At 43.6% G+C, this 72089-nt stretch overlaps 2 protein-coding genes across 2 annotated transcripts in view; one reads left to right on the forward strand and one right to left on the reverse strand.

Moving 5' to 3' along the window:
* Positions 1-14670: 14670 nt before the first annotated feature.
* On the reverse strand, positions 14671-41758 carry emc2 (ER membrane protein complex subunit 2). Its single transcript, XM_080767415.1, has 11 exons — positions 41700-41758; positions 40902-41015; positions 35584-35648; positions 34375-34460; positions 32479-32536; positions 27626-27711; positions 27287-27346; positions 23564-23645; positions 23190-23300; positions 21217-21321; positions 14671-15667 (listed from the first exon to the last, which is right to left on the reverse strand). The coding sequence occupies exons 1-11, from the start codon at positions 41737-41739 to the stop codon at positions 15581-15583; spliced, it is 894 nt and encodes a 297-aa protein (XP_080623541.1). The 5' UTR covers positions 41740-41758; the 3' UTR covers positions 14671-15580.
* An 8134-nt stretch (positions 41759-49892) lies between these two features.
* Positions 49893-72089, forward strand: part of eif3ea (eukaryotic translation initiation factor 3, subunit E, a) — a 46700-nt gene continuing 24503 nt past the window's right edge. Inside the window, exons 1-8 of the mRNA XM_080767737.1 lie at positions 49893-50032; positions 50971-51088; positions 51439-51556; positions 55646-55688; positions 57029-57133; positions 65747-65872; positions 67905-68029; positions 71775-71901. Of these exons, the coding sequence (XP_080623863.1) occupies positions 49943-50032; positions 50971-51088; positions 51439-51556; positions 55646-55688; positions 57029-57133; positions 65747-65872; positions 67905-68029; positions 71775-71901 (852 nt within the window). The 5' untranslated portion in view covers positions 49893-49942. The remainder of the gene's footprint in view (positions 50033-50970; positions 51089-51438; positions 51557-55645; positions 55689-57028; positions 57134-65746; positions 65873-67904; positions 68030-71774; positions 71902-72089) is intronic.

A 72089-nucleotide genomic window follows, 5' to 3' on the forward strand; every position in this document is an offset into this window, starting at 1 on the left:
CTAGTATAGAGCCCTGGGGAACTCCTGTCAACTTAGTATAGGATTTAAGTGGTTATGGTTGAGGGAACATAGGGCTGAAGGGAAGATAGGTACGTTCCCCATGCAAGAGAACAGAGGAAGCGTTGTTCTCAAGATCATGGAAAAAACACCATACCACTGCTCAGTGCTTCGACACCCAGAAAGATGAAGCACTTCTCTGAGAATATATAGGGATCCAAAACAGTGCAGCAGTGTTGTCAGTTTGGCTTGGTGTTTCCCACATGAATGAGTGGAAGGAAAAGTGTTAACGACAAAATATTGGCTAATGGAACTAATGGAAGTCACGTTGCACTGGGTTTGGATCTTGAGACATTGCCACCGCAATTATTGATCCATCATATTTATTGGAGAACCATGACAGAAGTCATAATTGGATACAGCGTTGTCACGTTGAATCATGCAGATTCTTCGACGCAGTCGGCAACCTTGTGTGTTTTACACCTGCAGCTTGCTCAGACATGCCTGCTTATCCTCACGTATAAAAGACAACAAATCATTGCAGGGGTCAGAAGATGCAGTAAAAATATGTGTTAGATTAACAAGGGATTAATTGAGCATTTATTCAGCATAGTCCCTTCACTTAAGCTGTCCACTTCATTGGCTCATATCTAGGGATGGAACTCGTTAATGTTTATTGATAACGATCACCTTATCGATCAGGCTTATCGAGCCGGGTTCTTATCGAGCCCATGCACTATTGAGCATTTCCTATTATTTTGTGGAGAGACAGGAGCAAATAAATTCAGAACAGAACCAGTATCTTTTACTAGGGCCTTCAAGTACAGTACATTTCTAACAGGCAATTGACCTTTTTACCAATAAAATAATATTATAGAAACTGTTAAAACTTCAAAGTGTTATTTTGTTTACCCTGGCAGCGCTGTTTGGCAGGTATCAATACACTTTTAGACAGACATGTTTGTGCCAGCATGGATGATTACATTTATTTCTTGATCGCCTCTTGCCATGATTGTTTGAACATGACGTCATGGGCCACTATGCTCGATAACAGGCTTGATAAGCCCAAAGCTTATTGATAACAGGTACTCAATAAGCTTGTTATCGGATTTTATCGGTTATCGAGCTCCATCCCTACTCATATGATATCTGAGTGACAGTATTGCTGACTGCCAGTCCAGACTTCAGACAGCAGGGCAAAGATGACAGCGGCATGCTGGATCAGGCTGTGTTGTTGTACAGTGTGTTTATGATTTGAGGCAGACGAGATCGACCCGGCCCAAACAAGTAGTTTGCAAGTCTACCCTGCTCAGCTTGTATTGCTTGTGTTCCCACAAAATACACAGAATATGCCCCAGAGAAGTGCAGGTCGGTTTGACCCTGCAATTCCATACTGTGAGAATACACGTGTAGCTCATGACATTGCTGGATCAGGTGTTATTATGACGCTATAGTGGAGGACAATCTAATTTTATAGGCTGGGTGTGTCACCAGAGTGAGTGAGTTCACACTGGGCATTCTTTTTTTTTTTTTTTTTTTTTTAGAAAAGTTAACATTTTTTCAAAATACTGTAAATGTTATTCAAAACATTGCTATTGCGGCATGACGATGTAGGGCTCATAGTGTTAATATAATATATTGTCACTGTCCAGCAGAAACCAGCTAACTAAAATGTTCAGTTTTTATTTTTTTCATAAATCAATGCTATTGAACACCCTTTCTAAAAGTGCTTCTGACGAAACAGCTAACTCCATTGGACCCTCAAGCTGTCTGCTAAGGCACCGTTCACACCTTAAAAATTCTCCCACGATTGTGTAACCCCCTCCGCCAACCTGCGCCGTTCACACCAGAGAGACAGCTGTCTCCTCTGTGTCTCCTGCTCTTCTGTGTGATGCACGGCTTGCGATGCATTTCCAATGGGAGTCACGTGGTTTGACGAGACAACCGTGTTCCATGTGGGGGAGGAGGGCAGAAGACAGCCAGGGAGCAAGCTTGTCTCGTCAAACCACGTGACGAGAGACGGCGAGATTGAAAATGCATTGCGAGCCGTGCGCCGTGCCGTGCGAGAAGAGACAGGAGACAGCTGTCTCTCTCGTAGCCATGTTTTCTTTCAGATTTTCTTCCCGATTCAACTGATGTACTTGTAGTTTCATCACATTGACCCTCCTGAGGTTCTGTTATGCCATCAAATCCAACTAACGATTCCGTTAGTTAATGATTGTTTTCTATAATGCATCCAGGTAGACTCACAGACTCTACTTTTTAAGGACTTGATAACAGTCCCAACCATGAATCAAAGGAGAAGCACCACAGGGGCAGAGTGATAATGCGCCCAGTGAGAGTTTAATAGTTTGGGTTTAAATCTCCTTCTCCTCTGAGGAAATTAGCCCAATTTGGGTTTGCAGAACGGACCATCGTGATGTTGGACGAAGTCAAAACTAACAAAACGAATTTGCACCAATGATTACTTTTCAGTGGTCTTGCATAACTCTTCAAAAGTACACATAAGACCCATTGACTGCCAGACAGATGGCACAGAATTAAACTTATTCCACTGAGAAACAAGTAACATTCTGCAGCATGTGATAGGTATTATACCTATCTAAAATCATTAAAGGATTGCATTATTGTGAAATGTATTGAAGCCTAAAGGGAACCTGATGGTCCAGTAGCTGTCAAAAGTATTTATTATTGGACCATGCAGAACTTGATAGCTTTAAGGAGAACCCGAGCTCCTCTTTATATTCAGTGTGGTGTCATCAATGCGCTTCTGGATGTGCTGAATGCACAGCTTCCATATCCAGAGAGGTTTCAGTCCAGTAACCCAACCTAAAGGCTGTGTGATGATATATTACTGGGATCCCGCGCACCGTTTATTTTGTAGCAATAATTACATTTCAGGGCACTGTGACCTGAAAGATACAGACCTACAGGTGCAGTATAAGGTTGATGTTGATTGATGTTTTATTCAAGTCAAGCATTATTGTCATTATGTAGTTTTTATAACAGATGTATGTACTGTATATGACATATGATAGGATTTTATTGCATGTCGAATGAAATCGTCAATCAATCAATCAATGGGTGGTGTTTCCGCCTTGGAGTGGAGTATGCATATACTCTTCACTGTAATGATTTGGTGCCTATGATGACTGTCTTTTTAATATGTATTATTCATTTCCTGAGTCTATCAATAGCCTCTTATTGCCATTATGGTTCATTGTTCTTGCCATGTCTTTGTATACTTCATCTTTTTCATTTACAATAGTGTTTGTTGTGCCTGAGCTGTTTTTCTTTTCTTTTCTTTTCTTTTCTTTTCTTTTCTTTTCTTTTCTTTTCTTTTCTTTTCTTTTCTTTTCTTCATATTGATTGATTGATTTCTTTTGTTTGCTGATTTAATTTGATTTTATTTCTTCAGTTTTATGTATTTTGACAAGTGTTATATGATAGGAAATGCAACTGAAGCAACATACAAAACAAGCCATATGACATAATGACACATATTGTATACTGTATCAACATCCCCAAATAAGGTCAATGTAATGTAAGACTAATGTACTACTATACCACCAAATGTGCAGGACATAATATAGCTCATTATCAACCTCAAAAGGTGCAGCATACAGATGATACTATTGCAATATAACCTAGTGTGGATATGTACTAGTTTTCAGGATACAGATGATACTAATAGACAGGTATTGCAATTTAAATGATATAGGCCTATATCTATTTCACTCTACTCATACATATTGAGGTTCAAAACAGTGGCATATGCAGATGTATACATATAAGGTGAGCAATAGTACAGTAACAGATATCAGTAGCCCGTTGTGCAAATAGTCTCACATTCAGCTCTACTGGGCACACCAACCTTTCTATAGTCTCCGGAAAGGGAGTGTATTCAGTACATCGCATTGCGAAGCTGCATTTAACACAAAGATCACATGGCCCGGCTGTTTCCCTCTGACATTGTACAAAAAGAAATGTTTCTCGGTCTGAGTGCAGGGAGGTCTGACCATACCATGTCTCAGTTTAATGGTGGGAGGGCATCAAAATGTGTCGAAAGGTCCTTCGTTGTTGGTCAAAATGTGTCGAAAGGTCCTTCGTTGTTGGGTCCAATTCAGTTATGTGCCAATGCGGGTTGTTGTTTTTTTCATATGTTTTTCTTTTCTTTTCACATTCATATGATGAGTGAGTACTGAGTGAAACATGTTGGGCTTCTATCATATGTTCTGTCGTTTTCACTCTGGTGTAGACGCTCTCTCCTCATGGTGTGGTGCTGACACACTGGCATTCCATGGCGCTCTGCTACTTTTGATGGCTTTGCTGCCGGTTTTTATTCGGTTTTCCTGTAGCAGTTTATTTCATCCTCCCACAGGGGAAGTTTAATGGAATGTCGTTATGCACCAGACCAGAGTATCACCTAATCGTTGTCATGTGGATGATGTATTAGGCAAGTGGAAGTTGGAACCATTTGTAAGTGGAGGTGTAAAGCAAGCAGGAAGAATTGGCAGGTGCACAAGTGCAACAAGGATGGAGTTATCTAGAACTTCTACTTTATTATTTTATGCACAAAATAAACATTTATAACAATAATCACTGCACATTATGAAGCATTTTATAATTACTTATAAGGTCAAGCATCATTGTACTTCATAATTGCTGGACACTGACGTTTTGGCAAGCATACATAGTGTATTGTAATTGTCATAGCTGTAATAATTTATAATAATTGTATGATGCAATATAATCAATCACTTTTAAACATGTCATTATAAGTCACTATGGGGCGGCAGTGGCTCAGGGGAAGAGTGATCGGATGGACTTTGAACCCGGGCTCCCCCAGAGTTAGTGCCGAAGTGTCCTTGAGCAAAACTCTGAACCCCTAATTGCTCCCGATGTGCAGGTTGGTGCCTTGCATGGTTTCCTCCGGCATCAGTGTGAATGGGTGAATGTAATGCACAATCTCTGTAAAGCACCTTGGATAAAGGGGTGCCGTGTCATTAGTCAGAAGGTTCATTGTTCCGAAATTACTATCCCTATCTCTAACCCTAACCTAAACCTAACCGCAAGCACGGGAGCAAACCTAAACCTAACCGCAAGCACGGGAGCAGTGCATGTTCGGACTAACGGGACTTCGGATCTATGGGTAGTTCCCGATAAAGGTGCTATATAAATGCACCATTTACCACTATAAACCGTCTTTGAATGTAGAAAGTAAAAAGTAGAAGTGAAGTAGGCCTATAGTAATCATATTCCTGGAGGTGTAAGCAGAAATATTTTGTGTTGATATACATAGATTTAATACTATTATTCACATTAATGCTATTAATCACACTAATGCATTATAACAGTGATTATAATTATTAAGTGGCATTGTATGATTATTATAGGCTACTGTATTAAAACTGAGAATTATGATGATGTTGGCCAAAGGAAAAGGTCAGAGTGACTGTTTAATTAGCCTATAAAATGGTTATAATGTGTTATGTCATAAATCATTATGTGAGTGACTATCATATAGCCTAACGATGAAGGTGTCATGCGGCAAAAATAGCTGATCTACAAGCTCGCATCGCATTGTGTGAGATGTCATGTGAGCTTGTAGATCTGCTACTTTTGAAAAGATCTTTCATATTTTCCAGGAAAATGGTTAACGGTAGATGTAGTGATGAAATGTCCTATTTACTATTTTTATTTTATTTTTTCATTTGGAAGCACAAGTCTTTTGATTTAATGGCCCTCATATCAAACTACACAGTTACACCAGATGTGTGAGTCACATCGGCAACTGCTATGTTATTTATTCATTATAATGTAATGGTAATAGTAATAGTAGTTAGGTTGGACTGAATTTGGATGAATACCTTTTGCATTGTATAATGTCAGGTACATATTTATGTACATAATTTTCTCCTCATTTAAAACGACATTTAGCAAGTATAATATAGTGGCTATATAAATATCTGGATATTTTTGCAGCATTCCTGAAATAGAGATATCATATTAGACTTTTTTGCTGCCCAGAATTCAGTTGAAATAAAGGGTGTATTAAATGCTGTGATAGGTAATGGGTTTGTAAGTATGTTTTTTATAGTCACTTTCTGCCCAGAGCTTTATTCATTTGGTTTGAAAACCCAACTCATAAACCAAATGTTTTTATTTCGTTTCTCTAATGTCTTTCTATTAGCTCGCTGGCTCAGTCTGGTGGCTAACCTTCCTGTTTGGATCAGCAATGCGTTTTCTCTTTTTAAATATACACTGGGCTTTTCTGTCCCCAAAAAAATATCCTTTGTAGACAGAAGTTTCTCAATCAACATTCATAAAATAAAAATAAAATAAAAATATATAGGCCTACAGTATATGGAATATGCAGAAAATTGAGTTTTACACAGAGAAAAACACATAAATAAAATATTCTATTTTGACATTGTATTACACAGAAGACAGTAAATGTCTGAGCAAAGCTCATAAACCTGCAGGGAAACAGTCTGTCACTGCATTGGGGGCTCACTGTATACGAAGCCCAACGCAGTGGGATGAACATTGCTAAGTCCTAAACATTTTAAATGTTATTCTGAGTGTAGAAAAGGACCGTTACTGGTCTATTCCTACTGACTGAATACTCTGTGTTTTGCAGTGTGTGCAGTCTGCCGCTGTCTGGGAGATAGAGACTCAGTGGAACCCATCACTATTACCTTGGCTGCTTGTGGTCGCCCTGCTACCATATCCCTCTCCCCACAAGCAGATGGTAGCATCGCTAGCCTGCCAAGTTTACTCTGAAGAGAATGTTGTGTGCACGTGTGTGTGAGACGTGTGTGTGTGTGTGTGTGTGTGTGTGTGTGTGTGTGTGTGTGTGTGTGTGTGTGTGTGTGTGTGTGTGTGTGTGTGTGTGTGTGTGTGTGTGTGTGTGTGTATGCGTGCGGCAATAACACGGTACACTTAATTTCCATCCCATCTCAGTAGACTAATAGAAGATTCTCCTTATCTTCTGCAAGATATCTTGTTTGTATACTGTATATCATGTCACAGCAGGCCACGTCACAGGGAAAACGTATAGGTTGCAATACAGTAACCTATTACGTTACTGTATTGCACTGCAAAATGAGAGAGTAGAGGGAATGTGTGCCATTGAGAGAGTGGGAGGTGATCTGCAATCAAAGCCAGTCTGTCATCCTCCGCCGCAGTGTGTCCTGCACATGGATGGAAGTCTGCATGTCTGCCATGGCTGCACGCACGCCGCCACACTTTACACATATCAAACAGCCCCACAGTCTGAGTCACGCTGTGCCGCGGAGATCTGTTCTTTGCCGTTCAATAAACTCTTCCACGTTTGCCAATTATCTTTCGTTGGGGTGAAATTAGCAGCAACCGATTACCCCAGAGACAGTGGAGCGGTTGAATGGCTTCCATGAGAGAGAGGAGAGAGAGAGAGACAGAGAGAGAGAGACAGAGAGAGAGAGAGAGAGAGAGAGAGAGAATGAGAATGGGGGGTAGAGGGAAGGAAGGAGGTAACCATCCAACTGATACAGTAAACCATGCATGGCCACAACTCTCATGAGCACATATGGATGCCATCAATAATCGTGTTGTTGGTTTTAGAGATTAGAAAAAAAGAAAAACATGTCATTGGAACGGGGGAATAACAATGCAATGCTCCGTATTGAACTCTGGGAATTAAAGCTTAGTGGCTCAGACTGGAATGGGTGGATGGGGTTCACGAAATATGTTAAGGCCGAGCTTGAACATCATACAATATGAAATGTAACATAATACTGTACGTGTCACAGTGTCGCTCACTGAAAATCGCCGATCTACGAGCTCCCAATGCATCACGACGCAACACGTTGTGAGTTTGTAGATCTGCTATTTTTGGCACACGGCACGATTATACAACATAGTATAATGAAACCGTATATGTGGACTGGGACTCCGGTGTAATCAAAGTGCAGAGAAGGAAGTATGCTCGCATCAAAGCGGGAATGTGGAGGAATGCCTGCCATGTCCCGTTGTTACCATTCAGGAATGAGGTTTGGCACGACGCCGGCAGAGTTCCTTTGAATCCGGCATTGTTGCAGCAATTAAAGCTCGTGTTTACCATGCCTGGCTGGTGTTATCTGAGCGAGGACACAGACATGATGTCTGACGCACTAAACTAAACACCTATGGATGTACTAACATGCAACAGCTTGTCTCATTATTCGGGACACATAAAGCTTTTGTCTTAATGCCCCCCCACCTGTTTCCCATATATATACCTTCTCTGGCCTTCGTACACGCTGCAGTGCAGACACCCCGCCAGACTATTTCCTTGCATCCCTTTCAGGAGTATAAAATAACCGACTATACGATTGCCAGGCAGCAACATTCACCCAGGAAGCCCAATCAGTAGCAATCCTGCCTTTTCCCTCCTTTTTGTAATTACGCCCCAGGCCTTGTGGGGTAAGCCGCATACCTTCTGGCTGAGAAGACGCTCCGAGTGGGGGATTTGTGGTCTGTGAAGTCGGGGCTGGAGAGAACAACTGTCTATTGGAGGCGGCAGCTTGCCCCCTCTCTCCCTCTGTGATTTGACACATGCCATGCACCGTAGCAGCGTGTGCAGGCAGGATACGGCTCTGGCTAGACAGCCACCATTTCTGCCAAAGACCCTGGAAGTTGATATACTTACATTTCGCGACAGTGACACTCGCTGACAATGATTGACCGAATCGAAAAAGTCGAAAATAGCGCACAGAAATGACGGGAATCTTGTGATGAAGCACCTCTCAGCACTGCACAGCGGCCAGAGAGGCCTCTGGAGGCTCAAGAATCCCCTCTGGAAGGAGAAGGAGAGATGGCAGCAGACTGGAGCCTCTTGGTCAAGAGGCCTGAAGGGCCTAAAGTCAGTGGTTTCACTGGCCTGGGCCAAACCTCTTTGTATCGTTTAATGGCCCCACACAAACAGGCACGCACGCACGCATGCAGGCACACACGCGCACACACACACACACACACACACACACACACACACACACACACACACACACACACACACACACACACACACACACACACACACACGCGCGCGCACACACGCACACACGCACACACACGAGGCGTGCGTGCATCTTGTACTCACATTCACAATCACACGCATACTTGGCTCACTGGGATGCTTTCTTGCCTTGGGAGAAAATTGTTTCCCAGCATCATTGCCCTTGGAGAGAATTCAGCTTGCATTGAGGCTGGTACAACAACCAGAAGGTCTCCATAAATTTAGAGGAATTGGCAAATATCAACAGAGAGGCATTGTGCAATGACAAAAAGAAAAGAAGAAAAGTTTATACATTTTTTTAATTTGCCAGATGACCTCTCTCTGTTTCATATGTAATGAGAACATTTCATTACGCAATACGGCTCTGCCCCTTTTTCCAGTATGGAAAGTTATATGATGGGGGTTACGTATCCTTCAGGAAATCACCATCTTCCATGCTTATGTCAATATGGCGCGGTGTGGCTCAAATTCTTTCACAACTACCATACTGTGCAGAAGATGAATGAACTCCACTACAATTCTGTTTTTCATGGCATGAGCTCCTCTAGTTTGAACCAAGGCTTGTCAGGATGTGTTTTCCACAAAAATGAAACAAAGTCATGAAACAAAGTTAATATGAAATGACAACCCATGTAATTCTATGTAAATATTCTGGAAATAACTGCATTCCTGATGCTATATGTGTTAATTTTCAGCATTGACGAAAGCTGATTGGAAACTGTTCTGAAACGCTTCAGGCAGGAGATTCTTTTATATGTTTTCGAAGGGTCTTGGACCTATTTGTGCAGGTTCATCCGGACGAGGTTCGTTCAGCGAATCATGCTGCTTTTCAACTATTTGATTGCTGCGTTACAGCTGTAGACAGCGTGGTCATGAGTCAGAGACGCTGTGAAAAATCTTGCATTTGGGGTTAAAAGCAGCCGTTTAAATATTTATCTATTGGTGTGTTTCAGTCCTTGAGTGTTTCTGTGCCATAGCAGCTGACCTGCGGACAGTTCCCCTGCCTGGCTGTCAGGTGTTATTGGAGTGATCCGTTCTCATTGCTCCCCATTCTCCTCTCCTGGCTCCGCATTCCCAGAAGAAAAAGGGAGTGGGTCTGCACTGGGCCGCCCTGCTTGTAGCCAAAACACTATTTCATCACCAGGCTGCAGGCTCTGCGACTGGAGGACTGGACCAAGCAGGATTTAGCGCTGTGCATGCCTCATCCATCTTTAACACTCCCAGCCTCTTCCCCAAAGCAGACAGAGATGGATGAGCTCGCTGGAGCCCTGCTTGCCGTTTCCACTCCCTCCCTCACCTTGGGAAACTTCTCCTCCTGCACGGGTCCTCACCAAGGAGGCTCCGCTCCTCCCTCTCCACACTCCCTGTCTCTCTCCTGCTCCGCTCCTCCCTCTCCACACTCCCTGTCTCTCTCCTGCTCCGCTCCTCCCTCTCCACACTCCCTGTCTCTCTCCTGCTCCACTCCTCCCTCTCCACACTCCCTGTCGCTCTCCTTCCTCTCCACACTCCCTGTCTCTCTCCTGCTCCGCTCCTCCCTCTTCACACTCCCTGTCGCTCTCCTTCCTCTCCACACTCCCTGTCTCTCTCCTCCCTCTCCACACTCCCTGTCGCTCTCCTTCCTCTCCACACTCCCTGTCTCTCTCCTTCCTCTCCACACTCCCTGTCTCTCTCCTCCCTCTCCACACTCCCTGTCTCTCTCCTCCCTCTCCACACTCCCTGTCTCTCTCCTCCCTCTCCACACTCCCTGTCTCTCTCCTTCCTCTCCACACTCCCTGTCTCTCTCCTTCCTCTCCACACTCCCTGTCTCTCTCCTTCCTCTCCACACTCCCTGTCTCTCTCCTCCCTCTCCACACTCCCTGTCTCTCTCCTCCCTCCCTGTCTCTCTCCTCCCTCTCCACACTCCCTGTCTCTCTCCTCCCTCTCCACACTCCCTGTCTCTCTCCTCCCTCCCTGTCTCTCTCCTTCCTCTCCACACTCCCTGTCTCTCTCCTTCCTCTCCACACTCCCTGTCTCTCTCCTCCCTCTCCACACTCCCTGTCTCTCTCCTTCCTCTCCACACTCCCTGTCTCTCTCCTCCCTCTCCACACTCCCTGTCGCTCTCCTTCCTCTCCACACTCCCTGTCTCTCTCCTTCCTCTCCACACTCCCTGTCTCTCTCCTCCCTCTCCACACTCCCTGTCTCTCTCCTCCCTCTCCACACTCCCTGTCTCTCTCCTCCCTCTCCACACTCCCTGTCTCTCTCCTTCCTCTCCACACTCCCTGTCTCTCTCCTTCCTCTCCACACTCCCTGTCTCTCTCCTTCCTCTCCACACTCCCTGTCTCTCTCCTCCCTCTCCACACTCCCTGTCTCTCTCCTCCCTCCCTGTCTCTCTCCTCCCTCTCCACACTCCCTGTCTCTCTCCTGCGTCCAAGGCTTTCTTGCTTCTGCTTTTACTTCTGAATCTCCCACTCTCTCTTCTTCTCTTGCTAGACCCACTCACTACTCCATGGATCCATGTTCAACCCCTTTCTGTTCCACAATTATTTCCCTGCCCATCCGATTTCCAAAAAATATTTTTCCTAAGACGTGTACAGACGTCTTGGGCACACCATGCGATAATTCTAAAGACGTCTGGAGACGTCTTTAGGGCACAAATTGGGTTAAAGGTGCACTGCAACACTAGGGAACATTTAGCCTTTATACATATATAAATATTTTAGCCCTCATTTCCCTCTACCAGCCACTATATTATTGTGCTGGTGTGTTTCCTTGCAGAAAGACTTGTCCCTCTGGCTGTATTTTGGTTTTGTTACAATGTTTATATTGACATTTCCACTGTTTATGTTGACATTTATCCCTTGCAAGGATATGTTTTTCTGTGAAGGGAGGGCTGAGTTCAGCCAGGGCTCTGCCAGAGCTCTTAATTATCCTTTTTATGAATGCATAAAAGACAGCAATTCACTTTGATACCTGAAAAAGAAGTGAGGGGGGCAGTGTGTGTGTGTGTGTGTGTGTGTGTGTGTGTGTGTGTGTGTGTACACATGCACAAACAGATCTGCGATTCTGCCTAGTATGCCTTTAATTTGCCTCTTACAAATTAATGTTTTACACTCTCCATGAGTTCAATGAATACAAATTTGATGTGTTCCTCCGTTCAATGAAAAATACATTAAATAATAAATAATAATAAGTTCACAGCACTATAGTGTCTAGTGAAGAGTGATCTGATTTACCACAAAATCTAAAAGCTAAGAGGAGGGACTTCACCATTAACCACTGTTATCATCCTTATAGAGGGTGTGCGCGTGACATCATCATGCCCGGAGGTTATGCGGAAAGGCCTATACTGAGTGGCAAACAAACTCACTTTCTGGCCTTGACAGCCTATATCCAAACAGAAAAGTCCTGTCTGATTACATTAAAAGACGTTAAACTCACTTTGCCACTCGATTTGCCACTCACTTTATGCATGCGCATACTCAGTCTCTATTGGGAAAATAGTAAAATACTCATCGTCACAGCTTAACCCAAATAATGAATCCGTGGTGTTGTGTAGCTGAACGAATCATTCCAAAACTTGGCAAAAGGCAAAGCCTATCATATCTCTCCCCATCCTGCTCAGCTGACCTGGCCGCAGGCTAGATTCCCCAGAGCGGCTGGGAACAAGCAAGGCCTCTCCGAGGCTAATCTCCCAGGGAATCAGGGATTACAGGCAACACTAATAGCTAATCCACTACACTTGGTCTGTAACCCCCTAAGCAGAGCCAGCGGCTTAGCAACGGGTTTCCCCTTTCCTTCCGTTGGTCTGGCGATGCAGCGTGGATAAGGACAGACTGACTGATTGTTGCAGGCTGATCTGAGGCTAAATGGAAGTGACGCCTGTCCATCGTTGGCGGTTGCTGGTAGTTGGTGGTGCCGCGAACTGAACATCGTAACCCAGCATGAATCACCTAAACCCTAGACTTCATTGGAAGTCGAATCGTGAAAATAGTGACTCTAAAAGCTGACAACACTTGTTGTGAGCTTGTAGATCTGCTATTTCCGCCTATGACGACGTGCCCAGAATAGGGATGCTGGGGTTCATGTGGTTAACATGTGGGATCTGGGATGGCTGAGGCAAGAGTGTGAAATCTTTTATCTTTCTTTACTCTGGCCAGGACGTGTTTGGAAGACACAGGCGAATTCAAGGAAACATATTCAAGGATTTGAAACTAAGTAAGGGACTGTGCATAATGCACTTCTTCATAACAGATGAAAATGACAGATATTGACTGATATTATTCAGACAGGATGCAAATAACATCAGCCTATGATTAGCCCACTGGATTTTATGACAACAACAGTGAAAATGCATACAGACAGAGCCATGTCTTTGTTGGACATTCCAACAAGCTTAAGGTTTCGCCTGAGTTCTTCCTCTGGACTACAGAGGGCACTGTTGCCTCATAGTGGATGGCACTGTGTGTGTCAGTGCCTAATGATCACTCACATCAAACTGATTGACAATCTTTATTCACCCTTTAACAAGTTCATAAATGACCTTCGCTGGTCCAGCCATATAGTTTGCATGGGAACCACTTCTCCCTCAGATCAAACATCATTCATGCCGCAACTCTTCAAAAGCTTCGTTTAGCTTCAGCCCCTTTCCTGTAAAAATAACCACTCCGTCAGTTTATGCTCAAATGTCCCCTGGCTTCCATCGGTTCCGCCAGATTGTTGAGGAAAATCAAATGCAGACACATTCATTCATCCGCTGACCAGAGGCCAGCGCATTAAAAGCCGTGGAGTAAATGGCTTTCCCCACTCAACTGCTTTGAGCCTGTGACCTCTCTCAATTTAAACGCTGTCCAAAAAAGGCCATAAACTCAACGCTCAAGTTTTCCATCAGTCTAAGAGTGAAATTATGAGACAATTGCCGCGACTTAATAAACAAAAGAGATGGAAGTAACAGCTGACCCTGCACGGGTGAGTGACGACTAAAGACGTTCATTTGGATCAACCCTCCGATCCTCCGACAATTACAGAACCAGCGTGTTCCTGTATGGCGGACTAGGAAACCAGACCTGCTGCTCAACGGCACCAACATCTTTTTCTTCCTTCGCTTACATTTTATAAGTGTTCCCAGATTCATGAATAGCATTTTCTTTTTTTGCGGTGTGTTAATTACTGGCGGCATGCTGAGGCTCTCTAAACTGAAATGACAGAGGTGTTCCACGGTGTTGCAGTGGGTTCAGCTGCTGTCTGGGGTAATTGAAGGGCAGGATTTCCCCAGCTGGAATCACTGGGGAAAGAAAAAAGAAAAGACAGCCTACACTGTTACCCCAGCCTATATTATAATGAGAATGTCCCTCTGCTTTAACCAAGATCATTATAACAGATTCCTCACTGTGAAGTCCGGAGTGTTAATTTCACCCCCCAGAGTGTACAAAAGTAACCTGATGTGGTAACTAAGGGTCCATTTGGTTACACTTAATACACTCTCAGGAGTTACGATATGGATACGTTAACATTGAAGGATTTTTACTGTGGGGCAGAGGCTGCGCTGGTGATGCGGGTGACAGAAACTGGAGAGAGAGAGGAGACCTTTAATAAACATAAAAGACCTGTCAATCATCTGTGTCAATAAATAACCGCAGAGGAAATAATATACTTTGAAGTTTGCAAACAATTCAAACCTTTATTAAGACATTTTGATGGACTGACACAAGAAAAAGAAAAAAAAAGTAGGCTAATTACGATAAAAACGTTTGATTTACAGACAGTGAGGAACCCTTCTTAGAGGAGGTCAGTGCAGACAGGTGGGACCCTAGAGGTTCTCTTCATAAATATAGCTTTTATAAATGTTATGTTATATTTCTCCCATTCACATGTTCACAGCCTTAATGTGGAAACATCTTGGGGACACAGTATGCACCCAAAAATCGGTCCAATCATGCAACTAAACATTTTCATTGGTCGCACCGGTGCACCTTACGTTTAGCAGGTCTGTCAATGTCTGTGTGTGTGTGTGTGTGTGTGTGTGGGGGGGGGGGGGGGTGGAGTGGTTCACCTAAATTATATGCTGGTGCTCCTACAGTACAGTATATGAAAATGTTAGGCACACCAGGGCAACCACCTAAAATGTTAGTCTTGAGCTCTGGGGCAAGGGTCATTTGTTATTAATAGGTATGTCTACTACTAAAATAAGTTCAGTTGCTTCCAGCGTTTCTGGCTCTACACAGGACGTGTAAAAAATTGACCTGTAATTTAGCTCAAAGGGTGTTAGAATCCTCCGAAAATGATCCAATGATCTGTGTTAAATTAACACAGAGGATTGTACAGTGTACCTGGAGATCCAGATGTGTTGGTGAAACTTCACTTTGAGATTTTCCACAGTCTGTGGCTTAGTTAAACCAACAGATATTAACTGGAGTGGATTTGAAATGGTAAGATCCAGCTCCGGTCTCAATGCAAGGCTATAAGAGCTGCCATGTGGCTCTGTGCGTGGCATGTGTGTGTGTGTGTGTGTGTGTGTGTGTGTGTGTGTGTGTAAGGGGAGGGAAGGCAGCATTGTGTGGACAGGGGCATTTAGGACATGGTGATCTGCATGGATTCTAGCATCTCTTCCACAGTCTTCACGGAACATTTGTTCTCCTTCGTCCCACGGCCAGCCAGCTGCATGACAGGGAGGGTGGGAGTGAAAGAAGGAGTGGGGGGTCCGGGTGAGAGAGAGGGAGAGACAGAGGGGCAGAAGGAGAGAGACAGAGGGGCAGAAGGAGAGAGACAGAGGGGCAGAAGGAGAGACACAGAGGGGCAGAGGGAGAGACAGAGGGGCAGAGGGAGAGACACAGAGGGGCAGGGAGAGAAAAAGAGAAGATCAGCTCATTATGTTTCCTCTGCCAACTAGAGGAATGGCGAGCCAAAATCTTGTGAGGGAGTGGGAGTGCGAGTGCGCACAACACACACACACACACACACACACACACACACACACACGCACACAGAGGCCATGATAACCTCCGAGCTCAATCCAATGCTTCACCAAACAGTGCACAAACATCTCTGTCCTATTTGGTTGGACACGCGAGCGTTGTTTATGTGCGCATGTGTGGGACCGGGACTGACAGGACTCGGAGGTGATCAGCACGCTATGGAGCCTCGGGAACAAATAAAACCCTGGGTTCTGTTCACAGGGACACACTGGACCCACGCACGCACACACGCCAAGATCTCCAGATCCTTTAATGAAATGGCAGATCAACAAGCTCAATAACAATGAATTGTGAGCATGTACAGTAGATCAGCTATTTTCACAACCAAAAAGTTTAGAAGCAAAAGAGGAAACCTCTCTCATACACACACCCCCCTTAATCCACGGTCAAAACCAAATGAAGTGTCTGCAAGCTCACAGCGCATGGCACGTTGTTAGCTTGTAGAACACACACACACACACACACAGCGTAATTAAGCCTTATGCAGGGGTGTCCTCTCAGCCTTGAGATCATATGCACAACTTTAGACGCAAAAGTGGTGATGATGGTCTCAAGTACACTTTCCAAAACCATGGGCTAGGGAGTCGGGACCCCATGCAGGGTCACGTCACGTGACATGAAAATACAGTCCCTAAAGACATTGCCAGTCAAAATAACATTAGTCCCTTTTGGGTTGAGTCACGTTGTGGTCGTACATGTTTGCTTTCGCCTTGAAAAGGTTGGGGAGCTCCACATCGAGTGAGTCAAGTCTCTAGTAGCCACAGGCATTAAGGCCTTAATTTATTTTACATGATATTTTTTATTTCTTGAGTTTAACCCCCAATTTAGAAAACACACTGTCATCATGCGGTATTTCCTCTTGACCAGCCTGTCATTTCAAAGGTGTCCGTGGTGACAGCGGTCAAGTGAGAGAACACAACAAACAAATGAAAGCAATGTCTGGTTTATACTAGTCGTGTGACAGTGGTCTGTACCAAAAATAGCCGCTCTACAAGCTAACAACGTGCGATGCGCTGTGGGTACATCTTCGCCTATAAACATGCCCAAAATAGGGACGCTTACAGTAGGTTGAAAGAGGTCAACAGGCACTGTCTCTCTAAACAAAGGTTGCGCAACCGTAAGCCTAACTGGAGATATCTACATCTGGCTGAAGGCGCGTACAACGTCAACCCCCTGTCAGAGATCACCATTTGGGCACATGGACAGAAGCATCACAACCATCGTCATACTGGGGCCGCCACTAGGAGGTTAGGCAAGCAACATCTGCCGCCGTGTGTGGGTCCATGGAGCAGCTTGCGCAGATGTGTCGGCAAACAGACAAGCGCTGAGCTGTGCTGAGCAGAGCAAGGATCGTGGGCCCCTTTCAATTAAATCATTATGAAAACACCATTACCCTGACTCAAACACAGGCAGGGGATAATGTTTCAGCGGCATGGCACTGCTGGCTCTGGACGGAGGAGCACATTCTGCATGTCCTCTGAGGTGAGAGATGAGCCCCTTGAGAGAAGAGTATACACACACACACACAAACCCGCGCACGCTCGCACAGACAGCAGCAGGAGTCTGCACGTGCACTTACACAGCAGTACCACACGCATGCACGCATGCACGTACGCACACACAAAATGGCTGAAATGATTCCAGCCTGCTGCCCACACGGAGACCATCCTCACTTCTTTTCCAAAACCGCACATCTACATTCTACAAGCTTGCGGAATAACAAAGCAAAGTAGAGGACTCCTTAATCCTGTGTTCAAGGTAAAGCAATGGTTTTCATAGGCATTCATATTCACTGTTAAACCAAGCTCCTGCTTGAGCTTACACAGGCACGCATGCACACATACACGCACACACCTAGGATATGCAGCCACTGACTATTAACCTCGCCTGTGCTGTATTTCCATGGCAAAACCTTTTCCCTATTTTTTTTGCCAAACTGCATCTTAGAGAGGGCATTTGGCTAAGGTGGACCATTAGCCAAGTAATTTCCGAGTGTGACTCATCCATCCAGATTTAGCAGTGCGAGTGGGCATGTTTGTGCGTGCGTGCATGCGACGACGTGCGTGTGTGCGTCTGGGTGTGTGAGTCTGCGTGTGTGTGTGTGTGTGCCGGACAAGGAGAGTTACGATGATCAGTGTGTTACGCAGCGCTGGCTAATGTGCCATTACGCCAAGCCTTGCTAGTCAATTATCTCCTGGGCCTGAGGTATGACCGCTGCATTAACTCACACCCGCTCTGCAACAGACCGACAGCTCCGCTCCGCGTGTATTTAGGCTCTGATAACAGATGCATGACGACGGGGGAGAGCCGGTCGGCCGTGACGGGGGAGAAGATAATCAGGGAATCTGGTCACCGGCGTTAGGAGCTACTGTAGGACAGTAGGGCCGCTTTACAGTCCCCATCACCAATTACACCTACTGTACATGTCCAGGCTCCTTTACACGCTAACGGGGGCACCCCAATTACATTACAGCCCCCCCCTCCCTTTTTTTCCCAACAGGACCCTGTTAGTCTTGACCTCTCGCTGACGTCTTGCTCCCAATTGCACTCACCTGCCTACCTTTTCTCACACCGCGGTATGACAATCACCAGGTACGAGGGCTTAATAAAAGTGGACGACTGACACGAGCTACGCTTTAAAGGGCCCATCAATCAGCCAGCACAAGCTCCGCAGCAGCCTGCAGCTGTCTGAAAGAGGCCCACGCCGTCGCTGCCTTTCAAAGGACAAGCAGGCCAATTTACAAGAGGTAGGGAGAGCGGGACAAACACCACAAAAAAACCTATTGAAGGCGACCTTCCTTGCACCTTGTCATTTTGAGACTTCTTTCACACGCAGGGCAAATACACAATACAATATACAATCTACAGTACAGCATGTTCACGTGTGCTTTACACACACACACACGCACGCACGCACGCACACACACACAGGCACGCAAGCATGCACCGAGAGGAGCAGAGGTGAGGTTCCAGTACAACCCCTGCTATTAACAGACAACTTAAACAAACACAAAGGGTTTGGGAGCGGCGCAGAAGCACAGGGGCGGGCCCGCAGGTCACATCCTGTTGCCTGCTAGATGGAGGCGTGACGGGCTGAACGTGTCATCGGCGTCAATCGGGGCTATTTCATTTTACACAAACAAAAATCACTCCAGACGCTTTTTCTTCTCGACACACGCCTCAGAAAAAGGAGAATGTGTGGCAAGAAAGGCGGGAACAGAACAGTGTCCACGCTGGTCTCTCCAGGAGGGGAAGAGAGCACCGAGTGCGGTGAGACGCAGGCTTTAACGGCTCAGCGGGGAGCCCCCTCTCTCAACAGGGAACGCACATGCCGAGTAAGGAACCGCTTAATACGCGTTTAACTGTCAATGCCCAAGTAAGCAATGCATATTGCCCTTATGGCGGTAAAGATTTCTGTTAAATAGGCATTTATGCTCGAGTTGCCGTGGCAACACCATAAACTGTTTTAGTGATACCATCTGAGCTGTGCCTCACTTTTTCCCTCCTACGTGCTCATTTATACACACACACACACACTCACATCTCCCCTTCCTCTCTTTACCTTTTCACCCCTTCTCTACCCTCTCTCTCTCTCCATTCGTTAATCCCTCCATCTCAAACAGATCTTAGACATGTCTCTCTTGCTCCGCTCTAGTCGTGTGCAATTCCTGTGCTGGGAGTATCGGAACAGACAGCCCTGAAGTTCTGACTTCGGGCTCAGAGAAGCTCATGTGTGAACCCAAAAAACTCAATGCGGGCCTTGTGGGCTTAAGTCAACACATTAGCAGTAAATGAACCCAAACAAACTTCGAGAGTCTTGGATCTCGTCTCTGTAAATGGAATAGTGGAGACACTGGGATTCTTCTTACAGGGCTGCCAGTCAAAGGCATCCATCAGGCACAAGTTGGGCATCAGGGGACACTTTGCGGTGGAGATTCCTTGTCATGGCATAAGTCATAGGCGGTGGGTAATAGCAGTACGGCAGGCTAAGCTTTCCCTACATTTTCCGCACAAGATCTGTCTAGCCTATATTGCAGATATTGGTAACATCGATGCCATAAACCTTGAATTCAACTTGTGCTCGGTTGGCCATTTTAATCAATGATATATTTGAGCTGGCTGAGACGTTTCACACATGCCTGTGGCTCTCCCGGAATAGCCTACGATGGTATTATCGCAGCCAGAGTCAGTGGTATTTCACTTGCATTTCATTAATGCAAAACAGAAATAGTGAAATTACATGACGGCTCGAAGCTCAAATCGAGAAAATAACAGGGAAAAACATCTGCAGATGGCATACTGTACAAATACCACCATTTTCTGATCCCTTACTGACTAGTACAATTGTTATTTTTCATATTGGTCATTAATGTTTTCCACACACCCGAGTTCCACGCAGTTTAGAACGGGAACGTTCTAAACATTTCTGCATTAGGGCTGACCCAAAAAAAAATCGATTAATCGACGTTCGTTCCATAAGCACGGGAATCGATCTTGAAATAAAAAATCGATTATTCTAGAAGAAAATAAAGCGGCCCATTTAGGTCCCATGCTTGCGCCGCAGCGCCTCGTGACGCGTCCTCTTTCCCCAAAGGAAGTCAACTGAACAAGTGCAGCTGCAGTCCCAGGAACAATAAATCAAAACGTGTGGTTGCATTTTAAAATACCGTATTTGAATAAAGGTTGTACACGAGAGTGAAAATAACCGCTGGGAAAATCCCTAATTGAGAGAGTGTAGGCAAGCGCACCACAGCAGTATATTCTCAACTATAAATTTGGTAACTGATGTATGCTTGACGAAAGATTATGTTATTGACCAATAATTTGGTAACAGATGTATGCTTTTTAAAACGTTTTATGAATTGGCATGGATTTGGGATTTGTTTGCTGTGGTTAAAAAAACCCAGTTTAAATATGTTTCAAACATTGTGGATTTGTGAAGCAAGAAGATTATGTTATTGAGTCATAAGGCTTTGTTTGCTGAAGTTAGATTTGGTTCAAAAATCTTATAAAATGTAGTGGTTTGTGAAGAATGAATATCATGTTATTGACCACTAATATAAGCCTTTGTTTTATATAATTGAGTTAACTTTCGGGTTGACCTAACAAAATGATGTCATCACGGTAACACTATAGACTATAGGGACAAAATGAGAACAAGAAGGTAAAATGCAGGCGAGGTACACGTTGTAAATCAAAGGCACTGCACCTCCAAAGCATGTAATGACTCACCTTATAGGCTTTGTTTATTTGATTGGAGGCCCAGGCAGCATACTTAATGTTGTCCTTCTTCACCTTGGCACCGACTTTAGGACTGGCAGCAATATGGCTCGCAGACTAGAGGAGAGGAGAGAGAGAGAAGCTGCTACATCAGAACTTGGTGAAAGTGCAATAAAAGCGTAATTGAGATGAATGTTCAACCACCCAACCAATCTACCACTCCACCAGTCATTGCGGTATAGGATTGAGAAGGAGAAGAGAGAAAGAAAAAAAAAAGTTTGGCCTGATGACACAGGAGAAATTGTTTATGAGGAGGAAAAAGTGAGTGTTTTAAGGCCCCATACGTAAAAACCTCCCTTCGTCAGTGTGAAGCTTCACTTAATATTCCTTAACTTCTCCAACACCAGCTATTCGAGGGTGATGAAAGGACCTCGCCATGTCTTCGAAAAAGCCCGCGTGCAGCTTTCGGGAGCGCCATGTGAATCATGCGCTCCGCCTGCCCTCGACAGCTCCCCTCGGGAACCACAAATCCCATGTCTTTCCCATGTTCCTGCCATCATCTCCACACTGCAAAACCCCAGAGCGCTTACCCCGGCCTGTACTTCAAAGGCCTCCCTGCCGACGTGCTGAAATTTTAACTACACACCAATCAACCTGGCCCTGTTTTTCTATAAAACAGTTTGGCTTCTGGATTATTACTTTTTTTGGTAAGCATTTTCTTCTTTTTCTAAAAACTTGAGGAAAACCTCAGTATGTCAACCAAGACGACGGGCTGTCCCTGAACACAAACTTGCACGTGCCATTGTGAAGGGGAATCCCTGCAAGTGTTGTAGCTACTAGCTAACCCGCATCCCAACTGTGGTCAGTGATGCCAGGTGGCTGTTAGACAGCAAGGAGCTGACTGTACACTGTACAGTACAGTACCGTACCGGAAGCTCTCTGTCTGAAGAGCTGGGAACATCACTGCCGGCCGTCAGGAGGACACCTCGAAAAGGGTTTCCTGCCCCGCCGCTGAACTCTCCGCACCTGCGGAAGCTCTTGACCGCTGAGACTAGCTGACAAATCTATGCAATAATGTACTCACACGCAGCTCTGAGTGATGGAGATCAAACCTCCACCTGAATGCTTCCATCAGGGAGCCGAGTGTCAGCGGACGACTTGTCAGGAAACGCCACGGCGCCTGCACTGTGTCCCAAAGAACTTTGAGAGGGAACAGAGCTTAAAATGTCTATTTGACCCCGCCCAGATCCTCCTGCACGACACAGAAGACACAGGCCCCTCTCCTGCTACGAGGTGTTTGGACTACCTGAGGAACCCCAGTGACCGACGGGGCGGACGGAGGAAACACTGGGGCTCTCTGTGTTGGACCCACTTCCCCTCGGGCCGTCTCTCTCTCCGCCACACCCTTCATTCCCCGCCTCGCTCCGTTTGTGTTCTTATGTCAGGACTCACTTACATATGATGCATTGGCGCTAATGGACAACATCCTGTTTAAACAAACACACAGATGAAAGGACCGTCGCCGGGCGCTGACGAGAGGGAAAAAGGGAAAAAGGATCGAAAACGACAACCGGCTGGTTCGCTCGTTGCTGAAAGGAGGCTCGCGGCGCTAGAGTCCCTTTCTCTGTCTCGCACTCCTTTGCTCCGTGCTTATTTATTTTACTCATAAACATAGAAAAGGTCCCTACCAAAGGGGTATTATTACTAGAAAATACAGAGTTCCAAGGGGCAGACTTTTCCGAGACTGGGGATCACCGCCTGAGTCAGCAGTTGAGTTGACCTGTCTGCGAGCCCCTTCTCTTCACTCTCTCTGTCTCACAGACACAGTCCTACTGTATAGGCTCAGTCCACACACACTCAGTAGCAGGCCTCAACATTGACAAACCACAGAACGAAGGGGAAAAAAGGCTCCACTGTGGTGTCACCACTTTCTCTCTCTAATCCCCCCCTCCTCTCTCTCTCTTTTCATGCGAGGCGATACTCACCATGTATAGACCAAACAACGCCCTCATGTTTCTGTTGTTCAGCCTCAACGCCTGGGCGAAATACTTCCTGGACAGGTCCAGGTTCTCCAGCCCCCCCTGGGTGTACTTCACCTGCGTGACACACAAGCATCAAACACACGGCAGAGTGAACACGGTATACCGAGGGGACCACAGCATGGCATCCTGAGAGTACGCATGACAAGTCGTGTAAACCTTTCCCCGCCCGTGAGCTGGCGTTCAGTGACGTCAAGCACGGGGTCATTGCTCCTGGGTCAAAGCAAGGGGAACCGTCCACACAGAGGTATCACTTATTCCATCGTAACCCCCCCCCCATCCCGTCCCGCCTGATGACAGACGTGCAGACAGACACCTACCTCAGCATACTGCTCACAGTACAGATGATTGTGAGGATTGGACATCATCAGCTCCTCCAGGCAAAACGCGGCTTTTCCATAGCTGCAGAAATCACGAGAAAGAACACCGTGTGAATTGATGTGTGTGTGCGTGTGTGTGTGTGTGTGTGGATGTGTCATCTTTGAGCTACAGCATGGTATAAAAGCAATTGTGTTCCAACTGTGAAGCAGAAGGTCAACGTGCAAGAATAATGATGTAGGTTACAATTTTTGAGCGGTGAGCTATGGCATTTGTGGTTCGGTTTGTAACTGGGCCTACAGATCTGTGAAGATCCGCTGTGTAACATTAAGCACATTTACAGGCTTATGGTAAGGTTTCACGGTTCAGACAGTTGGCACGAGGAAACGGCCCATGGAGTATGGTGAATCCCTCTCCTTTGGGGACGCTGGGGAGGGACAGCCCAGGAGCAGACAGTCAGGATCAATCTTGTCTGTCTGTGTGTTGTTCAGCCTTTAATGTGTAGTTAACTACCTTCCTGAGGTCAGCACTACAGCAAGAGCTGGCACCCTTTGCCCAATACTCAATGATGAGATCACTTCTCAGCAGACTGCTGAGCTGTTGACCTCACGCTAATCCACTGCCACTCAGCTTCTAATACACGCTTTCCCCATCGGGGTACCAGTCCAAGATACATCACTAAGTAATACGATGTCATGGACTTCTGTTTGTATACCTAACAAACTGAGCATGATGCAGGAAGACACAGGCTGATGCAGCAAAACCGGAGCCGCACAACTGAGGAAGTCACTTTCCATCAAAAGGCCTCAGCCCATCGTTGAGAGCGTTCTCCACAACAGTGGTTTTCAAACTTTTTGTCCACAGAATGACAAAGGAAAAGTCAAATCTCAAGGCACACCTGTATTATAGCACGTGGCATCACTCTGTAAAATGTATTTGTTTTTACTAATCCTATGTTAACAAAAAAATATTTTTTTTTGAGGGGCGCTAGTCTCATATTTGCCATTGACAGTGAAAGGAGAATTAGGTCAAATGTCCGCCAAATATGACGTACATTTGTGGCACAAATGAAAGTAATTGTAGACGAGCAAATCGGCTAACCAATCACATAAATTCAGTTGTTCATGAGATGATGTATGATGATAAGAGCGCCCCCTCACTTCACACGGGTGCCAGGTTAATAAGGGCATTTCATTTGACCTCTATATTCACAAATGTGCATTACGTATTGATATATACGGGTAGTAGTAAATTAAAATAACTATTCATAGCGTTTTGTATAGTTGCATATCGTCCAATAATAATGCGTGGTCGTCACACCTGGACCAGTTTGGGAGCCACTGCTATGCAACCAAACCTCCCACCACTTTAGTCAGCAGCACTTTTGTAAGTTTAAGCGATTATGTCTCAAACATTGCAGCTGTGCGAGGCCGTACGTGATCCTGCACTAACTTTATCAGTAGAAGAAAAAACTAAAGCGGCGCTTGTGGCAGCAGGCTTCTGAACTACAGTAGATAGGGATGCTAATCTATAGTAATTTCACTGGCTGCGAGGGAAGGGGAGGAAATGCTATGACGCAAGCGGGATGTTTTCGCGGCGAGCGAGTGGACCAAATACAGACTTGACATGATAATATTGAGAGTGACTTTTTTTTAACCTTTTCGTAAGACATTGATGGCATTGGAAGGTGGGGAGAGAGAGAGAGAAAGAGAGAGAGAGAGAGAGAGGGGGGGGGAGGGGGAGAGAGAGAGAAATAAAAGAGAGGGTGGGTGGACGGGGCGACGGAGATCAGGGCATTCGGTTGGGAGCTGCTTACAATTACCACTTCCTCCCCATAAAGACTTTCAGATGTGCTTGTGTGATGGCCCCAGCCCAGCAGCCAAAGAGTCCTTCACCAGGACCAGAACCCTACCTACCACCAAGCCCCTCTTATATAACCCCACTAATCTCTGGGCATCCTCCTTGCATCTACTACAGCGGGTCTTAAAACAAATTGGGTTTGTATATCTATCATCTATTCTGTGTGCGTGACACCAGCACTAAGTAGAACAGGACCTTAACAGTCATTTAATTTCAAGGTTTCCCCCACAATTCCCCTATTATTATTATTAGTAGTAGTAGTAGTAGTAGTAGTAGTAGTAGTATGTATGCATTATTTGTTTTTCTTAAGTGTGAATGGACACATTTTTTATATCTTGAAACATTTTCCCACATTTTCCCCCGTGGGCCACTGGTTGAGAAACAGTGGTCTATCCAAAACCAATGCCAATGCTAGCTAGCTGATGTTCACATCAGACAGCAACAATCAAACTTGTTTCTTTTGGAGTCCAGCGAAGCCGTCAGTAGCGGCTTTCCGTATTTCAATACCACATTCGGACTATTTGAGGCAGAAATGGCTTCAAAATGGGCAAACGTGCATATGAACAGAATTATGACTATTTATTCTGCAATCTTGAATGACCAGTCCAATTTACTGGAATAGACACATAAACCAAAGTTCGTGAATAAACGATTTCAGACCCATGCGTCTCAGCGAGTCGACACAATGACGGACGAGAGACAAAAACAATCTCCGGGATGACTAAACACCGCTGGCGTGAGGATTATTTTAAAAGTGTCGACTTAGAGGCTATTAATTACAGTCATATTGTGTTAGCACCGATGCCTGCCGCAGCTCCAACAATGGCTGCCCAGAAAAAGAGCGGTTTGTTTATTTTTAGCTCCCAGGGCGCTGCACAGGCAGGGAGGAGTTTATTTCTCCTCTCTCCCTCACTTCTCCATCAGCCTCTATTTTCTCTGGGGGGGGGGGGGGGGGGGAGAAAAAGTGCCACCACCTTCTCCTGGGAATTCTTCAGGAGCCTCTCTCTCTCCGTTTCCCTCTCTACATGGAAAAAAAAGAGGTGATAATGCCATGCTCTCCGGAAGAGGAGGAGGAGGGGAAAGGGAGTTTGCAACCCAAAATAAAGAAAAGAAAGAAAAGGAATTGACACGCCTGTAGATAAGGCGCTGTGGGAGTGAATGGTGTGATATTAGAAGCACAGACTAAGCTGGGAGATAATCCGCTCACCCCTGGATTTCCTCTGGCTACTACAGCAATAAAGCCTTTCAGACAAAAGCGAGAAATATCCAATAAGTAGCCTTCTCTCTCGCTCTAAACATTCCTGCTGCTACTGCCCCTGTACTGTGGTGACCATAGAGCAAGCATGCACGTGCGTGCGTGCGTACACACACACACACGGAACCACGGCTGCGCTAAAGATGCCGCTCTACTGAGCTCTAAGCTCCAGACAATTAAGGGGAGATAAAAGGTGACACAAACAAACTTATTATTATTTTCTTTTCTTACAATGTTCTCGTCTAGGCTGACGATTCTCCCAGGCAACAGAGATATCAGTGGGAGGGGGGAAAGTCCTTTTCTCCCGACCCCGTAGGAGACGGGGCTTAGGGCCGAAATCCTATTAGAACTACTCTCTATGTAACAAACATGGACAGGGCTCCATTCAGAAACCTGGCTGAGTTAGGGCACTGCACCACCTTCCATTGTGGCCAGCAAAACAGCCCTCTGGAGATCAAGCCATCAGCCTGATTCAGGCCCGTTAAAACTGACGGATACCTCTGAGAATATGGTTAAGAGTAACTGCCTGGCGTGACTCGCAGTCTGAGGCTAAAATCTGTCATCGGCAAATAGGATGATGTGTGACTTAAATAGTACAAAATGTGATTACTCATGCTCGTTGATGTACAGTTCTGACAGCTCGTGCCAAGCTTCCTGGTCCCCGACAAACCTGCAAAAGACAAAAGCACAGTTTGGCTCTTGAACACAGTACAAAATGCGCGGTATAGTAGTTAAAAGTGCCATTATATTAGTTTAAAACATCAGACAAAAGACAAAATATTGGCATAACTGATGGTACTCTGTGCTATAACTGATTATCACTGAAGGTGGGAAAGAATGAATGCTGGCTTTTGGAACAGGTTGTCCCGGCTCAATTGAATGCAAACCCTCTTTTAATTAAAATAGCCATGGGAGGCGGTGTTCCCAAAGCCCCATGTAAAACACTCACTGCTCCAGATACTCGTTGAGCTCTCGGATGGCTTCGGCGCTCTTCCCCTGGGCCTTCAGAATGGAGATCTTGCGCTTCCTCGCCGCCTGCGGAGCAAGTATCAACAGAGGATTAGTCTCAGCTGCTCAAGTGTTTGTCTTGTTTGGGGGGTGGGGGGGTGGTGAGAGGGTCGAGGGGCTACTGGATTTGCGGAGGGTTCAGGTGGAATTTGGTAAATTTGGAGGATGCTGGGGGGATTTTCACAGCCACTGGCCTGGCCTTTCCCCCCCCCTTGTCCAGGCATGGGGTACGAAACCGCAAAAACATTTATAAAAACATAACGGGATTAATCTGCACTTTTGCTGATGAGCTCAAACGTGAACGCCGTCAGTGACATCCAGTTTATTGTTATTGACTTTGGGGGGGCTTAGAATGCGTACACGACGACGAGCACGTCATTATAGATCGTTAATGGTCACTTCCAGCAGGAGCGCCGCAAAGAGATGGACACGTATGAGTCAGTGTAGGGGAGAGCTAAGATAAAGTGGTGAGTCATCCATCGCTCATCTAAGTGGGGAAAATAACGTACTACACCAAACCCCTATGCCTGCCTGCCTGCCTGCCCGGCATGTATGTTAAGTAGCACACAAGCCCAACTTACATCAGCTTAAAATTGCTTTCCGTTTCGTTTTGATGTCGAAGTGACCTTAAAGTGGATTAGATTCTCATCAATCTGAAGCAGAAAGTATTACGCCTGCTCCTTCGACTTTTCCAGGCTTTTCCTCATTTGTCTTTTTTTTTTTCAGGCTTCTCTCCCCCCGGTAGGGAGTGAAGAACCTAGGAGAGGATGCGGCTGCTCCATTAGCACAGTGCACTGCCCCTGCCACAGCCCATCTTATTTATGGACTGGCACTTGATTGAGTGGGGCTTCCTCTCTCCCACACTCATAACCAAAGCCACCGAGGGCTGTGCCATGAGTCACGTCTGGGGGGCTGTAAATCCGGGACTCCTCTGACACCGCCGTCACAAGAAATCCACTTATCCATCACGCTGGGACAGCGACCTGCAGCAGCACTGCGGCCTGGCCACATCACAACACTGAGAAGGGGGGGGGGGGTTTGGGGGCAATGCAACACGTACGCACTTTACTGGGAAACTTGCACAAGCAAGGATGAAGCAAACATTCTGCTAATGCTAACGGGATTTCTAACATTAACAATTACCACGCTGTGCCTTGTTCCAAAATAAACAGAATCTGCAGTTAAGAAACTGGTGTGGTGTCGCGTATATATTCTGGTGTCAGGGTGGGCTACAACACACGCAATGCAACAGATGCCATTTCAGAAGACATTCAAAATGTTATGAATCTCACAAAGCACTGGGGAGCAGCAGGAGGTCAAACCGTTATTTCCTCTTTTCTCTCGCCTGCTTATGAAAACATACGGTCTCCTTCAGAAGATCGCACCGTTTTACATGGGAGCGTATCCCGCCGGGACTTGACGCTGTATGAGATTCTGGAATTTATACTCAGTATTTTTCTAAATTACAAGCATGTGGGGTTCTTTCCTCATCCAATACCAAAACGGGGGAGGTAAAAGGTTTAGACAAGCACTGCAGCAGTGTTCAATGGAAGTCTTGTGCACACCCCCACCCACCTCTCTCTCCCGACCATTTCTTTTTGTTCCAGATAAAGAACCACTTGGGGCTCAAAGGAACATATGGAAGTTGGTAGCCTGGAGAGTCATACGGCACTTTATTAAACGAGGAGCAATTCCAAACCGCTCCTCTCGCACTCTCCCTCCCCTCTCTCTCTCTCCTCCTTTCTCTAACTAATGATCCAGAAAAACCTGGCAGTGGGTCTGATCCCTCTGTTGTCATGATTCTTTTTTAATTAGCGTTCAGAGGAGCCCTCAAGAGTGAGGACTGGATTATTTACATCACCCCTGGCTCTCTGCTGCGACCTACCGCAACCTGGCTTTAAAGCACGACCCATCGTAACCAGGCCCACGACCGAGACACCTAGCACACTGGGACCTACCGCAACCTGGCTTTAAAGTTTAAAGCACGACCCATCGTAATCAGGCCCACGACCGAGACACCTAGCACACTGGGACCTACCGCAACCTGGCTTTAAAGTTTAAAGCACGACCCATCGTAATCAGGCCCACGACCGAGACACCTAGCACACTGGGACCTACCGCAACCTGGCTTTAAAGTTTAAAGCACGACCCATCGTAATCAGGCCCACGACCGAGACACCTAGCACACTGGGACCTACCGCAACCTGGCTTTAAAGTTTAAAGCACGACGCATCGTAACCAGGCCCACGACCGAGAGAGAGAGTCAAGACCACGGTAAAGAGACAAAGAGATGCAGAGATAGAAGTGGACACACACAGAGAGAGAGAGAGAGAGAGAGAGAGAGAGAGAGAGAGAGAGAGAGCGAGAGAGAAGATTTTATTCAGATGTCTTTGGTGTTTTGGAATCATTGCCATATTACTCAATATGCTCACCACTGCATGATGCATGAAACAATCTAAAATAGCAGTCTACAGAGGATCCAGTGTTGCGATGAAATCCGAGTGCACTTGACCTCTGCAAACACTATCTTGTCCTGAAACTGCAACAGGCTATAATTGTAGGTCAACCTCAGGATTCTATGCACGACCTCAATGGCTTCTTCTAGAAATACTTGCTTTTTATATAAACCAATTAGGATGAAATGAGGGGGTTAGAATGATGCACACTGGGTGATGGAGTCAGAAGCATGCTAAATAAATAATCTGCTACCCCCTTGTATGCAAATGTTGTGGACACCACATAATCCACAGTACTCAAAAATAAGTCATAAACTGGGGGGAAAAAATGCGTTTACGCAAGCAGATGAGAATTTAGCCAGATCATTGCTGTAGGTATTGGAACATAGCGAGAGATGGAAGGGCTAAGAGTTCGAAACATTTTTTGGACACCGCCATGGCAGAGAAACCTTGAGCAATTTTTGTTGATTCAACAATTTTGGTTAATGGGTACCACATCTATTCCACAGCCTGCAATTACAACAGCTCAGTTTCCAATCTCTGCTCCGCATGCTGGGATGCCTCGCAAGTCCTCCCCGTGGTCGGCCAATTTTCCGCCATTTCTCAGGCCCATCCTCACCCCGCAATCTGAAGAACATGGTGGAGAACATGCTGGGGTGGAGATAGGCCTCACTCAAGCCTCAGACAGGTGACCTAGATGATGTCACCGTCTGCCTAGTGCCACACCCTCTCTGCCTTGCCACATCCATGCAGGCCAGGATGGGGATTGTGGGAAAATAAAAAAAGTTGTTGAGTTGACAGCGCAGGGATAGAGGACCTATTTGTCTATTTTTGTTCCATTCCCACCCCTGAGGTTTGACTGACAGCCCCCATGGTCTCATCATGGGCAACAGTGGTAGGTAGCGTTCAACAGGAAATGGACCCGTCCCTTTTCCGTGACATCCCATAGGATTTGTGCCATGGGCTGGGTGGTGCCCTTCATTCCCATAGGGTGGAGGATCAAATACCATATGATTCTTCACGGCCGATTCCATTAACTAATTAAGCCTCTGCAAAACTCTGCAAGTTTGGTTTTTGAGTTTCATTGGATTGGCTGTATCAGGCTTAAATATATATATATATATATATATATATATATATATATATATATATATATATATATATATTCATCCGACGTTGTTGGTTTTTGTTTTGTAAAACTATTATCAGAATCGCTGTCTTCCGAGAAAATAACATCCACTTTAATGAACACCTGAGGCTATCAAGCACATGAAAAATAAATAATAATAAAAAAAGAAACTATAGCCCTTGTTTTAAAGACTGAATGACGAATCGGACTGGTCAGTTCTAACAGCAACAAGGAGGCAAAAACTAAACAGATGGACAAGACAAAGTGAAGGTGAGAGTGAGACCTTGCATGGGAGGGAAGTTGCGGGGCAGCAGCTGTTGCTCCCAAGAGGGCAAGCAAGATAAAGACTGTGTGTGTTTGGGGGTGGGGGGGTGGGGGTCTTTCACGCTGCATCGTAGTGAAATCTGTGTTTATTGATTTTGTCATCAGAGAACAATGCCTATCCCTAGTAGCATTTTGCCAACAAGAGAAAATGTTTAGTCTAAAATGTTTAGCATAGCAAGTCCATGTGTGAAAGAGTAGAGCAACTTCCTGGATGTCTTTTGGGGCCGGGTGGGCAGGGAGGGCACTGCCAAAATAAATAGCTTCATGGTTTCTTTTGAAAAACACTTTAAAAACATGTATTTTCTTGCGAGGCCACATGTCCTTATGGAAACAATTAACAGCAGGTATACGTTAGGTTTCTGGGTCGGTAGCGTGTGCTTGCATAGACATGCTTCTGGAAGACATCAAATAGAAGTTGAGAAGCGATAGGGCAGTTTCTATGTAGAAGGGCCACATCCACAAGGCTGTTTCACCTGCTTAATGCAAAGTAGGCTTTGCACCTCAAGTCAGTAATAGAGGAGGCAGGACAGGAGCATGGCCCTGCTCATTTAGAAAGGGTGCGGGTGGGGGTGGGGGTATGAATTGACTGGTAAATCACAGTCTTCAAAGGCCAGACTCTTATTTATGCTTTAGCTCCACCAAACATGTCTACCGCTCACTAAATCCATGAATCACCCCCCCTCCCCTGAACACTTGTCAGTGGTGTGGGTGAGAGACTGATCAGCAGTGTGGTTGAGGTCAGAGAAGGCCAAGGGGAGTTTAACTTAGCAAACTCACACCGCTAACACCAAAGTGCCTCAGCAGATTTAGAGCCCCCTCCAAAAAACCTTGAGACCACAAAGTGAAACAAAGTAGGAACCTAAGAACTTCTCCTCTCCTCCTTACCGTGTTGGTGGGGTCGTCCTGGAGGATTGCGTCATAGTACTTGTTGGCCTCGTCGTACCTTCAGAGACAGAAAGAAAAAGGGAGGGGGAGGAAGTTAAGAAAGAAAACAGAGTTTGTTTTGTTTTTTTTTAACGACTCACACGATCTCATGAGTCGGGTAAAATTAGGTGGTGGGGAAATCAAACGAGAGTTCAAGGCAATCAAGTTTCTGTATACAGCGTGGCAGGTTTCTGTGATTACATTACGGAGAGGCCATACGGAAATCAGCAGTGATGTGAAGGATGGAATAAACAGTCGTTAAAGGCAGCGTTGCCGGTCAAACAGTCGAACTTTTGAGAGGGGCTTATATCACTTCACAGTGAGTCATGAAATCAATACAAACAAAGCACCCCGATTCGGAGATTGTACTTCCATTTGATTGCATCCAATTTGATTCACCTTTTAAACAAATCAAATTGCTGCTTTTACATCTATCCAGCACTGCAGCTCAAGTTGTTGGTTCAGTTGCCTTATACTCTTGGTCGATATGGAACCCCCGCCCACACATATGAACCTGATAAGCAGCTACATCCATCCAACGCGCGCCCCGGCCCAAACTGTGTGGGAGAGCCCACATGGATTCTGTTTAAAGAGGAACATTATGAGCTGTAAATATCAAATCATACGGTAAAGAAATATGGGAAATAAGAGGCATGTGCACTTCACTTGTCATGTCAAATCAGGAGCTGATGGATGATTTTGAAACTTTTTTTTTATTGGGGGGGGTGGGGGGGGGCAATCTGCAACGCTGACACTTTAGCAGCCAAAGCCAGGGTTCCATGATCAAAACCTGTCCCGCCCACAACCTACAGACAGAAGCAACCCTGGTTCCGATTAGCGCTGAACAGCCCCACTTCCAGCACCACTCCGTCCCTCACTTCCACTTTATTACTCAGCCACACTCTAGGAGATTTCAGATGGCACCAGGCAACCACTCAATGAGCCACTTTGATTTGCTTTATTTACTTAGGGACCATGGTAGATGTGCATGCATGCGTTTGTCTGTGTGTGTGTGTGTGTGTGTGTGTGTGTGTGTGTGTGTGTGTCTGTGCGTGTGTGTGTGTGTGTGTGTGTGTGTGTGTGTGTGTGTGAGCGTTAGAGTGGGAGGAATAGGCCAGCTTTAGTTGTTTGAAGCTTCGTCATTCAAGTGTAGCTTTGCCTGCTGCCAATTAGGTCCCAGCATGCCGTTTATTTAATCCGACGGTGCCGGAGCAATCGCTCTCAATTATCGCATAAACTCTGACATAACCGATAAACCAGTCAACGTGATCAGGCAGAGGAACGTGAGAGAGGTGGTAAACAGATTAAATTACCCTGACTTCAGCTTGGTAAAAGTAAAAAAATACCCGCTGTTTTTCCTTTCTCTGCCTTTCTTTTTTATGAAGTTGAAAATAAAATGGTCCAGAGAGAGAGAGAGATGTTGATATTGCGGTGACATGTCAATGTTTACAGGGCACACAAGACCTACTCAGACAAAAATAAAACACAACAGGAGAAAGAGCAAGAGTAATAAAGCCAGAGACAGAGAGAGAGAGATAGAAACCAGAGCAGATTGAGGGACCCCCAGAATAACAGTGGGATTCAACCACTTCCTTCCCGGGAATCCCTCTCCCAGGCTAAAGGGCCACAGGGCTACCCAGCATTGAACTCTTCCTCGCTCCTCTCCCCTCGTCTCCAGGAACGGTGGGTGAGCCAACATAAACACACTCCACCGCACATGCACACAGACACACAGACCACCATACCACTTAGGATCTACAAGCAGTCCCTCCCCCTATACCCCCCGAAGTCCAATACGTTAAATATTGAGCTGGCGTTGTTTTTTTGTGCGCTTTTTTTGTCATTACCATTGCTTACCTTTCCAAAGCCTCTAGCCGCATGCCCGATAATCGCTTCACTCTGTGGCTATCTTGAAACTGCTTCCTCAGTTCCTGTAGACAGGTCTGTAAGGATGTGGGCAGAGAAAAGAGCGGTTATGGTTGGCAGTAACTTACCTGGCGTTATGATCCATTAATAACACTTCTCTCTGAGGGAGAGACCCTTAGCAATTGACACAAACAAATCACATACTGTATACAGTGTGGATTCCCAAACAAGGGAGTTGCAAACAAAAACTAAGGCTAAAATTGGATCATCAAGTCAGCACAAAAGCAGCAAAAGAAAGGGAAAATTAAAAAAAAAAAACTAAACAGGCAGTGTTTTCCGTTCATGGGACGCATCATAAAAAAAGTCAACAACGCTGTACTATGCAAAGGATGTAAAAATCGGCAGTTACCACGTTACGCATGTGGGCACCCACAATTCCACCCATACTACTATAAAAAGGCGAGGGAGGATGCTTTCTCCTGCAAGTGTTTTTTATTTTTTTTCCATTTCCCCTCTTCAACAAGGAACTGGAGGCTGTTGTTTCGTACACTCGTGAGAGAGGTGAGGAATGGTTTATCGTCACATTCAGTGTTATCCTGAACGAGATGGAAAGTCTGCACTGTGGTCCGAATCTTTCGCCCTATCCAGCAGCTTATGTCTGGCTCTCCTGTTTTCTCTGGTATGGCAGAAAGGCTGGCAGCCAGGCAAAAAGACATTTAACTCTAATGTCATCTGTACTCAGTGACCCCATGATTTCAGTTAGGGGAATTATCAAACACGTGATAAACCATGCAGAATTACAATTTCTATTTTCACAGTGCTTTTTTTCTATGTAGACCTGACCATTTTCAGACGGACAAACATTCCTAAATGTGATGTCAAAAACATCCCATAAAACTCTGGGATGGCAAATGAATCCCTTGGGGGGGAAAAGGCAGTTGAACTTCATAAACGAGGGCCAAGCTAAGCTAACACTTGAGGCGTGCTTCAACAGTCATTTTGTACACCCTCTTATTCCAACACTCAGCAGATTGTTTTTCCAAAGTACAGACAGAGTAATACTTTTTGGCCAAATAAAAATCATATTCACACATTTGGCACGATGGGCTGCAAAGTAGCAATGGACCAATGGTTACGAGAAAGTGAGCGATGGCTTTTCGGGCTGTAGGGTGTGGGAGGCAGATGTTAGCAGGAACTCACCAAAGCCAAATCATCCCGACTGCAGTCCAGCGCAGCAATCATCACCTGCTCATAAATAATCCATACTGGGCAAAACAGACAGAGACAAAGAGGTTTTAGAGAGAGACACTTTAATACCCTTCCCACTCAAGAGCCCTGGTATAGCACTGAAAAATGATAAATTGACTTGTACTGTCTTAAGCCGTGACTCAAACATCAGCACAGCGTGTTAGCTTCTCCCACACTGAACTCACAAGTGATTTATTGAAACGGCACCTACACTACACATTTACCATACGTCAGGAGTGTACTCTTCAACGATACATACATATTTCTTAGGCTATACATTATTTATGTTTCGCTTGAGATAAGCATTATCTGGCTAGAAAATATGCTTAGAACTTGATAATATGATAACTAGTACTCTATAAAGGAACATGCTTAGATTGGACTGTGCCAGAGTGAGGTCTGTGCCAGAGTATTTGAAGAAATGTTGAAGTGTGTCGTCATCAACTTAAAAGAAATCTGTCAAGAGACATTTGGCTGAAAATAGTGATATGTTTAAAACACTATGGGTTCAATGGAACCAAAAACCAGAGCAAATTGTGAATTGCAGCATTGCAGATTTTTCCAGTCCATTGCACAGGTTAGCGGCTGTGTAAACAGTTACGCTATTTTACATACCAGAGCAAGCTTGGTCAGCTAATTATGGATGGTGGTTTTAATAAAAATGAATGTTGCAACTGATGTCAAAATATATGTCTGAAGTTATTTAAGTGGCATGCTCTTACCAGTACTGGGAAATAACCGAACAATGTGAATGATCCTAATAATTCTATATTGACACATGATATTTTTAAATGGTACTACTTCTACTTTAAACTAGATCCCATGGACAGTCATGCAAGTGTGGCTCCTGACAGTGAGAAAGAACAAATTGAGCAAATTGACAAAGACAGATATAGCTACAGTAACAGTGTTGATTGAATTGTGTAATTAAAGTGAAGGCCCCTTTAGGTAGAATGTCATAATATATTTTGTTCATATTCACCACAATAAACCTTTGCTACACAGAGCTAATACTTGCCATATCTTCGCCTGAAAGTGTTTTATTAATGTGTCATTAGTCTACTCTAAATATAGTTTCAAAACGTGTTTGGAATTAACAGTGAATATTTACTTCACAAATGTGCATCTGAGGAATGAGGAATTACATGGCTAAGAAGGTCAGTGTCTCGTTACTTTGGCACAAAATTGTGATATTGATTTGTGAATTTTGTTACCCAGTTGTAGCTGGTCATATCAGATTCTGGCCATAACCGATTTCTCAATATATTTATGTCTGCATCATGATGCGTATTTTGACTTTTTTGTGTCACAACACATTATAGAGCAATTTGTCTAGCATAACATTAAAAAAGAAAACTCCCAACACGTCTTTGCAGCGTGTTTTTGGTTTGTTTTGCAGTTGTGTAGCAAGCCATAGTGAGACCCTCCATTGAACATCTGCATCGCTCCTGGAACTCCTGTTTCACTTTGTGGTTAGCAGTAAAAGATTCAATGTTTACTAAAATGTTTATTCCTTCAGCTATCACAATATAACAAAACTAATAGCTTTGGCTGCTGAAGACAATTAATGAGATTAATACTAAATGTCAGAAGTCCATTTCAACAAGCACGCCACACACACCTCTGCCAAATGGACACCCAATACTAATTGAAAAAGAACAATAAAATCCCACTCCAAAAACAAACTGATAGCCTCTGCTAAAACAAACAAATGCCTGGAGTTTTCTTTTGCCTTTTTTATGATTCCAGCTCTTGTTTTGATAATTGCAATCTTGTTTCACAGCCAATTTAAGAGCTGGTTTCAATAAAAAAACCATGGTGTGTTAAATGTTTATCCTCCAGTTTAAGGACTGTATGAATCATAATGTCTGGGGGAAAAGGAGTTTCACTGCGTAATTCAGCAGTACTATAAAGGAAACCTAAACCTTTGATATGTTTATGGTAGGTAAATTGAATCTACATTGCTACAAAAAAAATACAATCGAGTCAGAAGTATTCTGCAAAACAGGCAAAGGGCTTTATAGGGTACTTTATGACTTTCAATCCGGTGGTTTTGCTGTCTTAACCAATAGATCCATTTTTTTTTAATCCGCACAGTGCGTTTATTTTTACTCCTTTTCAAACCATCAGATTTATGAACACTGATAAGGGGCTTACGTTGTTTCAAATGACTGTTTATTTATTTATGGCGAAACGGCACTTGCACTGTCTAGGTCAGTGGTAACCAACCTTTTCAAGCCCAAGAGCCCATTTTATTCCCAATTGTAAGCCAAGATCTACCACTAAAACGTGTTAGAAAAAACACTTGTTTTTTTGCTATTTCTGACAGGCTCAATGCATGTGCACACATCCACACAAAGACTAAAGCTTAAATTAGAATAAATACTTATAGTAAGTTATATTATCAATGTCAAATAATATTAAGACAAATTAGAAATAATTAGTATTAGAAATATTTTGTTTCTCATTTCAATGAATATTCACATTGGCAGATGTTCAAATGACATAGGCATAACATGACCATATATATTTGCACAGATATGGTGACATACTCTCAGGGTCAGCCCACCTTTAATGAGACTGCTGTGACTGAACTTTATCTGCAAGCGTTTTGAAATCATATTTAGTGATTGCCAGTCTGAGGGTGTCATTAAGATGTGAGTCAGTCATACGAGTTCTATTTTCTAGATTCTAGATTTTATTATTTTCATTTGTGAAAAGGCCATTCTCTGCTCACAAGATACCAAAATTCCTTCTCTTTAGCTCTGACCTGCAGGTGACAGTCACTTACTAATCCAATAATCTCCATTTAAATATCTGAAGTTAATGCAAACACATCCTGCATTTTATCGGACAGCAGTTCAATGACAGTAGGCTCAGTAAAGAGGAAAGGAAAGCAGCTACTTGACTCATGCGTTGTACTTCAACAAGTTTTCATATTTCATATTTTTTGCTCTATGTGTGCATGTGTACATAATTCAAACTGTAGCGTTGATTATTGTCACGGACAGAAGTCATTCTTTCCCTTTGCATATGCCCTGGAGTGCACTCGCCTATTAGTTTGCATTGCAGACTGGTATATTCAGTATATTTTTCTCATTTTTATATTTTTGTTGTTGCTGCGCAGCAGTTGAGGAGAACGCAACTATGCATTCCTTTAAGCAACACAACTTCTGCAGCTGCATCCATATGTTTAGAATTTGCATCAATGATCAAATCCCAATAATAAAAAATATAACAACGAACAACGAAAACTGAAGTAGCAGCGGCGCTATCGGCTAGTAGTCCCAACTCTGTGTCTGCAGCCTGTCACGAGCCCGTAATGAACGCACGTTGTTCCGTATTTTAATGTCGGGTCGGAGAATAAATACAGTATGAATGACGGCGGGATTTATTTGACAACTCTGTCCTGCTTTCTTCACGAGAAGAGAAGAGCGCTCACAGCTGCTAATATGGTAGCAGCCATTGGCTCATGATACGAGCACACAACCAATGGGACAGATCATTCAGTGTTGCTAAGATACCACCACCCCACCACACACGCACACACACCCTTGGACGATGGGGTCTATTCTCAAACTCAGAGCCACAGCGCTCTGCTCAAAATTAATTTGCATGTGACGAGCGGCACTGACATTATTCCAATGGGTCTGTCTGACACTTCGCGATCGACTGGAAACGTTCCCGCGAGCTACCAGTAGATCGCGAACCCCCGGTTGGTTACCCCTGGTCTAGGTGGTAACCAAACCCAGAGAAATTATGTTGCATCAATCAAAACCACATTGAAACTGTGGAAAACGGGAGTCAATGCAAGTGGGAGATTAACCTCTTAACCCATTCTGACCGGGCACCCATTTTGGTGTTGGCATCATGTTATGCTTTAGCTATTGAAAAATAGCAGATCTACAAGCTCATATCGCGCCACCGAGTGGCGCGATACGAGCTTGTAGGTCTGCTATTTTTTGAAAAATCGAAGAGCGACTGACATTTTTAGAATCTGATCTCAGGTCAGAATGGGTTAATCAGACCAGTGTGTTGTCCAGTGGAAACCTCGTATGAATCTGATCTCAGGTCAGAATGGGTTAAGCCGCTTTATACTATATTGTCATAAGGTCCTACAAGCTGATGATTCACAAAGTGACAAGTTGTGAGTTTGTAGATTGCCTATTTTCCGCTATTAAAGTCTTTGGATCATTTATTCAATCCCTTTTGTCTGTCATCTCAAGAAGTGGTTGTATTTGACTAAAAATCTAATAAAACGAATTTGAAAAGATTTGGGAAAAGGTTGGCCTATATGACATGCCCAAAATAAGGACGTATGAGTGGATGTGGTTAAAGAGGCTTTACAAACGTTAAGTTATGAATTTTGCCTAGCGCTGTGTAAACCTATATGAAAACATTTCAGGAGAAATAACATGAGTCAGACTGAAGAGATGCCTACTCACACATACATGGATACACACACGTATAATCATCCACTCCACTTGCACCTTGTCTTTGTTTCCATTCCTTGTTTTCCAAGTTCCAACCATGATCATTTTACCTCACGTCACGTAATTATATGTTATGTTATGTCCATGTCTGACTTACGTTTGCAAACGCTGTGTTTCTATCCATGTCTTTGACAGAAAAACATAACAAAAGGGACTCTATGTTACTTACAAATTATTTGTAATAAAATAATAATAATAACCCAGAGGCTCCGTCTTAAGAAAAACAAGTTAATCACAGATAAAAATCCAATGTGCTTTTATTTAAGTAGGGCAACCGCGAACTGAAAAGCCAAGCACCGTTACTGGGGTTTATCCAACAAAAAGAACAGCAAGATCGAATGCATCTGGGCCCACAGTGGATAACATTGGCCTGTTCTTCTAAGCTTTCCAAAAAGAATATTCAGTGCTGCTGAACTTATTAGATTAGATTGTGAACATAAGTGAGGGCTATGTTGTTCTTCATTAATATGATGATGTGCCATCATATTTTCATCAAAGAGACAGCGAGAAGCCTAACTCGTGGACCAGCGACCAAACCAAATAGAATGTTTTCCATGGCATTTAGAGGGGCTTGTGAAGAAAACCCACCTCTTCATAATTTCCTGTATTTTTTAACATTTTGTCTGTATTGGCAGTGATGTACTGTGCATGTCGGTGGAACAGAATGTAACAAAACAGAGAGCAAACTGTATGAATCTGGGTATTCAGACTTTTGAAACTATCATGTTCTGTGGTCATTTGAAATCTGACAGGTTGATATCCTTTAGCCACACTTACTGTCATCCCCAAGTTTAGATCCATGTTCACCGATCAGCTCCTCGCCAACTTCCACAATCTGCTCACTATTTCTGCAGTTATCTTCTCTCCACTTCCGCAGCTTGTCTCTCATCTCTGTCAACAAAACAATGAAGCGGTAAGAGCAGCTTATTTGTATTATTAGGTTAATGTGTGTTGCAGTAGGCTAATCGACATTCTATTCTTCCATGTGTTTGAGCAATGCTTTCGTGTCTAGACCTTTTCACTGCAATATTTTAGCAATCTCATGACGAGATGAGATGTGACGCGAGTGATTTGAAAGTCCCATTGAAAAACAAATGAACAGAACGTGTCAGTGTAGTTTTCAAGCCAACGTTTAACGCCGGTGTGGTAGGATCGTAACGTTAGATGTGTAAAGAAAATTATTACAGTTCCGAGGTCTTTCTTTGACGAGACCACACGGCGCTGCAAAAGCCAAGGTCCCATTTATATTGCTAGAACTAACGCGATCGCGTTATAATCTCATGTCGACAGAAGTCAGATGGGTATTTGTTCGGTCGGACACACAGAATCAACCTAGATATTCACATTTAAAACTCGGTAGATGATGATAAGGTAACGTTAGCTTAGCCTAATTATCCCCCCACTAGCTAAGCTTTGCTAGCTTGTCTAGCTAATAATGTCAGTCAGAGATGTTTAGCCATGGCATTTCACACAAGTCAAACACCCGGACGACATTCAGTTAGACGCGGATTTTCGGTGACATGAATGAGAAAATCACGCTGTGCTGTCAGTTATTTTAAGGGTTTTTTTGTTTACCTTCCCAGCCCACATCGTACATTTCTGATACCGACGCCATCTTTCTTTCTCATTGACAACACACAGGCGATACGTCATCATCGACGATGTAACTATGTGGGTGTGGCCTGTTAGACAAGTCATCTTAAAGGCACTGGCAGGATGGTAGACAGAATCAGAATTAGCTTTATAATTATTACAGTTTATTTTAATCATGTCATTTTTCCCAATAAAACAAAGAAAAGGAAGAAGATAGAGAGGGGGGGGGGGTGAGGTAATCATGAGATCAAGGTAGGAAAATAAAGACATTTTTGAGTGCTTTTACCACAAATAGAACAGGTAAAGGGTTTCTTCTGTGTGATTCTGTGAATTTTAGATATTTACAAGCTTTTGCCACAAGTCCACAACCGGCACAAACTAAAAGGTGTCTTAGCTTATTTTCAAGCTTGCTACAACTTATGAATTGAAAAGGGTAGACCCTATTGTAAACAAGTGTAATGCTTTATGGTGTCGTCCACACACAGTTAACAGTTTTTTGTTTTGAGTTGTACTTGAAATGTACTGTAATTCTACAAACTGTTAAAACATACTTCAATCAATCAATCAATCAATCAATCAATCAATCAATCAAAGCTTTTTCCACTATGTTGCATGGATGCAACATAGTGGAAGTAGGTGCAGTAGGTGTTGTGCATGGAGAGATTTGTGCAAACCGTGTGGTTTGGTAGGAGAAGGTGAACAAAGGCGGACATATAAACGGTCGACCCCCCTTTCAATTAGTGTAGCAAGTTGTTAACTCCAGACACATACAAAACAGAAAAAGTACAAAAAAATCACGGCACTTCATCTTTCACATTGTTGTTGGGGTTCTGTACAGTATGTACAGTATTCAAAAATGTAAATATTTTGATGCTGCTATATAAATATTTGAAGTTTTTCAGAAAACTTAGGTCAGGATTTAGAAGCATTTTTAGAATCGGCCGCAATCCAAAATGGGTTTAATGACTTTTATCAATTTGAATGTTACAAGTCTAGATCATATGCTGTGCAGTGTCAAGGTCAGCGAACAGATGTGAGGCACTGAAGCTATATGGTTCCAGCAGCATATACGATGAATCATAATAAATCTGTCATAGCCTATACCCATAGCGCTCTCCATGGACATAATGGTCTGTAGGCTGCCCCTTCAGGGAAACCGTTTACAAGGCCAGATGCTGTCACTCTGATGCTCCATAACATTCTCAAATCATTGCCTGCGAAAGGATCGATTAGGACAGTCAACTGACCCTTGAATATTTCAACTGTCCTCCAATATTAACGTGATGAAATGTGCTTCCCATTTTCTTCCCGTTTTGCCTCAGAGCATTTAACAGATTTCATCTCCCCTCTGTGTTTATTATAAGCTTCTAACTCACTACATTACCCACGTGTTGAGGTGTGACATCGGTCATTGCACTGTAGCCCAGAGCCATCTAATAGAAGAGTTGCGATGTTGAGGGGCCGGGGGCAGAAAACAGCCCGGTCATGTGGTTCATGTATTCGCGCGAGCCCATAGACTCCAATGCATTTCGTAAACTTCCCGGTTGTCCCCATTGGTTGTCCCCATTCAATAGAAGTCTATGTAGAAGAGCCGCCATTGGACTGGTCCCATGAAGTGAACGGAGTTTGCGTAACTCTGTCTTACTCTATGGCTCTGCTGTAGCCTAACTAGTGTATTTTTTTATACTTTGTTTATTGAAGACTTTATAGCTGAATAATTAGTGCTTTAACATTATCACTGTAACTATGCAGCTACTTTTTTGTTTAGTTTACTATTTACTATTGTTGTCACAGTTCAACATGGCTGTGATTTCGTGGATTACTCATGATCATTGTTGGGCAAGTGCAAGGGGATTCTAAAATGTCATTGTCAAATAAAAACACTTTGTGTTGTTTTGTTTAATATACTTTCAGCTGAAGGATCGCATAGACTTGTAATTTTCAAGTCTGCACATGGCAGTCGGTTGATATGTGGTTGGGGATTTTTCTGGAAACCCAAATACTAAAGGAGCCATGTAAGAACAAGTGAACACTGTCCTTTGGGGTAAAGGGCATAACTCAACTGTCCCTGCCAGGGTGCTAGTGAAAGGCTACAGGCCCAGATCATGACCTGAATTAAAGAACAGACAGTGGGGCCTGACTCATAGGATGATATGGCATAATTGTAAAAGCCCTCTGTGCACAGCTTAAAGTATTTGTCTATACTATAGGATTACGCGGTGTGAGATGACCAGGACGTACTGAAGAAAAAAACACTCTTGGACATAAGGTGCCTGTTTACCTTGGACATTTCTCTCTCGCAAAGAAATGTCACAATAAGGGAGATCAATTGTAACCATCTGAAAAGCCAAATTCTACTACTTGACTGGTGCTTACGTAGGTTTCCGTGCTCTGGAAGCCCCACATGTGGCACATGGGACAAGCATATATTTTCCCTTTCAGTGTTCATGCATTAAAAAAAGAAATATTCCAGTAGAAACACTTCACAGACATATTTTGATTTGTGACAGAAGCAATCAGTGTTGGCAATCTCTAAAATGAACAGTTATGAACTGAAAATTGAGGTAAGGTTGAGGTGCTTTCTGTGGTTTTGAAACAGCTCCTGTTCCATCTGAATTTCTTTCTCGTTGGTGTCGCACTGTGAGTTGCGGAAAATGAAGACAGATGCAATTAGCAACAATGTTTGGACTCAGCCCTTTGGAGCCAGCAGTGCTGTGTTTACTTTGAAATCTGATTAGGTCCCCTGTCCGACCAAGTTGCATTCACCTCTCTGTGAATCACTCTCTACACATGACTCCAGCACACTTTGCCTCTGATGGTCTCCCTCCATTGCACCTTTGACCTCACCCATATCCTGAGGGAGAGGCCCTGAGCGGGAAATTATGGCACCACAATTAGGCTTCCTCACTCTCTCTCCTCTCTCCTCTCTCCCTGGGTTTCAGTGCCAAGAACAATATTCAGCCCCATGTCAGACCAGCTCCGTGCTGGTAATTGACGTTACTCACCCAGTACGAAGCTTAGGATGTATAGCTCCCAAGACACCTTGTGTAGCAATGCGATTGCTCATTGTGGAGTGGAGTATTACCACATGCACTATATTATGTGTTGCTGGATTGGTTTTAATAGCCAATCCTTCTTGCTCATTAAATTCAATTCAAACATGGGTTTAACATCACCACGCGCACGATTATTTCCAAAAGACTTTAGCACACTGTGTGTGTTCAGCCACATCTGAACGACGTGTCAAGACAATTAGATGCATGTTCCATCATGAGAAGGGGTGGGAATTTACAAACCAACAACCCCATCTGTGCAACCTTTGAAGTTACAATAAATTGATTTTTGTACACATAAAAGTATTCTGCCTGGTCTTGGTTACATTAACAGAGGAAAAACAAAATCAACATGAAGTAAGTATGTTTTTCTGTTATTTGTCTTTGAGTATACTCTAAATAAGCTGACAGAGCAGGGCTACTGCAGAATTAGTTTGACCCTTAAACCTGTGTTCATAAGTACACTTTGCCAATAATGCAATATCTCTGGAGGCCTGTAAACCAAATATTACAGATTTTGCTCCCTGGAAACCACAAGACACATTATTTTCCCCTCGGTTTGAAATTACACACATTAGAGGTGCAATGACTGGTGAGGGTCATTGATTCCCTAGCATTTGTGCTATTTTTCCAGCCTGAAATGCAGAGCACTTCTACATCCCCTCAGGGGGGCTTACTTGAGGTTTGCCGTTGAGGAGAAGTCGTGGCCCTTGCTCACTCTCCTTAATTGCTTTCTCCCAATTGTTCTGAGGGTTTTCTTCTGAGGCCTCATCTAAGTTACACAAATACATGCAACAGCCGTTATTCCAGAACCTAGACGAATAATCAAATCCCATACCCTCTACAATGAAAGCCCGTAGCTAAACAACATGATCTGGAGTTATCAGGTTTCACTCGTCTTTTCTTCTTCTTTTTTCTTTTTCAGAAGAATTTTCATGACCACAAATTTGGAGATAGCAACACATTCCCTGTAATGTAATGTTTTCAGAGAAAATTGCAGAGGAAAAGTGAAGTTATGCATATCATGGAGAGTGAGTCTGGGAAAGGGTTTGTGAAGGAAGATTAGGGGGGTCAAATATTGTTCAGCTGCCCTTTTGTGCCTCAGGAGATATTGTATATATAAGTGTATAATCCACGATTATGGCATAACAAACTTTTACATGCTAACAGCCAGTGTGTTTGTTTTGTAAGCATGTGGCATATGGCCATGCGAGGACATGCTAAAGTTAGAAAGAGTACATGATAATGCACTCTGTGTAAAGTTGACATGTGCTGTACAGATGTTCTGCCATGCTTGGTGCCACTGGCTGTTTGCTGGGAGTTTGTATCTCTTTTTGGCCCCTAGCCAAGGCTTGGTGGATAAACTTGGTCCCATCGAGTATGACAGTGCTGAAGTCAGCATTGGGCTAAGGCTCAGGAATGTAGGCTACTGATTTATAACCTGACACACACTAGGAGCGAGGTAATGCATATAAAAAAAAAGTCTATTCTTAAATTACCATTCACTGAGGGATGCTTAGCTTTGCAGCATGCAGCAGAAGCATACATCTTCTGATCTTATTGATTTATTTTTTGATAGATAATAGAGAGGGGCCGGTGGTTGGTGTCTTTGGCATCTCCTCTCCCTGTCTTGGATTCATCTGTTGACCGAGAAAGCGTTCTCTTTCGGGGAAGTGAAGTTCTGAGGTTTTCCATGGAATCTTTGACCCATCACTTTAGCGTTTAGCCCTTGAAGGAGTATTTTCTACAAGACTGACAGATGATTAATAACTGTTTTGCATGCTGAAATGTGTTCATGTTTCTGACAACATCCCTATATTGGATGGCGATAAACAGAACCTTAGATCATGTGTGGTCAAAAGCAAGTCTCTTGCTACAAAAGCACACATTTTGATTTACAGCAACAGAAATGATATATGACTGTTTATACTTTGTTTTCTGAGCTTTTCATAAGCCCCCATCATGAAACTCTTCAGTAATTATAATTATGATATGATGTGAACGGGGAACTAAAGCTTAATTTATATTTTTTACTTGCTGAAAATAACAGATTTAAGATGAATTTGAATTTAAGCTATAGTCCCTCTAGCTTGATTGGGTTGACCACAGAAGCATCTTGGCACCTATTTGACACTGCCCAGACATTGTTATTTTTTGAGACCACTGTGTATTGTATCCCTACCAAGTTTGAGTTTGACAAACAGCAATGGAAGTGAATTTAGATTTAGGTTCACATTGGGGAATATACTAGTGCCATTTCACAGACCAATGTTGTGCTTACCCTACCAGCATAGTTGGAAACACTCATTTTGGTTTGTGATAATCAGTTCCCCCGCAACCCAGCTCCCACATTTCATTACCTACTTTTGACTACCGCTCACTATCAAATTTATTACATCTTGAATTTCCGCACTTTGAATTATTATTTTTGAAGGTTTATTATACTGCTTATGTATTATCTGATTAATGTACCTAATACACAACATATCATTACAGTGCCCAGAATCCCGTTATATTTTTACTATATGACTTGGCCAATTTGCAGTTCATGAGTTTGGCTCAGTTTTGATTTGTGGGGATGGATGAGCATGCAATTGAATAATTTAATTCGCTCTTTTATAAAACATAAGTGGGTATAGTTTAGGACTACATAATGTTCAGTTCTCTGGTTAGGAAACAATCAGAAAGACCAATAGGATGGGTGCTGGATCCATCTTAAATACCCTACATAAATCCATGTGACATAACACCCCTGTTGCTCAGTTACTGTACATTGTAGAAAACACATGCATTTGATTTATTGCTACACAGATAGGAAACCGTAGATACTGAATCCCTTTATTCTAATGTCCCCTTTGATGGGATACTGCCTGTTGCCAAATGCTTCTTGGTTCAAAGACTATAGTACCTGTATCTTGGATCGTATTAAGGATGTCAAACCAACATTTTGCAGCGTACCCTAACCTGAACATGCTTGTGAGAGCAGACCTTCCTTGTCCATCACCTTCACATTATTTCCTTTGCTCTGTCCCCTCTGAAAATGATGTGGTCATTGCCAACAATTTCAGAGCATATATACCTATTATCTATGCCATTTCTCACATAAGACCTCAAGAACGTTCAAAACTTGAATCGCTGAACACTGCAGTAGTACAGTACTATCAGGAACTATGTAACATCTAGTCCTCCTGTACACTTTGCCAAGGCGAAACACAACACTTCCACTGCAGATATATGGGAATTGAGTTAATAAAACCTCTACACAGTGGGGGAGTTATAAACTCCATGCTCCTAAAACATGAACTCTTCATGCAGTGGGCACTTGGATGAGGATTTGGATCTTAGACCATTCCTGTGAATGAATTCCCTGGGTCATGTCTCTAGTACACTGCTGTCTTATACTTTATTTCATGTTCTTTATTTTGGAGTGTTTATTTTTGTACACAAATTTGATGACTCACATACTGTATTCGTATTCCTTTTTATTTTATTATTATGTCACATGTACTTTATTAGGGGGGGTATTTATTCTATAACAAAATTCTGAATCATAGCTGTTGTTCTGGAGTGAATTGATTTATTCGAGGGGTGTAGAAACAACAGACTCGAACAAAGTAAGCTTAAGAATGTTGAAACTAAAAAAAAACATATGCTGGTTGAAAGAGAATAAACTTATAGTACTTTATGACTTTAGTAGTCATACATGTATATGTTTGAATTGTTATTTGGTGTTTATCCAATTTGAAAAATACATACAAAGATCTGTTGCCTCATATAAGTATTTTACTGCCTTGTGAGTACTTGGGAGGCTCCTTGTTTATCGTTTTGAACATCGTTTGGAACAGAACTCACAAAGGTGGCTTCAGAAGAAGGGTCTGTATATTTTTCTCCGTCCTTCTTGTTTTTTTTTTTAAGAGTGCTGACATTAAGCCAGAGCTGGCTGTCCCAGAAGCACCTAGTAAAACAGCATCGGCCACGGTGTATGCTGTCTATTTATGACTCATTTCTACCTGCTGTCAGAGGGGAGGGAGAAGGAGAGAAAGAGGGGGAGAAATAAGCTCCAGAGTAACAAGGACAGAATTGTGTGAGGATTAGTGCCGTGTGGTTGTCAAGCAAACAAGGTACCAGTGAAACCTATTAAAGAAGATGGGCCATTTTGTATAGCTGATATTGGCTCTTCTCTTCTGGGTATATATGGTCAGCACATGGAGCAGCTGCTGAATTGAAGAAGATAAATATTACATTCACCGTGACAGTGAAGACATTTTAACGATTTATTTTTTGGGGCTTTTATATATGCCTTTATTTGAATTTGGAAACTTATAAAAAGCTGGGGTTCAAGACTCAGGAAGCCCTTTCTTTTTTTTTTTTTACCTGTTAGAGCCCTGAACAAGGACAAAAAAAATACCCCCCCCCCCAGTGTGAAATGAGTGGCGCTCTTGTCATCGTACATCAATTTATATTAGCGGACATTTGCTGCTACTGTTCTAGCCCCTCCTATGCCCAACTTTGTGTGTACCCCATAGCGATGATTTGATTGGCTGAGCAGTATGTATAGGATAGTGAGGAAGCAAATTGTGATTGCCCGGAATAAGATGATGTATGATGATGTGTGATGAATAAGAGCGCCCCTCACTTCACACGGATGTGATTTCTTTAATAAATTATTTGCCTCACATATTAGGAGGGCAGTATGAGTCACCAGAAAATAATTTGGGCGTTTTGATGAATCTATCATGGTTAAAATGGAGTTTGAAGATACAATGCATGGGTTTGGAAGGGGGCAGCTAAAATTAATATCAAATATCTAAATACTGAATGGAGCAACTTAAACTTTCTGGGGTGTTAAAGCCTGAGTAGACGATAACATAACATAACATAATAAAAATCGACATGCCATTTTAATGTATCAATATTATTATTTATCTGTGAATTGGTAGGCTGTAATTGTAGCTCTCTGACGTAATTTTGTCCTGAAATAATATCATATTGCTGTGAATATCTGTTTGAGAACACTGTAATAACAATCCTGAAACAATCCGCATCTTTTGGCACCTCTTTCTGATTCTTCTTGGAGGATGCTGAGGCTGTCGCTGATTGGTTGGTCACGGTCACTATGGACACCGCTGCTCTGCTCCATCCGCTTCCTTCCTATGCTATCTCGCGGTAAAGATGGCGGAATACGATCTCACTACCAAAATTGCCCATTTTTTGGACCGGCATCTTGTATTCCCTTTGCTGGAGTTTCTTTCTGTCAAAGAGGTTTGTTGGATTTATTCTTAAGCAGACGATAGTACGTTCGACAAACGTAGGTGGCATTTTAAAGTTCTAAATACACGCCACGTGCGCAGTTGTAGTAGTGCAGCCTAGAGCTGTTTTTAGCTGACTATTATGAGCAGCATTCGTTTCAGTACACGGAGTATGCCCCGGGTACAGTTTCATGGGCAGTGTTACCTTTACGCACTTTAGTGTTTCCTAGGACAGTAACGTGCCCGCCCAAGTGGAGCACGCAGTGTCTTAAAACATTCGCAATACCGACAGTTGCTATGCTAACAGCATTGCTAATATCGAAGCTTAGCTAAGAATCTTGTAGATAGCCGCGCTTAGACAAGCTGCGCGACACAATTTATAGATGATCATGGTCGACTATAGTGTCTGTGTCTCCCAGTTACAAGCAGTGAAATAAATTACCGTTACATAATCGAAGAATTAACTTGCTAGTTGACTTTCGCTAGTTGCTATTGCTAACGCTGATACATAATATCAACAACGAGTTGCCCAATAGGCTAATACAAAGCTAGCTAGCTAACTAACAAGCTGTCATGCATCAGCTGCATCATTAACTGATCAGGACAGGTTCACTAATCTTAACAGCTAAACAATATATTAATTAAACCTTCAAACATTCCGTGTTGTTATTCAGATAGGTGTAATACTAGATGGACATTAGCAGTCCATAACAATAATTTGAACTTTACTGAGAGATAGTTAACAGATAATAATAACTAGTAACATGATAAAAAAAAACTATTAAGGTAGCTATTGAAATGGTTTTGATTGATTTATTAACAGTTTGCACAATTACAGTTCATTTCAAGTACAACTCAATACAAAAACTGTTAACTGTGAGTGGACGACACCAATTATATTAGAAACCTTTACTGATCCTCATTTGCTTTCTGTTATGCCTCTCTTTATAGATCTACGATGAACAGGAGCTGCTTCATGGAAAGCTGGAACTCCTCAGTGAGACAAACATGGTGGACTTCGCAATGGACGTTCACAAAAACCTGTTCCCCGATAAGGAGATTCCCCAGAGTATGTGACTGTTCATACCGTCTTTACTGCTATACACAAGTACACTCGTAATATTAGCGAGCTGCCGAGGCTATGCTCCTATTTTCCCCTCTGATTCTGATTCCCCTCACAACACACACACACACACACACACACACACACACACACACACACACACACACACACACACGATACCACCACCACCACCTCCATGGAAGATATTACGGCGACGACTGTTACTGGTGTCATTGTAACTTCTTGTTGTTGTTGTATACACAGCTTATTTATAGGTTATATATTTTCGTTATTGATCATGAACTTGATTTATGGTGCCAGTGTATAGAAACACTACTCCCCCTGTCATTATTCAGCTCTGCGGGAGAAGAGGATATCCGTAGTGGCTCAATTAAAGCAGCTCCAGTCAGAGACGGAACCCATCGTGAAGATTTTTGAGGACCCGGAGACCACTAAGCAGATGCAGTCCACCAGGTTAGTCTGTGTGAGCTACTGCAGTGTTCAGTGTGATTTCACCCTGCAATTCTTAACCAAAAGCACAGTTACATAGAGCACAGAGAGTGTGTTTTTTGCCAAACATATCCGCAAAGAGGTTTTATGCAAGACATGTAGTGAGGTTGCGGACCGCGGTTGACATTTATTAGTGGTCGTGTTCTTGTGATTCCAAGATGAGTAAAAACAAAGTGTTATTTAATACAGTAGATGGCACGGCAACACCACGAGGGAATTTTGTATTTGAACTTTTGAAGAAATGGGAATGCATCAAATGAAAGAATTCTCTCATTCTTTTAAGGGTCTCGTTGAGCAAACTCAGCAAACACAGGGAGGAACAGAGACAGACACAAGATCCTGTGGTTAACTTTATTAAAGCTATTTTGTCGTCTGCGGTGATTAAAATATTTTGGGTCCAATTCAGTCTATCCTTTCTTTTTGCCTCTTGGCGAGAGTGAGTGCAGTTAATCAAAAGCATTTTTCATTTTTATCCATTTTCCAGTTTGGTCTTCTCTCGTTATTTCTTTTGTTGAAATATAGACATTTGTTTATTAAAGCCAACATTTCACAGGGGTTATAATTGATCGGTAATGTGAGAGTTGAAGGCTGTGCTTAGATCTTAGCTATTTGTATGTTTTTGTGTCAATTTGCAGTTTTGGTAAATGTCTTTTTTGGACGGACATCATTTTGCTGTTTCTGTCTTTTGTTATTCTTAGATTCTTTTTGATAAAACATTTTTGTAAAACAATGGGAAAGTTGTCTGGGGAAACTGAAGAATTCTGTCTTAAGCCAAAAGACAAGCAAAAGACGTATTTAGCTATTGTGGCATATCTGCTTGACTTAACTTGACTTAACTTGATACATTGGATTATTTTTTAACATTATTTCTAGATTTACACAAGAGGATCATGTTGTACTGAAGATGACAAAACTGTGCTTAGATAATATTTAAATCCATTAGTCCTGTCTTCTTGAGTTAATACAGCCATGAAATGCAAACGATAACACAGTATTGAAAAGCCTGTTGTACTTAAAGCTCTTATTCAACAGAGTTTGCCAATTATCTCATACCAGACTTTTTTCAGACAGCTGAAGCCAGAAATGTAATAGGCCAAACCTAATCATCATGGTCAATCTCATTATGGCTTAATCTTTAAACAGTCAGTCATTATTAGACACACTTGCAGGATTACAGTCACCATTAGGCTCTAAGCTATGTTCTCATTTGTTTGGATTTGTTGAGGCAAATGAAAACCACTTTTGGGGTTTATGTTTGTGCAAACTGCCTCTGTTTCCTTGACTTGTTTTAGTGCAACCAGAGGCAGTAATACAGTGCAAACGTATAGGGTAGTCACTGGTTGTACCAGCAGATTTTCTCTCACCTAAAGCCGATCATAACATTATGACAGTAACCATGTAAACCCTAATTTACTTTATCCTCGACTTTTTCCCTAGTCTACACAATATCTCTCCACCAAAAATAAGTAATCTATAAGCTTAAAGCTTATAACGTGTTGCAATGATGCAACAAGCTGTGAGTTTGTAGATCAGCTATTTTCACTTTCAGCAAACCCATTATGACATACCCACTATTACCCAGAATAGGGAGGCTAGGGTTCATGTGGTTAAAAAAAAGGATACTTGTGAACTCAATTCTGCATAATATACATTTTATTTCTATATAAAAAGCATTAAATGGCATTGTTTTGACAAGCTGGTAAGAGTATATGTTTATTACCTCTGACTTCAGTAACTAAATACTTAGTTAGTAATCCATATTTTGTTGAAACCTCTGCATTCGGCATCCACCAGCAGACATTTTTGAGGGGTGACAAAGAGGGTAACAGGTTTTCGATCACACACAATTCACAGCATAAAACGGATTGTGTACGTGAATAAACCGCAGTATGTTTTATTTTCTCATTTCCAAGTAGTCAGCCAAAGGGCCGTATTTGGCCCCTGGGCCGTGTAATGTCCAGGTCTGCCTTATAGGATGGTATGGCCAATGGCCATACAGTGATACATCAGGTCCTATGTTCCCACCAGACATGTATGTATTTTGGCGGGTCTTGATGCCGTCGTAATGAGTGTTTTTACACTTGCTGAAAATAGCCGATCTAGCATGCAACCAAGTGTAAAATGACTTATACTGGATCTCTTGTCTACTAGTCCCTTCCTAACATTTTAGTCTAGTTTTTATTTGTCAACGGAAATTGTCAGTATATTTAGTCTTAGTTTTAGTCATCGTAGCTTAGTTTTCATTTAGTTTCCATTTGTTTTTGTCAGTGAAACCGCAGGTTAACATTTCCGTCCACAGGGACCATGGTAACCTTGGAGCTCATACTGTCTTTCATTAGTCTCTAGGCAGGGGGTAGCAAGAAGATGGCAGATAGATGCCTACCAAGGATTGTGCCACTCGTGTGCATACATGTGCACAAATGCACTCCCTTTTGGGGCAGCCGTGGCTTTTATCCCAGGTTCCCCTTGGGTTAGTGTCGAATTGTCCTTGAGCAAGACACTTAACCCCTAACTGTTGCCGACGAGCAGGTTAATTGGTGCCTTGCATGGTTACCTCTGCCATTGGTGTGTGAATGTTAAATGGTGCCTTTTTATATAAATGGCAAGTGGTGCATTTATAATATATAGCGCTTTTATGTGCTTTACATAGATTGTGCATTACATTCACCCATTCACACACACGCATTCATACATCGATGGTGGAGGAAACCATTCAAGCCACCAACCTGCACATCTGGAGCACTGGGATATATCATAGAGTTCTAAAGGATCAAGGGCGGACTGCCCCACCCCCTGCTATTAATTTCGATCGAAGTTGCTCAGTGGCGTTTTGAAGCACCCGGAAGAATGGTATACTTCCGCATTTTTTCGATTTGGTGCCCAAATTGCGGAAGTGCGCGCAGGGTTTCCTCATCATAAATCCACTGGTTCGCCAGTAGGGCCGAGCGCTTCAACGTTGGAGAGCCTCCCTGGGGACTTGGGCTATATGCACACAGAATAACTCTTCCTACTTCCGGGCCGCTTCCCTACTTCCTTCACAGGTGTTACCGATGATACTAATTAGGGCTCTGTTCCATTTAGTGTGCAGTGGTTCTGAAACATTTGGAACTCACTCATGGACACTTTGAGACCCACTGGTGTAGCAGAGTGTTTCCAGTGAGCCAACACTCACAATAGCAGCACCCTGACTCTGTTTGACCAGAATGGAACAGAGCCTTCATTAGTAACAGAGCTTTCATCAGTATCAACGGTAACACCTATGAAGGGGCCCAAGTTCTTTCCAAAATGGCGTGTGTCCATGTAGCCCGTTAGGGGTTCAGTGTCTTGCTCAAGGACGCTTCGAAACTAACTTTGGGGGAGCACGGCATCGAACGGGGAACCTCACGGTTTTCCCATCCGTGCGTTCTAACATGAATGCAGAATGTACCGTTTACCTTTTTCTCTGTGCGAGTCCCTGTCTGGATCACATCTCCGACCTCTACTAGGATAATCACATTTGCTGTAGGTTACATCTAAGGCACTGTGTTTGTATGTACCAAACGTAGGGTCAATGTGACCTTAAAATCAGAACCACTGCTTCGTCTACTGGGGAACTAGATATTTCCCAGCAATACAACATTACTTGTTTATTGACTTTATTTTTTTCATTTTGAGATGAATTGTTTGAGATCAGTTCTGCTTTTTGCCACTTCAAAAGAAATACAAATATATAAATATTATATCTGTAACAGAACAACTGGATGGAACAATGTGGGCATAATTTACCATAGCCTCAAAATCTGTACACAGAATTTAGAATTGATTTGGTTCATGTCTGCATGAGATGTTGTAATTTGTTAGACACAGAGGTATAATGTCCAAAGCAAATGTTACAAACAGCCCATCAACCTGATTTAAAAATGAAATGGATTTATTTGCCTACAGCTTGTGACGTACACCAGACATGGAAAAATACACCTGAGTGACTCTCCGGAGAAAGGGATGTCAGCCAACTGGCGACTCCTGTTAAATGGCTTCTAACCACGGCGCTGTCTTGCTTTCTTTTTTTTTCAGGGATGGACGAGCGCTCTTTGATTATCTAGCGGAGAAACACAACGTAAGTTTTCATTACTGTGTTTCCCATGACTGCTGTGTGAACTCATGGCTGTTTAGGGGTGCAGTGTGGGAGGGGAAGCTGAAGCAAGGGAGATGCAAAATTACTTCCCAAAAACCTTAACTCATTTTCGGGGTTTGTATGGCTTGCAAAAATTCTGTGGACATTTACATTCTGTGGTGAATTGTTAAGAATAAACGGAACGGTTCGGGACTCGTGGATGTAGCCGCAAGAATGCCGGAGGTTCTATATTTGGCACGTTGTTTGGCTTCTTCCCCTCCCCTCTGTCGGTCCCCTCCCACTCCGGTATCCCGCTGACCTGCACCCTGTCCTCAGTGCAACTCCCAGGCTCAGGCTCAGGCACGGCCCAGGCTCGACGGGGCCCCTCGGCCGGGTGTGGGAAAGGCTTGGAGCACCCGCTGTCTGTCTGTCAGAGGCATTGAATGGCCTCAGTTCACACTGACGTCAGAACAACAACTGCTCTGAGGTGCCGGACAGCAGGAAGGATGTTCAAATATAAGCATATAATGTAGAACCCAAATTATATCCTTGTTAGACACACTTCAGTTCATATGACCACTATGTTGTGAACTGACCACTATGTTGTATTTTTCACACAACAAGTGGAATGTATTTTGTTTTCTAGACGTTTTTATGTGCTTGACTGCCCATTTCTTTTTATAAACAGCCTCTGTTTGACCGTGTCACAGTTTAACCACATCCAACCTGTCATCCCTGTTTTGGTTCATTATAGGGGAATTTGTCAAATTGTGAATATAGCAGGTCTACAAGCTCACAATGCATTGTGACGTGATGTGAGCTTGTAAATTGGCCATGTCCTCTTTTCATCTTACAGTATGAGGCATAACCACTTAAACCCTACATACTACACTGACCTGGGTCTGTACTTGGCCCCCTCCTTTTTATCCCTGTACACCAAATGTTTTGGCTGAAAAACTCGATGCGACACATTGGTGAGCTTGTAGATATAGATTTGTTTGCCTATTACATGCGCAGAATCAGGACGCTAGGCGTTAAGTGGTTAAATCTGATACTGAAAGAAGGGGTTTTATGCACATCCCCACAGTTTCTTTAAACTCAGTGTTGGACCCAAAAATAATCAAGTGGAAAAAAAGGGAATGTCCACTCTGCACATGATAGACTCCTTTTCTATTATTTTAACCAAACAACGTTTCACCCATGCAGGGCTTCATCAAGTTCAATCTGATAATACTGTAAAGAAATGTTTTATCGCTTGTTCTTTTGTATGTTTTATGGCAGAAACTGTTGTCCGTCGAATGTACGTGTTAATGGTTGATCATTGTTTTGTGTTTCCCCTGAAGTTCCGTCAGGAGTACTTGGACACCCTGTATCGATATGCCAAGTTCCAATATGAGTGTGGAAACTATTCTGGAGCTGCTGAATACCTCTACTTCTTCCGAGTCTTGGTGAGTTCTCAACCGTTGTCAGACGCCCACATTGATACTCCACACCACTGGTTCTCAAAGTGGGGTCTGGGGACCTCCAGGGGTCCTTGAGGGGTCTGCAATTCTGAGATCTTAGTTTGCACTCTCTCTGAGTTAGGGTTTTATAAGATTGGAGTCCCAGAGATAGAAATGTTTTTTAATCAAATCACCAGAAATCTGTAATTTCTGGCGAGAAGTTAAGCTACATGTTAAAGAAAAGTCTAATGTGGAACTCGGTATCCAAAAGGAAACACTGGCTCCAATGTGGAACAGCCTGTGGTGTCAGTATGATGTATGACTCCAATTTTGGGTGAGGTTTCAGCCCGATCAGAGCCCCATTTACTTCAATTATAAAAGTATTATTATTGTTACTCGTGCAAGCAGAGTGCATGTAACAAACTACAGTATGTATGTATGTACTGTATGTCGGTGTTCTCTCTTGTTTACATTTGACGTCGCCATCAACGGCCAATAAGGGACCACCATTCTTGGTGACGTAACTATGGTACGTTTAAAGTTTGATATATAAGGTCAATAACGGGTCTAAAGGATTTAGAACAGCAGTTGTATTAGACACTTGCACAAGGTGCAAGTTCGCATCTCGACAGAGTGCATTTAAAAAGAAAATTGCGCTCAAAATAAAATAAGCCAGGTGTCTTTGAGATTGACAGGTGTTGTGGTGGGGTGGCCTTGTGGACCACTTCCAGGCAAAACACTCGGCGCATGAGTGACTCTTTTATCTTTGTTTGCTGATAATGAAATAAAAATAAAACATTCACACTAAATTTTCTGTCTTTTTCTAAAAGAAAGAAAAAGTTAAATCTTAAATCAACATGCATGTGTAGTGTGGGGTGTGTCAGCAAACTTAGTGAAAATCGGTCAAATCAGTGGAATTGCCGTGTGTGTGCGTGCGTGCGTGCGTGCGTCAGTGGAATTGCCGTGTTTGTGCGTGTGTCTCTCCCCACTGGGCAAAGTCATGGGCTAATGACAGGATTGTCATTTGAAGGTCATATGAAGTTAACTAGTTAAATGTTATCGCACACTTTTTTCTTTACAGACCTCTTCAAGATGTCTACTTGCCTTTTTACATTCATTTAACAATGTGGTTTTGCTACTGCACGGTTCTCTCTCTGAGCTACTGCCCCCCAGCCATCCCCACGATGAAATATTGAAATGGCACACCACTTCTTTTATTGTGTTTGCCAGATTACTTTAATTTCTCTAAAGGCCAGCGCTTGCGCAGAGGAGGAAAAGAACACTTATCGGTAATTGAATGTGAAAAGCTTACGTCATTCCCTCTTCAATTCCCTGCACGTCGTCTGTATTAGGGGAAGGCTGCTGTTCAAGGACTCGAGTAGGATCTTTTACTGGGCCAAGTGTTCAGCAGCAGACTTCATAATGTGTCTTTAGTCCTCTCGCTGGGCGGGCCTCAGACGAGAGCTTATTGATTTGAGCATTGTAGCCAGATCGTGATTCCTGGGATTTGGTGTATTTCAGTTATGCATAGCATCCCCTGTGAACCTCAAGAGGGCTACATGTAACCTATTATGCTTTATCGTCCCGGCTTGTTATCGAGAAAATTTGTAGCAATTTTGCAAGGGGGGAAATTATTTCAAATTCACTTGATTGAAGGCTATTGTTTTTTCTTTCCCACCCACGCTACACTCTGCGTGTGAACCAACGTGAAAATAATAACAAAAGGGTGACAAAGTCAGAGGTATGCACAGAGGCTAGATTAAATAATTTCCAACAGTTGAAATATTTTGGAAATCAGATAATACCAAAGTAGGTTTTGCGGGGGAAGATAATTACAGTTCACAGAGAGTACTGGCAGTATCTTCGTTACACATGCGTACTTCTTATTTCCTCTATAAACAAAGGACTCATTGCCTGGGCTCTGGTGTTAGTGGCGTCTCTCCCACTGCCCTCAGAATTGAGTGAAAGATGAACTACACAGTGAACAGGCGAGGTGCAGCAGCATTCTGAGGGAGCCGTACCTACTCAGAGGGCGGCAAAGCCCTTCGGGGACCTTGGTCGCAAACTGAGTGAGGGGAGAGGGGAGTTTGGGTCACAATGGAGTGTTGTAACTTGTAACATTAGCTAGCCCCAAGTCTTGGGAATGGTCAGCCTGTGACCTCTTTGCTCCACAGAAGTTTCCACCACAATGTTACAGATGTCTTTGTTAGTTTCTTGGGGACTGGTGAGTCCTGGTTTTGTTTGCTTTTTTGTGTCACTCCCACTTAGACCCTAGTACTTGGTTAGCTGCGGTCCCCGGCCTAGGGCTCTGTACTAGGTCTGCAAGTATTTCCTTCTACACCAAATGTCTTTTGCCAAAAATAGCCTATTTACAAGCTTGTAATGCGTTGTGACATTCTGTGACCTGTTGAGCTAGTACAGGGGTTTTCAACAGATTTTGACCCAGGGACCACCATCCTGACTAAGAGCAACCTGGGGACCACCACTATTGTGCGTGGCGGGTCTATGATGGACCCCACACAATAGTGGTGGGGGGTTCATGCACCACAGGGAGCTGGAGAAAATAGCTATAATATCAATATAATATCTAATAAAATACAGTGATTTTGTTTGAATATGATGGAATATGATTAAGGATTACTGTGATTATGTTAAGCTCACACACCATACAGTAAGAACTCCTGTAAGTTATTAAAAGTAAAGTAAAAGTCTTTTTTTTTAAATGCATGGCCAGGGACCACCTGCAATACCTCCGCCGCAGACCACCGGTTGAAAACCCCTGAGCTAGTAGATATGCAAATATATATATTTGAAATGCCCCAGAATAGGGGTTTATGGGTATTCATTTTGTGCAATTTCACCCTTTTATATTCCTTCTGGAAGCAGGGACTCAGCTCCTGCTGCAGTGTCATATAGTAGCCAGTGTTAACAAGTTCATCCCAACAGCATGTACAGTATGTCCTGTATTGACCGGCCTGGTTCTAACCAGGCTACCCAGCCAGTGGTTTCCAAGTGTCACTCACTTGTCTTATTGTTTTTGTTTGTCCTTGGTTCTGCACGGTTCTGCACTGAGCTTTGTGGTGAAGTATAAGGGCCTGCGCCAAAGCCAATCCTGAAAGAATGGGCAAGAATCGAATCAACATTTTGTCCATTCGTTAGTGAAAAAAAGATATATATCAAGACCATCCATCTTCTGTTCCGATTCTAATTGGCATTTGATACTCGACTGTACTGCCTCTTGTCTAGTGGATGTCAGTGACTCTGGCGAGTCATGCACACTGATGGTGCTGGAGTGTCCTCTACTGAAAGGTTTGGCAGGGACTCTGAACCATGATGAGCCCTCTCTGCTATAAACAAGGCTCTTAACCCAAAGCAGTTGGGTACTTCATTTGATGGCTTGTCTCAGTGATGTTACTCGCCTCTACAGAAAGAAAGGCTCATCCCAGAGACGAGATGAGTTAGAAATGAAAAACAAAGAAACAAAAAAATTAAAAAGAAAGGAAGCATGCCCCCACATCCCAACAACAGTTGTTTATGACTCTGCAATTCTGTCTAAATAGTAAATTCACCAAAATTGCTCTAATTGAGTTATGATGTTCTGGGTCCAGCAATGCCTTTTCTTCCCCCTCCCCCTCCCTTTTCGTTTGCCCCTCAAATCATTAGACCCTTCATTTTATGTTCCAGCCAGAACAGGCTCTGTAACTAGATATCTGTTGCTTACGGTTGACAATGCAAGAGGCTTTTTAGAAAGAGAGAGTGTGTGTTTGGGGGGAAATGGATTTCATCAGTGGCAGCCTTTATACTGCTCTCCCCTCATCTCTTTTCTGTGTTTCTGTGGACCTCCCATCCACATAAGGCCCCCCATCTTCCTCCCCCTTATGGGAGGTGAGGCTCCGTAAGTCATTTAACGTGGGAAACCCAGTCAATTAAATGAAGGAAGCCAGCCTTGCAAAATCCAGGCCTCAGGTCCTGTTACAGTGTGGCCTAGCGCGAAAAGAGCAAGTTATTCATATCATCGCTTAATGCAGGGATTGGATGTTGAGAATAAAGATTGAGTGTCCCGACAGATCCGCAGCACAGTAAATTTATTGTTGCTGGTCAGTCAGCGAAAATGTGCCCATTTCGCAAACCAATGGAAACTCAAGGTAACTGCTGGAAAAACCCAGGTATTGAAACTTTTCTAGCGTGGCCACCAGTGAATGCCGAGCAGTGTGTGTAGAAAGCTGCCATAATGACCTGGAGGTCAGCCAAACGTAGCAGTCAGGAACTTCCAAGAGAGGGGGAGAAAAAAACAAACAAAACAAAACACTTGGAGAGATGAAACATTGACCTTTTCTATTGGCAATGCTGCTGCCAATTTCTTCTCCCACGGCTACAGTAATCATCTTTATTATGACTTCTGTTCTGTATTTAAAACGTTAGCCAGAACAGTCTCAAGGTGTGTTCCATGATCAAAGGCCTCAGTTTTTCTGACTGTGTGGACTGGACAAGTACATCCCTGGGTGTTCTCCTGTGCTGGTGGATTGTACAGCCACTGGAATTCTTGTCAGTGATTTTCCTGTTAACACATTTATCGCCAAAGTTTTCGTGAACGTAGCTCCATTTCACGAAAGTCTGCCTTCTGCCACTCATTCGGCGCCAGCGCCACATGCAGTTTCAACGGCGAGCACCATTAGTTTGAAAGCCGGACGCTGAAAGTCAGGAAGTAAATCCGCTATGTAACATGTCCCACGATTGTCATTTATTCCACCCAAAACATGCTTTTTGTAAGCTAAGATCATAACGTTTAGAGTGAGGAGCCGCAAATCAGTCAGAGATATTAGCGTTCTAAGAATCTGCGTCCCCATAGACGGCATAAGACCAGCTGGCATAAGACCAGCTGGCATAAGATCAGCGTGAAAGGGCGATTTCGGTGCCGAGCGCCATTAGAAAACAGGTGTGAAAAGGCGATTTCTGCGATCATTTCCGATAAATTAATTAAAATAGTGCGATCGTTTGTCATAAGGTCCAAAAATATTCCACCATCGCGATGATCGTAAACGAGGAAGAAGAACGGAGCCACCTGGACGCTGCCATGATTCTCCATAGGATTGCATTGGCACTCAATTACCCAGCAGCCCTGAGAAGCGAGTTTTCTTCCGGTCATGTGATCTAAACGTGTGACTGTGACGATTGTCAGCGGAAAACCTTGTATGTCTTAATTTTCCCCCCTCCTACCTGCCATCCTGTCCTATAACCAACTGTAGTTCATTCACATATCTGAGTCTACATTACCCTAGTGACTGAGGAGGGGAAAAAAAGAGTATACTCTAATACTCCTCTTTCAACAATTACTGGGATTCCAACGGAAACCTGATCTTTTTTTGGTGTTTCCCCTACTTGTGGATCTGTCATGTCTCACAGTCCACTCCACTGGCTGTCCGATGGAGAAAGGGGGTGTGTGGTTTGCGTCTAGGTTTCTCTGGCCGCACACCAGACACCCGCCCTGACTTCCTGCTTGACTCATGTCACTGCGTCTGGTGTTTGGTGTTATCATGGGCTACTGTTGGCCAGAGTTTCCCATGAAGCCTGAGGGTGTAGCCCGGGCCCGTCCACTATGCAATGATTGCCATGCCCAAGTTCAGAGGAATTTCTCAACCTGAGTTTGATTACCTGATTATTTTCTGTGTTTGTTTTAAGCCTTTTATTATAATCAGAAATGGTAGCCTACGACCTTTTGTGAGGGAGAATATCCGTGCAGAGGTTGTTGGGGTCAGTTCATATTTCAACCTAATTATGTTATCATAATAAGAGTTGTCTTGAGACTTTTGTAACATAATTCCACAGGGGTAGTGATTGGAGATTATTACAATCACCATGTTATTTGGAAATTGTTTGAAAGTTTCTAGGGCTGGTTTAAATTACTTTATTTACTTCAGCATATAGAATTTTATTTGAAAGAAAACCTCAATTGACGTTCTCTTACATTATACTGTATCAGGCTATTTCTTTTTTTAAAGGTATATTCAGTGATTTCACTTCATTCAAATATCACTTTTTTTGTTTTGTTGTGATAATCATCCTTACTATAGAGTGTGCTGACCATATAAGGAGTTCCTCCCTGTCACCATGTAACCCCTGGGGTCAAAAAACGTACTGTATGTTTCGGGCGAGCCTTGGTGTGCGTGCTGTTGGCCTGTTGCGTGTCCCCCCACTGTATTGCGTGCATGTGCGCATCTTGTTACCGGGGCAGACCGGGGAGTTTTCCAAATCACCCATATCACTTGCTCCTTTAAATAGGCTTTGGTCATCTTTGGTTAGTGAGGGCGACCTTTAATTAATTAATGAATTGACAGCCAGCAAACGATTTATTTCCCCCCCCATGATCAAGCAGGTAAATTGTGTAAGATATTGCTTACAGAAAGCGCAGACAGTAAGTTATTAAGTTATTTTAAAAATCTAATCCGTGTGAAGATAACTTATCATCTTGTCATCATCATACTTATCATACATCACATTCCGTGCTCATACAGACAAACAAAGCTGTGCATAGCCGCTCAAAAACCTGGCCGTACTGAATAGCCTCCACCTCTATCTGTCTATTCCTTGCTCTGACTCTCTCTCTCTCTCTCTGTGAGTCAGTCTCTGAGTCGGTCTCTTACCTCCCTCTCCCCTTCTAGCCTCGTTGATCAAAGCCCCCAGACATGTGTTTCCCAAACCCGTAGTAGTAGCAGCAGCAGTGGTACACTTCATTATAGACCCCTCAGAGAGGCCAGAGTGTTTTCACAAGGGATTTGTCCTGAGGTCAATGCAAAGTCAAAGGAACAGGGGATGCCAACCCCCCCCCCCCCCCCCCCCCCCCCCCACACACACACACACACACACACACACACACACACACACCACCCATCCCCTTGAGATGCTAGGTGTGCCTGCCTGCCCTGCTCTCCCCATCCATACCCTTCAGCTTGATTGTTGTTCTTCCAGATTGGTAGCGTAGCTCATTTTTCACTTAATTGCAGTTGATGAAACAATTTCAATTTAGTTTTTTTTCCCAGGTATGGCGGCTAGGAGAAACCAAAGGTTTAATCTAGAGGCGTGGCTGGCCACAACAGTGATACACATCTAAACACAGACCAGTCTACACAGCTCTTTTATACTGATTAGAGGGTATATCTGACCCCGTGCACTAGTGTGGTATTACAATGTCACAGACAGCCCGACCCTTGGCCTCATGACCCTGTCTCAATAACATTTGAACCCTGAAGCTTGCTGAAAAGTGTTCGTGACCAAATGGGCAGCTTGACCTGGCTCGAGTTGGGTTAAATGATCGTTAATCCACTTGAAAAAAGGACAAATTGCCTGTGAAATAAAAGGTTAATCAAATGTTCCCATTTGCACATTTTTAGAATTGGCTTCCTTAAGTAAACAAGGCACCGACCTAATATTTCAGCTGTCTAATTGTATAGAAAGCAGTTACACACATGCTTCAAATATGGCTCCATTTACTGTGGTGATCTGAAAGTACCGTTCAGCATGGCCATCTGCAATGCAGTGGTTGTTGTATCTCAAAGTACAGCAAATTAGGTTTTTAATAAAAAGCTAAACAGTCTTTCATGATCCATTTCTCTTTTTCTGTCATGCCCCATTCCCCCCGGATGACATAATTTAATTCATTTATCTAGTATAAATAAGAAAAGTGACTGCACCAAACGGCAGTGCCACGGAAGCCAAGCAAGTGGTAGCAAACAGCCTGCGCTCACTGTCCAAGGATGCAGATGTTATTGAACACTCTCAGTCAGCCCACTTGAAGAAGAAACTTTTAATCAGGGTTCTGGTCTGCCAAGTAATGTGGAAAAATGTTGTTTCATGTGTTCTGCCTATAAGCCCCCAGTAAGGCTATCCGACGTTGAAGCTGCTACTACCTACTAGGCATGTAACGATTCACTCAACTCACGATACGATTCATATCACAATATGAGGTTCACGATAAGATTTTTCACGATATTAAAAAAAATATATATTTTAAAGAATAATTACCGTTTTTCTTTAATTTTATATAATTTATCTTCCCCCCTGAGATTTTTTATTTAACTACATTGCAAAAGAAGTAGCATTACTTTTGACAGTGGAGAAACATAATTGCCTCCCTTGATGAGCATCAACGACCATCATCACCTGGGCACAGTCACAGACACACACAGCTCCCCTCTACAGTGCTCTACTACTGAAAGTGACTATCATTTCTCTCCAAAAGCACTTGAATATGATGGAATATGACTAAAGCTCACATTTCACATCACACACTAGCCCCCCTTGAAAATCGATTTTTTTATTTCAATGAATCGATTCATATCGTCGGGATTAATATCGATATATATCGGTTCGGTCTCTTATCCTTTTATTACTTTATGGTTCTACCTGCTGTTTATTTTTAACAGGTTTTAACCCAATTATGGGTGGGAACCCCTTTTGGCATTATGTTATGCTTTAGCTATTGAAAAATAGCAGAACGACTGACATAGAAACATAGCTTTTTCAGAAAACTGTCAGGATGTAGAAGACATTTTTAGAATCTGATCTCAGGTCAAAATGGGTTAACCATTGTTACCATGCTGTCCGTCTCTGTCCCCCATGCAGGTCCCGGCCACGGACAGGAATGCCCTGAGCTCTCTGTGGGGCAAGCTGGCCTCTGAGATCCTGATGCAGAACTGGGACGCTGCCATGGAAGACCTCACTCGCCTGAGAGAGACTATCGATAACAACGTAAATGCCCCACCTCTCAGAATTTGATAGCTCATTTAGATTGCCTTACATAGAGTCTACATATTGACCGCTTTACTTTTCAGTGCAGCTGCCCTGTGTTTTTTGTGTTTGTTCTTTTTTTTACCACATTCCGCCTAAAGCACAAGCACCGATCTGACTACGTAATAACTATTTTAGATTTTCAGCCCCGACTGGTGGCAGGCTCAAATTATATCAATGTCCTTCCTTCCATCCCTCCATCCAACTCTTTGTTCCCAAACAAGATATTTAGAGTAATTCTGGATGGGTTGCCAGGGAATTTGCATGTCCATGCTTCCCAAAGGAAGAACCTACTGATCCCATGGCATTTCCTCTAGCTCAGCCTTTAGGCCAAAATTTCCACTTTTTCCACACAGTTGCTCAAAATCTAATGAGCAGATTACCCTGAACGTTGTAGATTGTATTCATGCTCCCCTGGAGGATGAATCATAATAATTTGAGAGAGATCCCATGGCCTTTCCTATATATCCCCACCTTTATTATTTTTCTCCCAGATCCGTACTGTATATATATATACGTACCCCGCCACTAGAGGACGTTATTTGCTAGGTCCGTATATACAGTATACAGACGTATACGCCGTGTATATAATGGTTGAGCCCCACGGCAGCATTTAACATTGATCCGGTTGCTATGGCAACGCCTCCGTCACCAGCTATGGGACGTTAAATCTGATCTCTGTTTTCCTCGGTTACGAGCAGGATTTTCAAACCTCCATACAGTATGTCGGAATTCAGCAGAGCTGTCCATGGTGGATCTTCAGCCATACAAATTTCGATTGTAATTTGTGACTATGTATGTACTGCGTCGCTCCCGACATGTAAATGCTTCTGGCGAGAGGTAAACAGTGTGCTTGTGCTAATGATACCAAAGTGTGTGTACTGAGTGTATTATACTTAGACCCTTAGGGCTCCATTTTTGGCTCATCTTTCTAAAGCCACTGTTTGGGGATTTAGGAGTGGGGAAAGGGTGTACCCCCACTAAAGTTGGTATTTTGGTTACCTGTCTAAATCCCTTAAACACCTCCGTTACCCGTTATATTATGCATAGGTGCGGTTTGGGCGTTAAAATAATTAAACCAAATTTAACCAATCACCAGTCCACGTGCCATGGCCTTTAAGAGATCCCTTATGTGTTGCCCGTTAGTGCTATATTGCTTCATAGCCTCAGCCCGTTGCTGCCTTGAAGTCTCACTTGTGCTGCACCCCCCTCCCCCCTCGTGCCGTTTTTCTTTTTCTCCACCCCGCACAGAGCCAAGAACACTCGTCTTTTCATTGAATCACAACTCGCTCAAATGTCGCTCATCTTTAAAAGTTCTATGTAAACTAGGAAATTAGGGCTTTCATTTAGTATATAGAGGAACGGTATGAAGCGAAAAGGAAAGTTCGGATTTAGACATCGATTAAACCCCATTTGTTGCTATGGGGTGATGAACTGAATGAGCAAATGGAATCACGCACGCCTGGCACAAATAACTTCTTTGACTATACAGTTATATAAACACAATGGACACAAGGAAGTGGCAGGTACTCACTTCTGCTGATTATAGGAAAAGTACAAAGAGATGCATATAGGAGAATAAGGAGAGATGACGCAGCCTGCCCTGCACTACGCGGACATCTCCATTAGCGCACCGCTCTTTACCAAACTAATTTGGCATACGGTTTACGGGTGCTTTTAATCGCACTTTAATCGTGTTTAATCGCTTTCCCAAATGTGTTTGACCAAAATAGCAATTTAGGGGAAAGCGTGCCAGCACGCCCATGACCACACCTCTAGGCGCAAATACCGGTGTCGGCAAAAAAGATAGCGGGTGACGCGCGACGGAAATACCTTAAGGGACAGAGAAAGCTCCTATATTCGTAATGTTCGGGCAGCGGCTGAATTGCGGGCCGCGCTGCGGGTAAAGTCTGGGACGAAATTGGAGCCCTTAATGTTTTATTAACTCTTTCTGGCTGTCTCCTTCCTTTCCTTCTGCTTCTCTCCATTTCAGTCTGTAAGCTCCCCTCTTCAGTGTCTCCAACAGAGGACATGGCTCATCCATTGGTCACTGTTTGTCTTCTTCAACCATCCCAAAGGCAGAGACAATATTGTCGAACTCTTCCTGTATCAGCCTCAGTAAGCATGAAGTCTACACACATATTTCATAAAGCACTATTTCCAAGACCTGACCAAATGTAATTTTTGTCCATTTGCCCAGAAATTCAAACTGCTTATATATGTACAAATGGAACCAAAATGGACCCTTACGGTTCCATTTGTACACTCTTACTTAGGGTTGAGTACCGAATTCGATACGTGATTGGGTACCGACCCAATCACGTCGGTGACCACATCCTTGGTCGGTTGCATCCGTTACAGTTTGGCTGACAGTCTGACATTTTAATGACCGCGTTAGTATACTTGTTACGTTATGTAAAAATAGCCGACAACTTCGGAGGATTAAATGTTTATTATGATCCGATCTACTCTCACACTAGCCTCGTCTGTGTGGTCACTGATCCCCCCCCCCCCCCCCTCCACTTGCTGTGCAGAGCAGAGCAGCAGTCTCACTCCGTGTTGAATGTGAAAGCGCTGAAAAATCCCTTTTCTGTATGAATCAAACAAGGGATGTATCGGTACATGTGTCTGTAGTTCCGACCACCTGGGAAGCGTAATTGATCGGTTGAAACAAACCTTTTAATCTTAGAGTACACCAATGGTTCTCAAAGTGGGGTCCTTGAGGGGGGGGTCCCCAGCTAAATGTGTTGCCACCCTTTGTATACACGTCCTCTCAATAAAAACCACGGGGTGCTCAAGGACGTGTATGGGCGTCATTTTTAATGATATAACACAGGATCGCTGTAATCCATTTTTTGACAGCTCCCGTTGCTAGGCAACGCCTTGTGCAGCGCTCCTGGACACGTTTTGCGCTGCATGCGACCATGCGCACAGCCATTCACTTCCTTGTTTACGAGCCGACTAAACTATCGATTATCTCTGAATCTACATCGCTGTCAACGGTTTTGATCAGAACAGCAATGTTCTGTCCTAATTTCTGACTTAGCCAAGCATCTTGTTTGGAATATTAATGCTTCTCAAGAGAGATGAGACTTCACAGCACGAGGTAGTAATGGAAGATTATACCTCCCTGTTTTTGTCGGGGAAATGAGTAAAATCTGCCCTTCTGCTTGGCACTCCTAGTGCCTTTATTTTGACAAACTCTGGCAGCATCAGAAGAAGTGTTTTAATACAGCATCAACATCACTTTAACCACTTCAACTCTATACATTGGCTATTTGAAAATGGCAGATGGACAGTACAAATACAGATGTGCTATTTTCAAAACAGATCTTGACAAAATATGACACATTTTGAATATTTCTTGTATGGGGGGGGGGGTCTCTGGCACAAAATATTTTAAAATACGGAAAAAGGTCAATAATAATGGTGAAATAAAAAGTACCGAAAACTATACCGAAAGAGGTACCGTACCGATTTCCAGGTATGGCATACCGTATCCGTATCCACCCCTACTCTTACTGTGTATACTTGGGTCATCCAAGAGTACTCCTGAACATCGGCAGGCCCATTGGACTCTCCCAGCACCATCAAAGGACAAATAACCCACAAGAGAAATGGAAAACAAAGAGCTGCACCTTAGCTGAACCTTGGCTCCTGGGGGGTTTTGGCCCAGTAAGGTGGACCCGAATGGGCATAGAGCAAGCCCGGCTGGCAGACTTTCCCCTCCATTCTGTGAGATCTGGAGGGAAAAGTTGGACATATTTTATTAGAGTAACTCAATTTCGAGAAAACCATTTGCTATTATAACGTTGTTTGGGGGAGGGGGCTTCTTCATGAACCCGGCTGGTATTTTTAAAGTGGTTACAGTCAGTGTGTTTTTGTGTGGTCTGTTTACTCTCCAAGTTGAGAAGAATGCCATGTGTACAGCAGAGCGGAAACTTGATACAGTGTGTTAAAATTTACACACCACCTATTTTGATGTTTTTTCTCCCCTCCTCCCCCTGCTCTGATTGTAGGTTTCTGTAATTGAACAGATGATTGCGCTCCACAGACAGAATGACAGGCCACCACAACACAGCACATTGGGCCTGCCTGGGTTTTTGAATTTTGCTTTGGTTTTTAATTTTATTGTGGATGATTAAGGATGGCTGCCCAATAATTAGTCATGAAAAGGCTCTCCTCCAGCAGCCCATCTGTGTGCACAAACGGAGGCAGTTTTGTACACTGTGCAGTCTCACAGTCGAGAAACCTCATGTTTCCCCACTGAGGCTTGGCATTTGTCCCCCATCGCTTGACCATTACTTCCTTTGGCTGCAGTGGGTGACCAGTGGCTGGCCTTCAGCTCCACATTTGACCTCCCTTACCTCTGGAGTCAGCAGATGTTGTTCCAAAGTGTTGTTTGTGTACTAATGGCAACCCGCACCGAGTTCAAGGGCATTCGTGTAAGAAGGGAACGATGCCCAACAACAACTGTGATGCAGGTGCAAACTGGACAAATAATACTGTGGTAATGCAATACGAGCACTCACTTGATTGTCTGTATCACTCGTTCTACATCATTGTCTTCTCCAGATGGGCCATGAAATTGGAACTTTTTTCCCCTGTCTCTCTCTTGCCTGCTTTCTCATAGCCCTCCCCCATCAGCACCACCATGACTCTCTCCCCATCCATCCCGCCGCTGATATAGCCCTGTCCCTCGTTGTGTTGAAAATGTTTTGAACAGGGGAAATTTGAACTCTCCACGGCTCCTCGGCTGCATGGCGCAGAAGCGTCTTCAGTCGCTGGTAAGCAGTGTCGTTGCCCCAAACTTCAAAATGATTAAATCCCATAAGTGGGGTCGGGTGAATGTTAGCGCTCTTTTCTTTCCCCAATCCCCTCACAAATCCCAGATATGGCACAGTGACTCATGCTAGGATCGCTCGCTATCGGAGCCCCCCTGGAGAGAGAGTAGGTGTAAGCTAATCAGGAACACAGCACGAGAGTGTTGCGGTCGGCCACGGAGTCAAGCAACTACAAAGGGAGAGGAGATGGGCTTCTCTAAGCCGGGCTGACGATCGCCTGGCCTGCACAGCCCCGCTGCTGTTTTTAGACGCAACATCATAACTGCCACAGGCCACTTGTCCCTTTAATTGTTTCAGCTAATTAAACCGGAGCTCGATGCTCTCCCTCTCGTTCTGTCTCCTTCTCCCCCTCTGTTCCTCTGGCCAAATCTATTGGAGCGCTGAACGGGGCCCACTCTCTGCGGTAGGGGGAAAAACTCCACTTCCTCTGTTCACATTTAATTTGGCCAGAAGGGGTTGAGTGGAGGGCGAAGTTCAAATATAGATGCATGGATAAGGATAAGGAGCGGTCCCGATATAATGGATGCAGATTGCTCGTGCATCTTGACATGGCAGGCGTTGTGCATGCGTAGGCCCTACGTGTTTTTTGTTTTTTTACAGAAACGCTGTCTCAAGAGTCCAAATGTTGTCTGGGGTTAGAATCAGCCTCTTAACAAGGCCTACTCTCTCGTGCTCAGCCCTCAGCCAGTTGACCTGTGGTTGAAACACAAGGCCTTGATGGATAGGGTTTCAGCTACTGGGCAGGTCCCTGCTGCTCAGTGATCTGTATCTACTACCTCCCTCCCTCCCCCGCACAGGACACTAATGAAAGAGAAGGCTTAAAGCCGGGACCCGCATCCCCACACAGACTGCCCCGGTAGGACTCTTATCTGTTTAGCTAGAAAAGGCTACTTCTCCATCCTAAATGCCACGAGCCTCGCAAGCGGCCAAAATGTCCCATTGTGTGTCCCTCTAAAGATCACATTCCTCCTTAACTCTGGTTTGGTGAGTGATGTTGACCTTTAATTCTCTTGCTCCAGATACCTCAACGCCATCCAGACCATGTGCCCCCACATCTTGCGTTACCTCACCACGGCAGTCATCACAAACAAGGATGTCCGCAAGCGCCGGCAGGTTCTGAAAGATCTGGTCAAGGTCATACAGCAGGTAAAATCGGAATCGGAATCAAACTTTATTATCACATTACAAGTAACATGGGTGAAATTCTTGTTTGTGCAGGCTCATTATTGCAGTTAAAAGAAAGACATAAAGTGCATAGTACATGACTAATCTACATGGTACAATATGTATGCATATACAAATAAATAAATAATAGTGATGTAGCCTATGTGTAT

This window comes from Protomyctophum bolini, assembly GCF_963924005.1.
Source record: "Protomyctophum bolini genome assembly, chromosome: 7".
In the NCBI taxonomy this organism is placed as follows: Eukaryota; Metazoa; Chordata; class Actinopteri; order Myctophiformes; family Myctophidae; genus Protomyctophum; species Protomyctophum bolini.

Coding starts and splice junctions, on each gene's coding strand:
- emc2 (XM_080767415.1), bottom strand. CDS start 41,739: ATGGCGTCGGTATCAGAAATGTACGATGTGGGCTGGGAAG. Junction 41,016..41,699: donor GTACGATGTGGGCTGGGAAG/GTAAACAAAAAA, acceptor TTTTGTTGACAG/AGATGAGAGACAAGCTGCGG. Junction 23,301..23,563: donor ACTGTGAGCAGTATGCTGAG/GTAGGTGTCTGT, acceptor TGTGTCACGCAG/GTGAAGTACACCCAGGGGGG.